This window comes from Salvelinus namaycush, chromosome 28 (assembly GCF_016432855.1).
Source record: "Salvelinus namaycush isolate Seneca chromosome 28, SaNama_1.0, whole genome shotgun sequence".
In the NCBI taxonomy this organism is placed as follows: Eukaryota; Metazoa; Chordata; class Actinopteri; order Salmoniformes; family Salmonidae; genus Salvelinus; species Salvelinus namaycush.
In genome coordinates this window covers 30,579,756-30,651,844 of record NC_052334.1, presented here as the reverse complement: position 1 = coordinate 30,651,844, position 72,089 = coordinate 30,579,756, and the positions used below count along the sequence as shown (strand labels likewise).

The following is a 72,089-nucleotide window of genomic DNA, read 5'->3' as shown; positions in this document are numbered from 1 at the left end:
CCTGTTGGAAGGTGAACCTTCACCCCAGTCTAAGGCCCTGAGCACTCTGGAGCAGGTTTTCATTAAAGATCTCTCTGTACTTTGCTCTGTACATCTTTCCCTCGATCCTGACTAGTCTCCTAGTCCCTGCCGCTGAAAAGATCCCCACATCATGATGCTGCCATCACCATGATGCTGCCATCACCATGTTTCACCGGGATGGTGCTTGGTTTCCCCCAGATGTGACGCTTGGCATTCAATCTTGGATTCATCAAACCAGAGATTCTTGTTTCTCATGGTCTGAGTCCTTTAGGTGCCTTTTGGAAAACTCCAAGCGTCAGGTGCCTTTTACTGAGGAGTGGCTTTCCGTCTGGCCACTCTACCATAAAGGCCTGATTGATGGAGTGCTGCAGAGATGGTTGTCCTTCTGGAAGGTTAGTCCATCTCCACAGAGGAAGTCAGGAGCTCTGTCAGAGTGAACATCGGGTTCTTGGTCACCTCCCTGACCAAGGCCGTTCTCCCCCAATTGCTCAGTTTGGCCGGGCGGCCAGCTCTAGGAAGAGTCTGGGTGGATTCCAAGCTTCTTCCATTTAAGAATGATGGAGGCCACTGTGTTCTTGGGGACCTTCAATGCCCCTTCCCCAGATCTGTGCCTCGACACAATCCTGTCTCAGTGCTCTACGGACAATTCCTTCAACCTCATGGCTTGTTTTTTGCCCTGACATGCACTGTCAACTCTGGGTCCATATATGGACAGGTGTGTGCCTTTCCAAATCATGTCAAATAAATTGAATTTACCACAGGTGGACTCCAATCAAGTTGTAGAAACATCTCAAGGATGATCAATGGAAACAGGATGCATCTGAGCTCAATTTCGAATCTCAAAGCAAAGGGTCTGAATACTTACAGTTTACACATACCCTTAGGTTGGAGTCATTAAAACTCATTTTTCAACCACTACACAAATTTCTTGTTAACAAACTATAGTTTTGGCAAGTCGGTTAGGACATCTACTTTGTGCATGACACAAGTCATTTTTCCAACAATTGTTTACAGACAGATTAATTCACTTATAATTCACTGTATCACAATTCCAGTGGGTCAGAAGATTACATACACTAAGTTGACTGTGCCTTTAAACAGCTTGGAAAATTCCAGAAAATGATGTCATGGCTTTAGAAGCTTCTGATAGGCTAATTGACATCATTTGAGTCAATTGGAGGTGTACCTGTGGATGTATTTCAAGGCCTACCTTCAAACTCAGGGCCTCTTTGCTTGACATCATGGTAAAATCAAAAGAAATCAGCCAAGACCTCAGAAAAAGAATTGTAGACCTCCACAAGTCTGGTTCATCCTTGGGAGCAATTTCCAAACGCCTGAAGGTACCACGTTCATCTGTACAAACAATAGTACGCAAGTATAAACACTATGGGACCACGTAGCCATCATACCGCTCAGGAAGGAGACGCGTTCTGTCTCCTAGAGATGAACGTACTTTGGTGCGAAAAGTGCAAATCAATCCCAGAACAACAGCAAAGGACCTTGTGAAGATGCTGGAGGAAACAGGTACAAAAGTGTCTATATCCACAGTAAAACGAGTCCTATATCGATATAACCTGAAAGGCCACTCAGCAAGGAAGAAGCCACTGCTCCAAAACAAACATAAAAAAGCCAGACTACGGTTTGCATCTGCACATGGGGACAAATATCGCACTTTTGGAGAAATGTCCTATGGTCTGATGAAACAAAAATAGAACTGTTTGGCCATAATGACCATTGTTATGTTTGGAGGAAAAATGGGGAGGCTTGCAAGCCGAAAAACACCATCCCAACCGTGAAGCACAGGGGTGGCAGCATCATGTTGTGGGGGTGCTTTGCTGCAGGAGGGGCTGGTGCACTTCACAAAATAGATGGCATCATGAGGTAGGAATATTATGTGTATATATTGAAGCAACATCTCAAGACATCAGTCAGGAAGTTAAAGCTTGGCTGCAAATGGGTCTTCCAAATGGACAATGACCCCAAGCATACTTCCAAAGTTGTGGCAAAATGGCTTACGGACAACCAAGTCAAGGTATTGGAGTGGCCATCACAAAGCTCTGACCTCAACCTTACAGAAAATTTGTGGGCAGAACTGAAAAGTGTGTGCGAGCAAGGAGGCCTACAAACCTGACTCAGTTACACCAGCTCTGTCAGGAGGAATGGGCCAAAATTCACCCAACTTATTGTGGGAAGCTTGTGGAAGGCTACCCGAAACGTTTGACCCAAGTTAAACAATTTAAAGGCATTGCTACCTGTCACGCCCTGGCCTTAGTATTCTTTGTTTTCTTTATTATTTTAGTTAGGTCAGGGTGTGACATGGGGAATGTATGTGTTTTTGTATTGTCTAGGGGTTTTGTATGGTATATGGGTCAGTGTCTTGTCTAGGTGTTTGTATGTCTATGGCTGCCTAGATTGGTTCTCAATTAGAGGCAGCTGTGGTTCATTGTCTCTAGTTGAGAGCCATATTTAAGGCAGTCATAGGCATTGGGGTTTTGTGGGTAATTGTCTATGTTGTACGTTTGTAGCTTGTGTGTGCACTTACGTTTATAGCTTCACGATCGTTTGTTGTTTTGTTTCGTTTTGTTATAGTGTTCGTTGCGTGTTTTTTCCCTTCTCTAAATAAAAGAGAATGTATTTTGCACACGCTGCGCCTTGGTCCTCTCTCTCACCCATAGACGATCGTGACACTACCAAATACTATTTGAGTGTATGTAAACGTCTGACCCAATGAAATGTGATGAAAGAAATAAAAGCTGAAATAAATAATTCTCTCTACAATTATTCTGACATTTCACATTCTTAAAATAAAGTGGTGATGTAACGATTCTCCTCTTCGTCTGAGGAGGAGTAGGAAAAGTCGGACCAATGTGCAGCGTAGTAAGTGTCCAGAATTAGATTTTTCATAAATCAACTGAACACGGAACAAAATAACAAAAACACGAACAAACAACCGAAACAGTTCTGTATGATGAAACACAGACACAGAAATTAACTACCCACAACCCATAGTGAGAAAACCGGCTATCTAAGCATGATTCTCAATCAGAGACAACGATCGACAGCTGCCTCTGATTGAGAACCATACCAGGCCACACACAGAAATACAAACATAGAAAAAACAACATAGAATGCCCACCCCAGCTCACGCCCAGACCAAACACATAGAAATAGACAACCTAGACATAAAACATAGAAACATACAAAGCAAACTATGGTCAGAACGTGACAGTACCCCCCCCCCCCCCCCCCCCTCAAAGGTGCGGACTCCGGCCGCAAAACCTGAACCTATAGGGGAGGGTCTGGGTGGGCATTTCACCGCGGTGGCGGCTCTGGTGCGGGACGTGGACCTGGTCAGGCACCGTGTTATGCAGTCAAGCACACGGTGTCGCCAGTATGCGCTCATAGCCCGGTGGGCTATAGGCCAGCCCCCCGCAAGTGCCATGCGCGTGTGGGCATCCAGCCAGGGCGTATTGTGCCGGCCCAAAGTGTTTGGTCTCCGGTACGCCGTTTCGGCCCAGGGTATCCTGCGCCGGCTCTGCGTGCTGTGTCTCCGGGGCGCTGGGAGGGTGCAGTGCGTCCTATGCCTGCGCTCCGCCCGTTCAGAAATACAAACATAGAAAAAACAACATAGAATGCCCACCCCAGCTCACGCCCTGACCAAACACATAGAAATAGACAACCTAGACATAAAACATAGAAACATACAAAGCAAACTATGGTCAGAACGTGACAGGTGATCCTATCTGACCTAAGACAGGGAATTTTTACTAGGATTAAATGTCAGGAATTGGGAAAACTGAGTTTAAATGTATTTGGCTAAGGTGTATGTAAACTTCCGACTTCAACTGTATGTAAATAAGGTATTTCAGTTTTTTATTTTAATGAATTCAAAAAACCTGTTTTCGCTTAGTTATTATGGGGTATTGTGTGTAGATTGATGAGGATTTTTTATTTTTATTTAATACCTTTTAGAATAAGGCTGTAATGTAACAAAATGTGAAAAAAGTAAAGGGGTCTGAATACTTTCTGAATGCACTGTATGTCTGTTATAAAAATATGTTGATGTTGTTCAGGCTCTGGTCTTGTCTCATCTTGACTACTGTCCGGTAATATGGTAAAGTACAGCAAAGAAAGATCTTGACAGAGCAGCACACCTTGCCCTTAACTGCACATTACATTTTTTATTTTACCTTTATATAGCTAGGCAAGTCAGTTAAGAACAAATTCTTATTTTCAATGACGGCCTAGGAACAGTTGGTTAACTGCCTTGTTCAGGGCCAGAACGACAGATTATTACCTTGTCAGCTCGGGGATTCAATCTTGCAACCTTTCGGTTAGTAGTCCAACGCTCCAACCACTAGGCTACCTGCCGCCACACATACATAACTAACATCAACAACATGCATTCCAGTCTTTCCTGGTTGAGGGTTGATGAGAGATCAACTGCTTCTCTTCTTGTTTTTATGAGAAATATTACTGTGATAAAAATTCCAGATTTTCTGCATAATCAAATAACATTCAGCTCAGACATCCATACAAACCCCACAAGACATGCCACCAGGAGTCTCTTCACAGTCTCCAAGTCCAAAACGAATTCATGGCAATGAATAGTTTTATACAGAGCCATCTCCAATTACTCAAGCAAACAGCAAAATTACCTTTAAAAAACGGATTAAATAACAACTCATGGAACGGCGGGGACTGTGAGGAGACACACACACACACACACACACACACACACACACACACACACACACACACACACACACACACACACACACATCCTTTTTTGTTGTTGTATTGTTTGTATAATGTTTTAGTTGTATTGTTGTAGTTTACATCTGTGTGACTGGCCTTGCCTATCAATGTATCAGTGTTGTGTTACTTGCCATGTTTCATGTTTTTCTTGTGTACCCCAGGAAGAGTAGCTGCTACATCTGCAAAAGCTAATGGGGATCCAAATAAACAAATAAAATAAACAAATGCATTTAGAAAATGTTATATTTAAGTTTTACTGAATATTACTACAACATTCCAGCATGTACATTTCTAGTTCCTTAAAGAATAAAAAAGCAGATTGGAATACCATTGCCATTATGTTTCTCTCCAGATTTAATGAAAATGTAAATTTGAGGATTCTATTGTAGGCCCACAACAACGTGATATTGACACACACTATTTCATTTCGTTCATTGGACATTTGAACAGTATTTAGTCATACAAACACAACCATATTCTTTACATTTCATATGTTGACAATCTGCACATGAACCTACACTCTTCAGATTTGTAGCCAGATCATTAACACTCTGCGCCACCAGGGGATAGTTGTGGTATTGCAGTTTTTTTTAAAGTCTATATAGATAGGGTAATATGGTCAATCAGGACACAGAACACCGTTTCTGAGTTATTACAATGTTCCTATCCTATACTATTTGAGTGTATGTAAACTTCTGACCCACTGCGAATGTGATGAAAGAAATAAAAGCTGAAATAAATAATGTGTGTACTTGTAGCAATGTTCCGATCCTCTTCATATGTATACTTGTAGCATTGTCTTTTGGGATTTATTTTCTTCTTCACATGTTGAAAGTCTTATGAAATTATATTTTAGTTGCATAGATATTCATAAAGCTTCCTTTAAATTACTTGAATTCTTGTGTATTTATATGCTTCTTAAATACAGGCTCAGAACCTGCAAACTAAATAAGAAACAATTTAACATTTTCTCAATTGCAATCAAAACAAATACAAATGCATGCAATAGCCATTCTGAATAATTCTGATACATAATAAATATGCAAAAACAAATTCAGGTTCAATACAATAGTATTTTATTGATTTAATTTCCTGTGCTGTCCTCTTCAACAAGATTGTCATTTAGCTCCTTCAAGGATGCATACACAATTTAACAGAATTTGGTTCACTGTTCAAAATGGTATACTCTTCAGATGAGCACCATTGTGGTCACTATGAATTCTAAAATAAACCCACCTGCCATTCACCAGTTCTCTTGTGTGAGGCAGAATGAAGAGTTTTCCCAAAGTAAGTTTCCTGGGTGGCCCTCATTTATAAACCGTGCATACATACACAATATAGTCTATCCCAAAATGTTAGTGTGCCAGTTTCAATGCAAAAGTTGGCATTTATAAACATTGAACTTGATGTGAGAATATTCTCACGTCCCCGCAAACTTTAGACGAGGGGTGTCAAACATACGACGCTGTAGCAGCTGTCATCCTCCTCGTCTGAGGAGGATAAGTTAGAAGGATCGGAGGACCAATGACCGTGGTAATTGTTCATCTTACTTGAACACTCAAAATACAAAACAACAAAAGTGACAACCGAAACAGTTCTATCGCAGCTCCTGACTGGCGGGCGACTCTGGCAGCTCCTGACTGGCGGGCGGCTCTGGCGGCTCCTGACTGACGGGCGGCTCTGGTAGCTCCTGACTGACGAGCGGCTCTGGCGGCTCCTGACTGACGGGCGGCTCCTGACTGACGGACGGCTCTAGCGGCTCCTGACTGACGGACGGCTCTGGACAGACGGGCAGCTCAGGCGGCGCTGGACAGACGGGCAGCTCAGGCGGCGCTGGACAGACGGGCAGCTCAGGCGGCGCTGGACAGACGGGCAGCTCAGGCGGCGCTGGACAGACGGGCAGCTCTGGCCTGCTGAGGCGCACAGTAGGCCTGGTGCGTGGTGCCTGGAACTGGTGATACCGGGCTGGGGACACACACCTCTGGGCGAGTGCGGGGAGCAGCAACAGGGCGTACAGGGCTCTGGAGACGCACAGGAGGCTTGGTGCGTGGTGCCGGAACTGGTGGTACCGGACTGGGGACACGCACCACTGGGCGAGTGCGGGGAGGAGGAACAGGGCTTACAGGGCTCTGGAGACGCACAGGAAGCCTGGTGTGTGGTGTAGGCACCGGTCCACCGGTCTAATGTCCATTGCTCGTGTTTCTTGGCCCAAGCAAGTCTCTTCTTCTTATTGGTGTCCTTTAGTAGTGGTTTCTTTGCTGCAATTCAGTCTCCTCTGAACAGTGGATGTTGAGATGTTTCTGTTTCTTGAACTCTGTGAAGCATTTATTTGGGCCGCAATTTCTGAGGCTGATAACTCTAATGAACTTATCCTTTGCAGCAAAGGTAACTCTGGGTCTTTCATCCCTGTGGCGGTGCTCATGAGAGCCAGTTTCATCATAGAGCTTGATGGTTGTGCAAAGAGCGTGCAAAGCTGTCATCAAGGCAAAGGGTGGCTATTTGAAGAATCTCAAATATAAAATATAACATAATATAACTTTTTTGCTTACTATATGATTCCATATGTGTTATTTCATAGTTTCTACAATGTAGAAAATAGTAAAAATAAAGAAAAACCCTTGAATGAGTAGGTGTTCTAAAACTTTTTACCGGTAGTGTAGGTTGGGGGAAAAGTAAGTGCAAAACATTGTTGAATTTAAATGTTCTGCTACCAGGTCATTGTTTTCTCTTTGAAACTATCACAGTCCTTTGCCAAATACAGTTTTTGAAAAAGACTAAAACATTCTGCCAAGACAGTAAGTAGACCAGTAGCTTTAGTCAAATATTTGACAGTAGGCCTATGGGTAGGCAACAGTAATGCTGTGAGAAAGGAGCGCGGAGTGTGTCATTATAGCTTATTTATTATCAGAGCCTGTACCAAGACAAGAGATCACAATCATCTATTGATTCACAAAATATTGAGTAACAATTAGTATTTTGCATAGAATTGTGGACTGTAGCATTTACTTTTAAATCGTTCAATAGACAATCAATATTGCAGAATGCACAGACAATGTTTGGCACTCGCTATAGGCGGTATGCATTTTTTTGTTTTAAAAGTCGCTGCATAGATGAAACATTGTGCCCACACCTCTACAAACATGTGCTAAAATGTGCCATTGTGCTTTCTTTTAGAAACTGACATGGCCTAGTTCCAACATTTCCAAATCATACAGCAAATCAGGGTGTTTTTGTTACCATAAAAGGCCTTTTCCAGGCATGGGCTTCGTTTATAAACCATGCATAAATGTCTTACAAAATTCTGGCATACGTGGAGATTCAAGGATTTGCGTGCAGCAACAAATTATTTGGATTTATCAAACTGTCGCATAAAACATATACATATGTTTTCATTGATGAATCAGAGCCATACTATGTTTGTGCGCTTGTGAAGGAGCGTCACAACCCTGCCTGGAAAACGCCCTCCATCCACCTTTAATGGTAACAAAAACACCCTCATTTGCTGTATGATTTGGAAATGTTGGCCATGTTAATATTTTTTTTTTTTTACGGAATAGCTAAATCTATCACATTTCTGTAAAGGGCAGAATGTTTTAATCTTATGCAGTTACTTTTTCAACAAAAAAAAGCATGCTGCCGATAGCAAGTGCCAAACACTGGCCGCGCATTCTGCATGATTGATTATCAATTTAAAGGTAAATGTTACAGCCCACACTATGCAAAAGACAAATTGTCATTCAATATTTTATTTGTCAATCAATGATATTCTCTCATGTCTTGGTATAGGCTCAGAGATTAAATAGGCTATGATGTTGTGTTCCTATTTCACAGCAATACTGCAGTCTACCCATACTGTCTAGGCTACCGGTCTATTTACTTTCAAGCAGGCTTGGATATTGAATGAGCAATGGATAAATGGTAGAGTAGGCCTCCCGAGGTCTAAGGCACTGCATCGTAGTGCTTGAGGCGTTACTACAGACCTGGGTTTGATCCCAGGCTTTGTCATAGCAGACCGGGAGACCCATGAGGCAGCGTACAATTGACCAAGCGTTGTCCGGGTTAGGGAGGGTTTGGCCCAGCTGGGATTTTCTTGTCCCATCGCACTCTAGCGACTCCTTGTGGCGCGCCTGCAAGCTGACTTCAGTTGCCAGCTGGACAGTGTTTCCTCCGATACATTGGTGCCGCTGGCTTCCGGGTGTGGGTGGGTGTGGGTGTGTCAAGAAGCAGTGTGGCTTGGTTGGGTTGTGTTTCGGAGGACGCATGGCTCTCGACCTTCGCCTCTCCCGAGTCTGTAGGGGAGTTGCATTGATGGGACAAGACTGTAACTACCAATTGGGGAGAAAAAGGGGTAAAAGTACAACAAAAAGGCTACATGCTGCTATGCTATCTCCTTACCTAAGGCATCTGTTTTATCATTAGCCTACGTTTTTATGTTTTTAATAGCCTACCATTATTATAATTCCTGTGCATCAAACACCTCCATTCCCCCCAAAATAACAATATTTGTTTGTACTACAATTATTCAACCACTAGAAGTTGCGCGTATGCATGCTCTCAGATTTGCATGGCGATAGGGACACTTTCCTGTCAAGTTCAAATGTGATAAATACCAACCTTTTTGGGAAAAGTGGCACGCACAAGGTTTAGAGTCTGTCTTGTGCCTCGGCACGCATCTTTGATGAGGCCCCTGGTCTTTCACCTTCACATTCCTCTGATTATGACTGCATGCACCTAAAACCAGAAACAAATCAAATATACCATGTTATGAAAACGATACACAACCTTGTGTACTGTACTCCATTTATATATCTGAATGCTAAATCCTATCACGTTTCATAGTTAACTCACAGATTATGATGTCACATATTTTCAGATTTTCAAATGATCGTTTCCCCTTCCGCCCCTTGTAGCTGTACAGTCCCCACAGGTCACACTTTCCCCGGGAGACGTTATTTAGGAATACAAGCTATTTAAAGGAAGCTTTATGAAAATCTATCCAACTAAAAATGTATTTCATAAGACTAAGTACAGTGTTACAAGTACACAGCATTTGAAGAGGATGGGGGAAAATGTTTTAACTCAGAAACTGTGTTCTGTGTCCTGATTCACCATACAACTGAAAAACCCCACAACACCACAGACATTCCCTAGTGACACAGAGGGTTCAGCTCTGGTAGCAGAGCTGAAGAGTGCAGGTTTAAACCCCACGTGTATAGATGATCAAAATATGATTTGTAAAATATATGGTTGTGTTTGTATGATTAAATACCATTCAAATGTCCTATAATGTCACGTTCCTGACCTGTTTTCCATTGTTTTTGTATGTGTTTAGTTGGTCAGGGCGTGAGTTGGGGTGGGCATTCTATGTTATGTGTTTCTATGTTGGGTTTAATGTGTTGCCTGATATGGTTCTCAATTAGAGGCAGGTGTTTGACGTTTCCTCTGATTGAGAACCATATTAAGGTAGGCTGTTCTCACTGTTTGTTTGTGGGTGATTGTCGCTGTGTCTGTGTTTTGTTGCACCACACGGTACTGTCTCGTTCGTGCATTCGTTTTTCCTGTTCGTGCGTTCTTCGTTTCATGTAGTTCTCATGTTCAGGTCTGTTTAGTTCGTTTTGTTATTTTGTCATTTCTAAAGTGTGCTTCGTCATCGTTATTCTTTTCTTTATTAAATTCATTATGTATTCATCACCCGCTGCGCCTTGGTCCGCTCATTCACCACCAGACGACCGTTACAGAATCACCCACCAACGAAGGATCAAGCAGCGGGTTAACGGGCAGCAGCAACAGCGCAAGAAGGAGGAATGGACATGGGAGGAAGTTTTGGACGGCAAGGGTTGCTACACATGGGAGGAGATCCTGGCTGGAAGGGATCGCCTCCCATGGGAACAGCTGGAGGCGATTAGGAGAGCAGAGGCAACCGGAGAGAGGAACCGGCGTTATGAGGGTACGCGACTAGCACGGAAGCCTGTGAGTCAAGCCCAAAAATTTCTTGGGGGGGGGCTACAAGGGAGTGTGGCGAAGTCAGGTAGGAGACCTGCGCCAACTCCCCGAGCTTACCGTGGAGAGCGAGAGTACGGGCAGACACCGTGTTATGCGGTAAAGCGCACGGTGTCTCCTGTACGTGTGCTTAGCCCGGTGCGGGTTATTCCACCTCCCCGCACTGGCAGGGCTAGATTGAGTATTGAGCCGGATGTCATGAAGCCGGCCCAGCGCATCTGGCCACCAGTGCGTCTCCTCGGGCCGGCATACATGGCACCAGCCTTACGCATGGTGTCCCCGGTTCGCCTACATAGCCCAGTGCGGGTTATTCCACCTCCCCGCACTGGTCGGGCTACGGGGAGCATACAACCAGGTAAGGTTGGGCAGGCTCAGTGCTCAAGGGAGCCAGTACGCCTGCATGGTCCGGTATATCCGGCGCCACCTCCCCGCCCCAGCCCAGTACCACCAGTGCTTACACCACGCACCAGGCTTCCTGTGCGTCTCCAGAGCCCTGGTCCTCCTCCACACACTAGCCCTATGGTGCGTGTCTCCAGCCCATTACCACCAGTGCCTACACCACGCACCAAGCCTCCTGTGCGTCTCCAGAGCCCTGTTCCTCCTCCACGCACTAGCTTGAAGGTGCGTGTCCTTAGCCCGGTACCTCCAGTTCCGGCACCACGCACCAGGCCTACAGTCCGCCTCAGCCGGCCAGAGTCTGCTGTCTGCCCAGCGGCGCCTGAACTGCCCGTCTGCCCAACGCCGTCTGAGCTGTCCGTCTGCCTAGCGCCGCCTGAACTGCCCGTCTGTACTGAGCCTTCAAAGCCGCCCGTCTGTACTGAGCCTTCAAAGCCGCCCGTCTGTACTGAGCCTGCAAAGCCGCCCGTCTGTCATGAGCCTTCAGATCCGTCTGCCAGACAGGAGCCGCTAGAGCCGTCCGCCAGACAGGAGCCGCTAGAGCCGTCCGCCAGACAGGAGCCGCTAGAGCCGTCCGCCAGACAGGAGCCGCTAGAGCCTTCCGCCAGACAGGAGCCGCTAGAGCCTTCCGCCAGACAGGAGCAGCCAGAGCCTTCCGCCAGACAGGAGCAGCCAGAGCCTTCCGCCAGACAGGAGCAGCCAGAGCCTTCCGCCAGACAGGAGCAGCCAGAGCCTTCCGCCAGCCAGCCATGAGCAGCCAGAGCCGCCAGCCAGCCATGAGCAGCCAGAGCCGCCAGCCAGCCATGAGCAGCCAGAGCCGCCAGCCAGCCATGAGCAGCCAGAGCCGCCAGCCAGCCATGAGCAGCCAGAGCCAGCCAGCCAGGATCCGCCAGAGCCAGCCAGCCAGGATCCGCCAGAGCCAGCCAGCCAGGATCCGCCAGCCAGTCCGGTGCTGCCCCTCAGTCCGGAGCTGCCACTCAGTCCGGAGCTGCCCCTCAGTCCGGAGCTGCCCCTCATTCCGGTGTTGCCCCTCATTCCGGTGTTGCCCCTTAGTCCGGTGCTGCCCCTTAATCCAGTGGGGTTAATTTGGAGGGTGGCCATTTGTAGGAGGCTACGGAAGCGGGGATTGACTATGGTGGGGTGGGGACCACGTCCGGAGCCGGAGCCGCCACCGTGGACAGATGCCCACCCAGACCCTCCCCTAGACTTTGGTTGTGCGCCCGGAGTTCGCACCTTGAGGGGGGGGTTCTGTCACGTTCCTGACCTGTTTTCCATTGTTTTTGTATGTGTTTAGTTGGTCAGGGCGTGAGTTGGGGTGGGCATTCTATGTTATGTGTTTCTATGTTGGGTTAAATGTGTTGCCTGATATGGTTCTCAATTAGAGGCAGGTGTTTGACGTTTCCTCTGATTGAGAACCATATTAAGGTAGGCTGTTCTCACTGTTTGTTTGTGGGTGATTGTCGCTGTGTCTGTGTTTTGTTGCACCACACGGTACTGTCTCGTTCGTGCATTCGTTTTTCCTGTTCGTGCGTTCTTCGTTTCATGTAGTTCTCATGTTCAGGTCTGTTTAGTTCGTTTTGTTATTTTGTCATTTCTAAAGTGTGCTTCGTCATCGTTATTCTTTTCTTTATTAAATTCATTATGTATTCATCACCCGCTGCGCCTTGGTCCGCTCATTCACCACCAGACGACCGTTACATATAAATTAAACGCTGTGTGTCTATATCACATTGTAGTGGGCCTACAATATAATCCTCAAATGCACAAGCATTTCGCTACACCTGCATTAACATTTGCTAATCACGTGTATGTGGCCAATAAAATTGGATTAAATCTGGAGAGAAACATAATGGGGATGTATTCCAATCTGCTTGATTAAGGAACTAGAATTTTGCACGCTGAGAATGTTGTGGTAGTATAAGGTAAAACTTAAATATAACATTTTCTAAATGTTCTTGAAATATTCTGAGGGCCTCCAAGACAAGGTAAAATGTATATTCTGTGAACATCAATGGAATATTATGTAAAACCTAAAAAAAATAATATGCTATGAACATCATAAAAATTGACTATTTGGAAATTGTGGAACATTGTGGGAATGTTCTGTGCAAGTACAATATGTGAATATCTATCACAAGAATATTATTGCAACAAGAACATTCTTGTAACATCAGGTGAATGTTTTGTGCACACTAAAAGAAACGTATAATCATCCGCAAAAAAGGGCAGTTCATCTTTTGTGATATCCCCACAATTTTCCCACCAGCCTGTTCCCTCAACCTAATGAAACATTCTGGGAACATTTAAAGAACATACTAAATGCATTCTGGGAACGTTCTTGCAACATCAGGCAAATGTTTTATACAAACATTGTAGAATCATCAGCACGACTGGACAGTTTTTGCATAATGAGAACATTTGCCATAACCTAACAAATGTTCTGGGAACGTTTACAGAACCAATTTTGGTTTGCTGGGTAGAGACCCACAGAGAGACATAAAGAGAGATCATGACGCCCCGCTAGGGTGGAGAAACAAGATGTTTAACTCCCTCAGATCATTTAGCAGTATTTGTACACTCAGGAAAAGATGCAGAGCATCAGTGGTGTGGATGTGTGGCAGGCGGGGAGAGACATGTCTCCTGTGGCAGTGGGGACTGCACCATGAATAAATTCAGCCCTTCCTCCCCAGAGATTGCCTTCAATCACAGAGCATAAGGTGTCAATGCTTCGCCCTGCACAGTGCACAGAGCAGGGAATTACCTTCTGGAAAGAAGATTGCTGAGCTGAGCTGGGTCTAATAGGACATGGGAAAAGGCTGAAGAGGATGGCCTGCTAATTAACCAACCCACAATCAGAGCGCACAATCTGGGCCTTCCTCACCACAATCTGGGCCTGCTTACAACGGGCCATGTTCAACCCTAGGATACATGATGATGTTCTGGTAGCCAACAGGAGTGATAGAATAACGTCTTTCTGGCAACAAAAAAAGCGGTCCACAAAGTAAGCCTTGCGACCGCAAAAGTCCTTTAAGCAATTACATGTACGTTATAATCCTTAAAACACATTAACAACAGCAATCTTGCATTTGTAACATTCGTCGTCTGAAGATGAGGAATCATCGGACCAAAAAAAGCAGCGTCGTAAGTGTTCATGTTAATTTATTAAAACAGAACACTAAACTAAATAACAAAGAGAATGAACGAAACGAAACAGTCCTGTCTGGTACAGACACAAAGACAGAAAACAACTACCCACAAAACACAGGTGGGAAAAGGTTACCTAAGTATGGTTCTCAATCAGAGACAACGATAGACAGCTGCCTCTGATTGAGAACCACACCCGGCCAAACACACAGAAATAGAAAACATAGAACACAAAACATAGAATGCCCACCCCAACTCACACCCTGACCAAACCAAAATAGAGACATAAAAAAGGAACTAAGGTCAGGGCGTGACAGCATTGAACATTTGCCTGTTGTATTCCAATAATCTATTGAGAACCAGTCAGCACAAAGATATATGCACTGTAGCCTTCACATGGAGGGTTTAACAATAGATTGTTGTTCACTGGATTTCTGAACATCTTTATTTCGGACAATATTCTATATGCTGGGTTAGTAAAAATTATGCATAAATCATTTCAGAGCCTACTGAAATGTACCCAGCAACTCAATGGCACATATCTATGGAACCACATAGCATCAAAGGCCATCCTTTGCTATGTGGTTCCATAGATATGTGCCATAGATATTACTTATTACAACCCAGAATATTAAATTCGCAATTTACATACCAATTTTTATGCATCTAAAAGCAAAAACTCTTTACTAAAGCATTTTCCATTTGGAATAATAGGGGGTTTCCAATACTTTTTTTAATTGACTAAACAAAGACATGACTAGTGAATTAAAGCAATTGTTTATTGCCACTGAATCATAGCGTATGTATAATTTTGTTTGGTTATTAACTGGTACAGAAACCATGTATTTGTATAATAGCCAGCAATCATTCCCCAGAATATGTTTTCTCCTGATATACAGGGTTAAAGAATGACTCTGTGGTCAGTTCCATTTAGCAGGTCACCAAAATTGATTTGCTGCATAAGGAATGTTTTTATTTTTTTTGCTGTGCTCTGGCTCAGCAGTGGTATTCTGCTCACATAATCAAGGATAAGCACTGCCTGTCTACCCAAGCTACTACTTGGTCCCACAGCGAAAACTGACTTGTAACAGGAAAACCTGCATGAATACTAATTAGCCTACTTGGCTTTAACAGCTTTGGCGAGCCCATCTCATAGGAATTTGCAGAATATGATGCTTTTCCATATTAATTACCCCATCTGAAAATAGGGACAGAGAGAGGGGGAGGGAGAGAGTGCGAGAGGGGATCACGGGAATACCTATAAGCACGGACTCTGCTCCGTCTTAAATACAGTTAATTATAATGTGATTTTGAACATTTCAAGCCAGAATCTGGTGGCCTGGAGCTGTGGTTCAGGGACTAAATCCCAGAGCCCTTTCTGCCCACTCTACACCAGGGCAATAGATGGCCTTCTAATGGTATATATATATATATATATATATATATATATATATATATATATATATATATATATATATATATATATATATATGAGAGAGAGAGAGAGAGAGAGAGAGAGAGAGAGAGAGAGAGAGAGAGAGAGAGAGAGAGAGAGAGAGAGAGAGAGAGAGAGAGAGAGAGAGAGAGAGAGAGAGAGAGAGAGAGAGAGAGAGAGGCCACAACAAAAGCACCACAGCAGTCTGCAGTGCACCCACAGTTTCAAGCAATGGGCAAGTCGGACTAGAACATACCACTGAGCTAAACCAAGTTCAATCAAAGAGTGCTCCTTTTAATCTAACATTATTTTTGGGATAGACTGGTGTACAAAGAAGTCCCATGTGGATGTGGTGTACAATATTCCGTTTCAGTTGTACTGCTTTATGGCATTATAGTCTTCTTTGTGTTCAGTGACATTTATGGAACCCATGACAACTCGCCATTTGACAATGAGGTATCCATTGGTTGTGCAAAAATATCATACTTTTATGAATCCCATTCAAATCCTCTCATACATCTTCCTTGGCCATGTTGATCAGATTTCATTTGGCCTTTTGTGTCTGAGAATCTCACCTGGGCTTTAGAGAGCGAGCTAAGCGGACCTCTGTGTACGCCCGCACGCCCGGCTTCCCTGCCTGTGCAGAAGGCCTTCCTCTGTAACCCACGCTCTCATTCACAGACATCATTCATGTGCAAATCACCCCGCAGCCCATTGTCCCTAGCTTGCGCTGTCAGATACTTGCTGAATCAAGCAATACTGTAATGGTGGGGCTCAAGATATTTTCGTTTAGTGGAAAGTGGTGGTTCTGTATGGCTCAGTTGGTACAGCATGGCTCTTGCAATGCCCGGATTGTGGGTTCGATTCCCAGGGCCTACCATACGTCAAAAAGATGCAAACTTTGACATATAAAGTGGTAATAAGGCTAAATCAGGGCTGCTCAGATGGATTTGTTTGTCACTTTAGCCAGGTACAAGATGCACTCATGCACTCATACGAGCCATATTGTATTGAGTTCCATTTGAATTCAAGAAGATTGATGCATCATGACAGATACATGTTCAGCCATAGTGAATCAGGAGCATAGACCCCCAAGCAAAATTGACTCTGGTATAAAATCTAGGTAATGTATGGAGCAACATATAAACACAATCAACTTCATCTATAGGGGTTCAGGTTGATTAAATGACACACTGCTTTGGTTTCAGCATCAGAGGCCAAAAACTCAAATCTTGGCTAAAGCAAAGATACTGTTTCACTAAATGTGTTGATCAGAAAAAAGGCTGTTTAACTCACCATAATGGTTCCTGATGTCTTTGAAACAGCCCAAGCTTGTTTATTCAGAAGCACAGCCTTTGTCTCAACACACATACCCAGAGAAGCTGTCAAAGAGACCACAGAATGAATGACTGTTTAATTGAGGCCTATTGAGACAGAGGATCAAATGACCTTGCTTTAAATTATTCTTCTCTGATAATTTTTTAAAAGTGGAGTAGGGGAGAATGGGAGAACGGAAGGTGCACACTCGAAACTTGTCCAGCGAGCGAGAATACATTACACAAAGACCCAGTATGCAAATAACATACTGCAACCATATTATTGTTGGTGAGGGTTTAACTTTGCCACTTGCTTTCATGTGGATCTTCTTCCTTTCATTGACGATTCTAAATTCATCTCAAGACAAAAAACAATAAATTGAGACAAACACGCTTTTGAAGTTGTAACACTGCATCCAAACTGTGGTGTAAATGAGTGCGTATAGTTGAGGAGCAGGCAAAAAATAGGAATCATTTTCAACCTAGTAGGAATGTTTCATTCAATAATGAGATTTTTTTGAAATCCTCGAAAAACAACCTAGAAATGGCATCATATTGTTAGTCAAAGTGAGATTGAAACTTGTTACTCATGTATTGTTGTTATGATCTATACTCCTAACAGTACGGTCAAGATTCTGCCTTCTCACATCATTGGTGCTCAACTATTTAACCAAAAAGCTGAATAGTTTTTTTCGGGCAACCGTGATGCCTTTTATATTGACACTGTCCTCTGTCTAGTAAACTACATAATGTGCCTGCAACAAACCCGTGTCTGGCTGAATACGCATACTTCAGTCCTCAGAGGACTGCAAATTATACACAAAACATTCAGTATTGTGAGACAAGTGAAGAACATTGGGTAACACTTTATTTGGATAGTCTATTTGTAGATCAGTAACATTTCAACTAACATTTTTTTATTACATTTTTTATTTAAACTTAACTAGGCAAGTCAGTTAAGAACAAATTCTTATTTACAATGATGGACTACCCAAGCCAAACAGACAAACCTGGGCGCTGCCCTATGGGACTCCCAATCACCAGGGTCTGCAATGACGCCTCTAGCACTGAGATGCAGCACCTTAGACCGCTGCGCCACTCGCCACACTACCCCTACCCCTAGTCCTAACCTTAAAACTTATCCTAACCTTAAACTTAACCCCTACCCTATCCCTATCCCTAACCTTAAACCTTACTCTAACCCTTATTCTAAACCTAACTCTAACCTTAGGAAGCAGTTGCTTATCAACAGATAGTCTGTTGATAGCATGTAGAGCATCTACAGATGGATTATCAGGACAATCCAAAAAGTGTGACTGAACATTGTATTAAAATTTGAAAATTTCTTCAGGTAAAATACATCTTGACAAAAATGTGGATTATTCTAGGTTGTGTGTAAGAAATGCCAGCCAACAGTGATGATAAAAAAAAGGTGGATTGTTGCCTCAATTGAATGGGGGACAATTTAACCCTTGTGTTGTCTTAAGTGTAAAAAATGACGCGCCCCTATCTTTAGCAGTAGAGAAAACCCCCTAAATGATCTTTTTTCAACTTGAAATTTGATGACTTTTCCTAGAATGACCCCAACATTAGAAAAAGTGAAACATTGTAACGGTTTTCGTTCATCTGAAGAACAGAAATCGGACCAAAGCGCAGCGTGGTAAGTTTTTATTTCAACTGAACACTAAATATCAAAATAACAAAGAGAATGAACAAAACCGCATCAGTCCTGTCAGGTGCAGAAACACAAAACAACTACCCACAAAAACCATGTGGGAAAAAGCTACCTAAGTATGGTTCTCAATCAGAGACAATGATAGACAGCTGCCTCTGATTGAGAACCACACCCGGCCATACACAAAGAAATACAAAACCTAGAAAATGAACATAGAATGCCCACCCAAATCACACCCTGACCAAACCAAAATAGAGACATAAAAAGCTCTCTACGGTCAGGGCGTGACAAACATCGCCTTTGTTCATATTTCCTTGAAAGCTGTACACCACCAGGGTACAAAGATTGTCTAAGAGTCATTTTTGACCCGGCGGTTATAAAATCATTTACACACCACAAACACACATACAATGGGAAATTGAGATTGTGTGCTACAGATTGAACTCAGACAAAACTTAAACTTTCTTGTGCATGTGCAGCATCTCCCCTCCAGGACCCCACACATGACTTCACAGACAAAATAAAAATTTGTTGAAAGTATTGTTTACTAGTGGGGAATGCAGTCAGAGTCTATAAAGGTACTGCAGATGACAGTCCCCCCAGTTCTCTCTTTGCTGAAGGCATGAGTGCACGTTTCAGTGCCCAACAGGTCGTAGATCTGATCTTTTTTCAGATGTCCAGGAGGAACAAGAGAACAATGATTTAGAAGAGGAGGACGTATCTGAAGAAGAAGATGGGGAAGAATACAACCCAGAGCACGATGCATCATCTTCAGATGAAGAAGAAATCCCCAAAGCTAAAAGAGAGAAATTTTTGTCAAAGAACAGCAAAATAACATGGTCCTTGTCACCATATGACAACCAGGGCAGGATGGCAGCACAAAATGTCATAAGGATGACCCCAGGGCCCACAAAACATACAGTTGCCCATGCCCAGGACATTGCCTCAACATTCAACATGTTCATCACACCAGCTATCGAATAAATCATCCTGGAGTGTAACGCTCGTCTTCCTCCTCGTCTGAGGAGGAGCAAGGATCGGACCAAAGCGCAGTTTGAATACATACTTTTAATTAATATAAACGAAGACGAAAAACACTTGACAAAAATACAAAACAAATAAACGACCTGAACAAACGAACGAAAACAGTACCGTGTGGTGAACAAACACGGCAACAATCACCCACAAACAACCAGTGAAAATCTGCCCCTGATTGAGAACCATATCAGGCTAGTTGACAATGAACCCAACATAGAAACACATAACATAGAATGCCCACCCAGCTCACGTCCTGACCAACTAAACAATACTGAACAAAGGAAATAAGGTCAGGAACGTGACATGGAGATGACAAATTTGGAGTGTTTCCGTAAATATGGAGACAACTGGAAAAGGATGGATGAGATTGACCTGCGTGCTTACATAGTGCTGCTAATCTTAGCGGGTGTGTATAGGTCCCGAGGCGAGGCTACATGTGGTGTCTGGGATGCAGAGAGTGGAGGGCGATATTCCGTGCCACGATGCCACAAAGTCGTTCACACTTTCTCCAGAATGCTACGATTTGATAACCGTGAGTCAAGACCTGCAAGACGTGTGAGAGACAAACTGGCGGCCATAAGAGAGGTCTGGGAGAAGTGGGTGGAGTGTCTGCCGTACCTCTACAACCCTGGGCCTGAAGTAACAGTGGATGAGCAACTGGTTCCATTCAGAGGAACATTTTTATTTTCATATCTGTAATGATAGTGATATTCACTGTTAATTTTATTATGTATTACTGTAATATCATTGATTTATGTGATAGTTTTCTGTGACACTGATACTAATTACTGATAGTAATCTCTTTTGTCAATAGGTCGCTGTCCTTTCCGGCAGTATATGCCCAGCAAGAAGGACTGTAAAACAAATACTATGTGCTGCACATGTGAGAAATACATCTGCAAAGTCCATGCACACACACTTGCATACTGTCCTACATGTGCTAATTAGAGTTGAATGATTTTTGTTCTTCACGTTTTTGTTTCGTATCTATTATCTTATTTTATTCTTATTTATTGTTGTTGTTTATACACCTTGTGGGTGGGGGCAATGATTTAAAAAATGGGAGAAGACTAGTATTTCTAGTATATTCATTGTACAGTATATAAGAATATATCACTATGTTGCCAACAAAGTTCAAGACTGTTATTGTTTCCCTTCAATAAAATGCATTCAAAACTACTTTCTGTCCTATTCTGCTACTTTCTTAGGCTATACAGGTGCTATCTCTTGCAAAAAAATGATGTTAACACCTATGCAGTACCTTTAGCAATAATAATAATAATAAACCTCTACTTCAGTAAAGAAAACAATTAGCCTTTTTCTCAGAAGTGGCTTCCATCTGGCCACTCGCCCATAAAGCCCAGATTGGTGAAGTGCTGTAGAGACTGTTGTCCTTCTGACAGGTTCTCCCATCTCAGCCAAATAACTCTGTAGTTCTGTCAGAGTGGTTATTGGGTTCTTGGTCACCTCCTTGACCAACGTCCATCTTGCCCAGTTGTTCAGTTTGGTCAGACGGCCAGCTCTAGGCAGAGTCTGGGTAGCTCAATATTGTTCAATCTCCAATGATGGAGACCACTGTGCTCTTGGAATCGTTCAACACTCGAGAAATTGCTTGATACCCTTCCCCAGATATACGCCTCATCACAATTCTATCTTGGAGATCTACGGACAGTTCCTTGGACTTCATGGTTTATTTTCTGCTCTGACATGCACTGTCAACTGTGGACCTTATATAGACAGATGAGTTTATTTCTAAATCATGTCCAAACAACTGAATTGGCCACATGTGGACTCCATTTAAGTTGTAGTGACATCTCAAGGATGATCAAAGGAAAGTGGATGCACCTGAGCTTAAGTTTGAAATGTCATAGCAAGCGTGAATACTTACAAATGAAGTCAGAAGTCTACATACACCTTAGTCAAATAGATTTAAACTCAGTTTTTCAAAAATCCTGACATTTGATCAGAGTAAAAACTCCCTGTTTAAGGTCAGTTAGGATCACCACTTTATTTTAAGAATGTGAAATGTCAGAATAATAGTAGAGAGAAGGATATATTTCAGCTTTAATTTCTTTCATCACATTCGCAGTGGGTCAGAAGTTTACATACACTCAATTAGTATTTGGTAGCATTGCCTTTACATTGTTTAACTTAGGTCAAACGTTTCGGGTAGCCTTCCACAAGCTTCCCACAATAAGTTGGGTGAATTTTGGCCCATTCCTCCTGACAGAACTGGTGTAACTGAGTCAGGTTTGTAGGCCTCCTTGCTCGCACACACTTTCAGTTCTGCCCACAAATTTTCTATGGGATTGAGGTCAGGGCTTTGTAATGGCCACTCCAATACCTTGACTTTGCTGTCCTTAAGCCATTTTTGCCACAACTTTGGAAGTATGCTTGGGGTCATTGTCCACTTGGAAGACCCATTTTGCGACCAAGCTTTAACTTCCTGACTGATGTCTTGAGATGTTGCTTCAATATATCCACATAATTTTCCTACCTCATGATGCCATCTATTTTGTGAAGTGCACCAGTCCCTCCTACAGCAAAGCACCCCCACAACATGATGCTGCCACCCCCGTGCTTCACGGATGGGATGGTGTCCTTCAGCTTGCAAGCCTCCCCCTTTTTCCTCCAAACATAACAATGGTCATTATAGCCAAACAGTTCTATTTTTGTTTCATCAGACCATACGACATTTCTCCAAAAAGTACAATCTTTGTCCCCATGTGCAGTTGCTAACCATAGTCTGACTTTGGTATGGCGGTTTTGGACCAGTGGCTTCTACTTCCTTTCGCACCAAAGTACGTTCATCTCTAGGAGACAGGCCGCGTCTCCTTCCTGAGCAGTATGACGGCTGCATGGACCCATGGTGTTTATACTTACGTACTATTGTTTGTACAGATGAACGTGGTACCTTCAAGCGTTTGGAAATTGCTCCCAAGGATGAACCAGACTTGTGGAGGTCTACAATTATTTTTCTGAGGTCTTGGCTGATTTCTTTTGATTTTCCCATGATGTCAAGCAAAGAGGCACTGCGTTTGAAGGTAGGCCTTGAAATACATCCACATGTACACCTCCAATTGACTGAATTGATGTCAATTAGCCTATCAGAAGCTTCTAAAGCCATGACATCATTTTCTGGAATTCTCCAAGCTGTTTAAAGGCACAGTCAACTTAGTGTATGCAAACTTCTGACCCACTGGATACAGTGAACTATAAGTGAAATAATCCCAAAACATTTTTGGGAAAAATTACTTGTGTCATGCATAAAGTAGATGTCCTAACCAACTTGCCAAAACTATAGTTTGTTAACAAGAAATTTGTGGAGTGGTTGAAAAACGAGTTTTAATGACTCCATCGTAAGTGCATGTAAACTTCCGACTTCAACTGTATCTGTAAGGTCCCTAAAGTCAAGCAGTGAATTTCAAACACAGATTCAACCACAAAGACCAGGGAGGTTAACCAATGTCTCGCAAAGAAGGGCACCTATTGATGGATGGGTAAAAATAAAAAGGCTGACATTTTTGTGGTTGAAAAACTAGTTTTAATGACTCCAACCTAAGTGCATGTTAACTTCCGACTTCAACTGTATGTAAATGAGACATTTCTGTATTTCATTTTGAATACATTTGCAAGAATTCCCAAAACATGTTTTCACTTTTTCATCATTGGCTATTGTGTGTGGGTGAGAAAAAAATTATATTTAAATACATTTTGAGTTCAGGCTGTAACACAACCAAATGTGGAATAATTTAAAGGGTATGAATACTTTCTGAAGGCACTGTAACAGACAAAACAACTATTTAATTCTGTGCTGAGGTGCAGATACAGTGCTTTCTGTCACGCCTGCTCCCGCACTTCCACCATGGCGCTCGAGGGCGCCAGGCTCCCCAGCATTGCGCACTCCTGCCATCATCATTACACACACCTGCCTTCCCCCCGTCACGCGCATCAGCGATTATTGGACTCACCTGGACTCAATCCGCTCTTTCATTACCTTCCCTATATCTGTCTGGTTCCCCGCTCTGTTCCCTGCTTCTGCATTGATTGTCGTCTGTCTTTGTGTTTCCCAGTTCTGACACTGTTCCTGTCCTGTTGCATGTCCGTTCCAAATTAAATGTTGACTCCCCGTACCTGCCTCCCTTCTCCAGCGTCGTCCCCTACAGCTTTGCCTGGTGGACAGAATACTATCAGTGGATTCAATACCTATACATGTATAGGTTACTGCTAAAATAAAGGAAACCGTTCAGTAAATGAGGGATACTGTCACGCCCTGACCATAGAGAGCCTTTTTATTCTCTATTTTGGTTAGGTCGGGGTGTGACTAGGGTAGGTAATCTAGGTTGTTTTATTTCTATGCTGGCCTGGTATGGTTCCCAATCAGAGGCAGCTGTTTAGCGTTGTCTCTGATTGGGGATCATATTTAGGCAGCCATTTCCCCACTGTTTTTTTGTGGGATCTTGTTTTGAGTTAGTGCATGTGGTACCTCTGATGTCACGGTTTGTTGTTTGTTTCTTTTTTGTTTGGAAGTTTCGCGTAAATAAATATGTGGAACTTTAATCACGCTGCGCCTTGGTCCGAATGTTATTTAGACGATCGTGACAGATACAAAGTATATTGAAAGTAGGTGCTTCCACACAGGTGTGGTTCCTCAGTATTTAAAGCAATTAACATCCCATCATGCTTAGGGTCATGTATAAAAATGCCCAGTTTCGCATTATTTTGGCTACCATGGCTAAAAGAAGAGATCTCAGTAACTTTGAAAGAGGGGTCTCAAAGGAGCATAGGGGGTTTATGTGTGTGTGTGTCAGTCACCAAATCTCAGCTCAATTGAACACTTATGGGAGATTCTGGAGCGGCGCCTGAGACAGCATTTTCCACCACAATCAACAAGACACCAACTGATGGAATCTTTCTCGGAATAATGGAGTTGCATCCCTCCAATAGAGTTCCAGACACTTGTAGAATCTATGCCAAGGCTCATTGAAACTGTTCTGGCGGCTCATGGCGGCCCGACGCCCTATTAAGACACTTTATGTTGGTGTTTCTTGTAGCTCTTTACCTTGTTTGGAGCCATGAAAAGGCTTTGTGGGAGCACTTTAGACTGGAGCATTTACCAAAGTGACAAACTAAAAGCATGTCCTTCATGTGTCCTTGAGATACTGTATGCAAGAAATATACAGGTAAAATAAACAGTTGCCTTCCAGTGGAAAGGAATTCATCTTACAGGGTACAAAAAGGCATAGAGCTCCTTTATATTAGGCATTCTCTGCTCCAAGAGGGAACTCTTTGGAGATTTGATGGAGAGTGAATTTTTCATTTCTACAGCACTTTCGGATGCCTCAAAGACATTTCGGGGCATTTTAAACATGAACATAGGCCTGCCCTACAGGGTGTTGCCCATAGAATTGCAAGACACAACAATCTAGTCATTCCATTTCAAGGTTTTATTAGTTGTAGGTAGAGGATACACATCAATAGAGGCTCCTCAGAGGAGGAAAGGGAGGACCATCCTCCTCAGTGAATTTCATAAAAAATAAAATAGTGAAACATTAAAGTTATACTTTTTAGATAAAACTATACTAAATATATTCACGTCACTAAATAACTGATTAAAATACACGGTATTGCAATGAAGGTTTACAGTATCCTCAGAAGACCTCTGTAGGGTAGCACCATGGTGTAGCACCAGCTAGCTTCTGTCCTCCTCTGGGTACATTGACTTCCTTACAAAACATAGGAGGCGCATGGTTCTTACCCACTTCCATAGACTTACACAGTAATTATGACAACTTCCGGAGGACGTCCTCCAACCTATCAGAGCTCTTGCAGCATGAACTGACATGTTGTCCACCCAATCAAATGATCAGTCAATGAATCTAGTTTTGAAAGCATAAGCTACAACTAGCTAGCACCGCTAGTAGTTGAGTAGTTAACTCAAAGAGAGAGAGAGAGACAATAGTTGAACAGTTTTGTACAAATTAAGTTCTTCCAAAATTAAAAAGAAGCAAGAGAGAGAGAGAGACCTAGCTATATTTGGTTGTGTTTTTTAAACTTTCACTTAGCTAGCGAATGCAGCTGCCTAGTTTAGCCTACCCAAACACCCGGCTCAAACAGAGTGGGATGCTATTTTAGCTAGCTGGCTATGGCTATCCAACACTGGAACTCTTCCAAGTCAAGGTATGATTTAGATTTTATAAATGTATTGCCAGTGGGGCCCACCGGTGTAACTGCTAAACTGCTTTCTGACTGTACACTGTACGGCATGACTGTAGCGGGTTTACTAATGCGTTAGTTCTAGTATGTTGACTATGAGAAACAGTGACATAGGCCTACACTCTGAATAATAGAAAATTATGAATCCCGTATTGGGCTTTCACAGTCAGGCAAACCCAAGCTGTACTGTGCAAGTAGGCTAATAGTAGGCCTACCATTGAAACAGATTCACTTTTTTAAAAATGCACAGGTTTTCAGATTGATGCAAATAATCATGATATCATTCTGACAGGTAGGCTTAGGCTACTTTGTAGCTACTATAGTTAACATTTAATTTGGGAAAGCCTTCCCATCGACTAGAAGATGGTTAGGCCTATCATTAGCATGTCTATATTTTTTAATATTCCTTAATTGTTTGAAACCTAGATGTTTTACTTCATATTATGATACATGCCTTACCTTACTTGAAAGTAGCCTATAGCCAAAATCCCACCATAGAAATGTGGAGGCAATTGTTTTTTATAAAGACTCACTCATAGGCTTTCTCTTGTTCTATTGGTTTTCTTTCAACTTTCTTTCATTGTCTAGCAGCCAAATCATATTAGCAAACCATGATAGTTGCATATTTAAACCCCCCTCTTTCTAAATTTATAATGGATATTTCCAGCTCTGTCCATGAAACCGCTCACATGTGCGGCGCACATTTTAGAACAGTTTTGCTGTCAGACAAGGCTCCGCTGATAGCCAGGTGTAGCAGTGGTAAGGTGTTGGGACTGCTGTTGGGACTCTGCTGTTGGGACAGCTTTATGTAGGCCCTAACAGTTTGTGGGCATCGTTTGTCACTGTTATAGTCCAATTAATGTATTGTTTAGTGTTGTGTCGTGTAGTGTAGTGAGTTTGCCCCACGATTGACATGCTAAAATCACCACTGCACACATGGTATACACCATCCAACAAAATGCTTACTTGCAGGTTCCTTCACGACAATGCAACAACATCAAAAAATAAAAAAATAAAAGAATACGATCATAAAGTAAATGGCTCAGTAGAATAAAATAAACATTTTAGCATAAGTATACAAGAAGGCAGAATTTCTTTAAGTGATAATGCCCGAGAAGCAGGTGTTTGGAGGATATATTGGCACGGGTGTTAAGCCCGAGATGAAGTCAAGAAAATGTGCTCTCTAGTGAGGACACTGTTGTTCAGAGGAGATAGCCAACAACACAGCTAACACAATCACCTTTTTAACCTCTTTCAGCTAGGGGGCAGAATTTTTATGTTTGGAAAAATAACGTTCCCAAGGTAAACAGACTATTTCTCAGGTCCAGATGCTAGAATATGCATATAATTGACAGATTAGGATAGAAAACACTCTAAAGTTTCCAAAACTGTCAAAATATTGTCTGTGAGTATAACAGAACTGATTTTGCAGACAAAAACCTGAGGAAATCCAACCCGGAAGTGCCTTTTATTTGGAAAAATCCCTGTTCCGTTGCCTGCCCGTCCTCCATTTAAAGGGGTATCAACCAGATTCCTTTTCCAATGGTTTCCTCAGGCTGTGACCAGGCTTTAGACATAGTTTCAAGCTTTTATTTTGAAAAATGAGCGAGATTTTTCAAAACGCGTCAGGTGTCCTTTGATTAGTTCCTGCGCGCGAGAGATGTAGCTCGACATTTTCTTTCTCTGTAATATTGAATAGGTTACCGTCCGGTTGAAATATTATCGATTATGTATATTAAAAACAACCTGAGGATTGATTATAAAAAACGTTTGACATGTTTCTGCGAACATTACGGATACTTTTTGGAATTTTCGTCTGCCTTTCAGGACCGGAACGAGCCTGTGGTTTTCTGAACATAACGAGCAAACCAAATGGCGGTTTTTGGTTATAAAACTAATCTTTATCGAACAAAAATAACATTTATTGTGTAACTGGGAGTCTCGTGAGTGCAAACATGCGAAGATGATCAAAGGTAAGCGATTCATTTTATTGCTTTTCTGACTTTCGTGACCAAGCTAATTTGAGGCTAGCTGTTCTTACTGTTTTGTCTAGTGATTGATAAATTCACAAACGCTTGGATTGCTATCGCGGTAAAGCATATTTTCACAATCTGACACGATAGGTGGATTAACAACAAGCTAAGCTGTGTTTTGGTATATTTCACTTGTGATTTCATGATTATAAATATTTTTAGTATTTTAAAAAAAAATTGGCGCTCTGCAATTCAGCGGTTGTTTACGAAAATAATCCCGCTAAAGGGATTTGTGCGGCAAGAAGTTTTAACCTGTTTCTCCTCTCTGGGGAGGTTCCCATTGCTTGGAAGGCAGCCACGGTTCGTCCTTTATTTAAAGGGGGAGATCAAGCTGATCCTAACTGTTATAGGCCTATTTCTATTTTGCCCTGTTTATCAAAAGTGTTGGAAAAACTTGTCAATAATCAACTGACTGGCTTTCTTGATGTCTATAGTATTCTCTCGGGTATGCAATCTGGTTTCCGCTCAGGTTATGGATGTGTCACTGCAACCTTAAAGGTCCTAAATGATGTCACCATTGCCCTTGTATCTAAGCAATGTTGTGCTGGTATTTTTATTGACTTGGCCAAAGCTTTTGATACGGTAGACCAGTGGTTCCCAAACGTTTTATAGTTCAGTACCCCTTCAAACATTCAACCTCCAGCTGCGTACCCCCTCTAGCACCAGTGTCAGCGCACTCTCAAATGTTGTTTTTTGCCATCATTGTAAGCCTGCCACACACACACTATACGATACATTTATTAAACATAAGAATGAGTGTGAGTTTTGTCACAACCTGGCTCGTGGGAAATGACAAAGAGCTCTTATAGGACCAAGGCACAAATAATGATATAATAATAATAATTTTGCTCTTTATTTAGCCATCTTACATATGAAACCTTATTTGTTCATCAAAAATTGTGAATAACTCACTACAGGTTAATGAGAAGAGTGTGCTTGAAAGGATGCACATAACTCTGCAATGTTGGGTTGTATTGGAGAGAGTCTCCGTCTTAAATAATTTTCCACACACAGTCTGTGCCTGTATTTAGTTTTCATGCTAGTGAGGGCCGAGAATCCACTCTCACATCGGTACGTGGTTGCAAAGGGCATCAGTGTCTTAACAGCGCGATTTTCCAAGGCAAGAAACTCTGAGTGCAGCCCTATCCAGAAATCTGGCAGTGGCTTCTGATTAAATTCAATTTTCACAGAACTGCTTGTTGCAATTTCGATGAGGCTCGTGTTCAGATATCGGTAACTGGACTGTAGGCAGGGCATGAAAGGGATAATGAATCCAGTTGTTTGTGTCATCCATTTCGGGAAAGTACCTGCGTAATTGCGCACCCAGCTCACTCAGGTGCTTTGCTATATCACATCTGACATTTTCCGTAAGCTTGAGGTCATTTGCACACAAAAAATCATATGATGGAAAGACCTGTGTGTTGTCCTTGTTAATGCAGACAGAAAAGATCTCCAACTTCTTAATCCTAGCCTCATTTTGTTCCGCACATTGAATATAGTTGCAGAGAGTCCCTGTAATCCTAGATTCAGATCATTCAGGCGAGAAAAAACCCAGATAGGCCAGTCGTGTGTCAGACAAGTGAAAATTATGGTCAGTAAAGAAATCTTTAAGCTCGTCTCTCAATTCAAAAAAATGTGTCAATACTTTGCCCCTTGATAACCATGTAAATGCGTTACATGGTCGCTGCCCATATCATTGCATAATGCAGAAAATACACGCGATTCCAGGGGCCTAGTTTTAACAAAGTTAACCATTTTCACTGTGGTGTCCAAAACGTCTTTCAAGTTGTCAGGCATTCCCTTGGCAGCAAAAGCCTCTCGGTGGATGCTGCAGTGTACCCAAGTGGCGTCGGCAGCGACTGCTTGCACACGCGTTACTACTCCACTATGTCTCCCTGTCATGGCTTTTGCGCCATCAGTACAGATACACATCTTGACCATCAAAGTCCATTTGATATCACAAAGCTGTCCGGTACTTTACAATCATCCTCTCATATTGTCCTGGTTTCCAGTGGTTCGCAGAAGAGGATGTCTTCCTTAATTGACCCCCCATAAACGTAACGGACATATACCAGGAGCTGTACCAGGTCCGCCACGTCTGTTGACTCATCCAGCTGTAACGCATATATTTCACTGGCTTGTATGCAAAGCAATAATTGTTTCAAAACATCTCCTGCCATGTCATTGATGTGTCGTGAAACAGTGTTGTTTGATGAAGGCATTGTCTGTATAGTTTTTTTGGCCTTTTCCCCGAGCATTGCCCCAGCCACATCCGCGGCAGCAGATTTAAGTCCTCCACAACTGTATTGGGCTTGCCTGTCCTAGCCACTCGGTAGCTCACCATATAAGACGCTTCTAGCCCCTTCTTACTAATGGTATCTGTTGCTTTTATACATGTCTTACTACTCGAAAGTCATCTTTATTATTGCTCCAAAAACCCAGTTGGCGTATTTTTTTTAAATTGTCAAGTTTAGTTTCTAAATGTCTGCGCAAGAGTGAAGGTTTCCTGCGTGAGAGTAACGGTTCATGTGATTGGATGTTAATTATTTGACTAGACTACCTGTATTTGACACTGTGTTGTTATTTTGCTCAACACCAGATGGTTTAATTTTCTATTTTTGGCAGTGAAATGAGGCTACTCAAGCGAGACAAAAAAACTCACCCAATGTATAGCCCTGTTGGAAAATATAAATGAGCTGTTTGAAAATGTGAAGAAAAATTGTAATTTAAAAATAAATAAAAATAAATATGTGAATCACATTTTTATTTTGCGTCCCCCTGACGGCATTGCGTGTTTGGGAATACCAGCAGTAGACCATTCCATTCTTGTGGGCCAGCTAAGGAGTATTTGTGTCTCTGAGGGGTCTTTGGCCTGGTTTGTTAACTACTGTACCTCTCTCAAAGAGTGCAGTGTATAAAGTCAGAACATCTGCTGTCTCAGTCACTGCCTGTCACCAAGAGAGTACCACAAGGCTCGATCCTAGGCCCCACGCTCTTCTCAATTTTCATCAATAACATAGCTCAAGCAGTAGGAAGCTCTCTCATCCATTTATATGCAGATGATAGTCTTATACTCAGCTGGCCCATCCCTGAATTGTGTGTTAAATGCTCTACAACAAAGCTTTCTTAGTGTCCAACAAGCTTTCCCTACCCTTAACCTTGTTCTAAACACCTCCAAAACAAAGGTAATGTGGTTTGGTAAGAAGAATGCCCCTCTCCCTACAGGTGTGATTACTACCTCAGAGGGTTAAGCTTGAGATAGTCACCTCATACAAGTACTTGGTAGTATGGCTAGATTGCGCATTGTCCATCTCTCAGCACATATCAAAGTAGGCCTTTTGCCTTTTAATAGGCCGTCATTGTAAATAAGAATTTGTTCTTAACTGACTTGCCTAGTTAAATAAAGGTTAATTAAATAAATAAATTTAAAAAAAATTGCAGCCTGCTACCACCGTGTTAAAAGCTAAGAGCTAAACGTGGAATACAGGCACTGCCTCTCACCACAGTGTCAATCAGGAAAAGTTATCTTCCAAGCTATTTATTGTGTTGTTATACACCGAGTATACAAAACATTAAGAACACCTGCTCTTTCCATGACAGACTGACCAGGTGAAAGCTATGATCCCTTATTGATGTCACTTGTTATATCCACTTCAATCAGTGTAGATGAAGAGGAGACAGGTTAAAGACAGATTTTTAAACCTTGAGGCATGAGATTGTGTATGTGGGCCATTCAGAGGGTGAATGGGCAAGACAAAAGATTGAAGTGCCTTTGAACAAGGTATGGTAGTAGGTGCCAGGCGGACCGGTTTGTAACAAGAACTGCAACACTGCTGGGTTTTTCACGCTCAACAGTTTCCTGTGTGTATTAAGAATGGTCCACAACCCAAAGGACATCAAGCCAACTTGACACAACTGTGGGAAGCATTGGAGTCAACCAGGACCAGCATCCCTGTGGAACGCTTGACACCTTGTAGTCCATCCCCCGACGATTTGAGGCTGTTCTGAGGGCAAAAGGGTGTGTGTGTGTGTGGGGGGTGCAACTTAATAGGAAGGTGTTCCTAATGTTTGGTATACGCCGTGTATTTTGTACAATATACCTCCTCTCACAGAGTTATCTGCCGCACCAAGTATCTGTTGACCTGCTCCTTAACACGGATATTATGTTAGGGAGCCTTTTAGCAAACTCCAAATTATTCCGACACATTCCCTTTCTGCGTGAGGTGCAGGGCTGGCTGAAGCCATTACTGGTAATGAGTGTGGAGTCCTACTTTAGAAGGTTCAGGCATATGAAGTCACCTAAAAGCTGACTAATGGAATCCTACTGATGTACTGAACGCCAGGGGCTTTTACAATATTACAACATAACATGGCTTTGCAAATGTTCAATATTCTATAGACATGATACAGATTAACTTTCATGTACGATTCAGAAAGGCGACCTCTCACAAGATAGGAGTAACAGGTTATTTACAGAACTGGAAAACAGGCGGAGGGCCAGTGGAGATGCTGCATGGTTCAGGTGATTTGATTTCCAAGGCATTTTAACTAATGTAATGAATAGTCATTGTCATTGACATGCACTGCTACTTGAAGGGTGAAAAGGAAAAGGGTGGATGGGAGGAGGGAGGTTGATGGGTTTAACAAACGGCATGTTTTTTCCCCACAAAATTAACTATTATGTCTTTGAGTACTGTATGTCTACTCGGCACATCATTTGATCACAAAGCATTATACAAAAATAGAACATGAAAACATGATTGTACTTCTTCTGAGCAATAAAAAGTTTGTGAGTTTGAAATGTCATAGCAAATGAAAAGGCACATGGGAAATGAAAAAGGAAAACGAATACAGGTCTGATATAATCTTTGTATAAGTTCAACTTCACTAAACAGTTTCAAAAACATACATTGTGATCATTGTGGATCTGTTAACACGACGGTACATCTTGTCCTGGGCGATAGGCCACTTCAACAGGTCCGCAGGTCGTTTGGTAACATCCAGAGTGGCCATTGTTCTTTGTCATTTCACAGGTGACTGACGTCACTACACTCAAGCATGCTAGATGCACACCACTTGGAGATGCTTGCAGCATTCAAAATGCATGATTTCCAGCCTAGTGCAAACAAATCGCTTCAAAAGACCCGTTTAATCTATTTCAAGCTGTTATTATGAGTTGTAAGAGTCATTCAGATAAAGAGACTGAAGCAGGGTTAACATCGGTGTGTTTGAAAACTCTTCACATACTTTAACCACAGTAAGAGGTATCAGGTTTATCATTATACATTTTTTATGATACAGTATGCATACAATTTACAACGTAGATAGAATTTAGTCGGGTAACGAATGGAAGAAAAATAAACAGTATGCAGATGTTCTCTAAAGCGCTTTCTCTCAGCAGCTTCTGTTAAGAATCCCTTTTCTCAGGTAGTCAGTCCTAAAAATCCTCAGAGTTGTCATTGTTCGTATTGTATTGAGGACGCAGAGCTGCTTCTATCTCGGAGTTGCTGTCGTCTGATTCTCCCCAAAAAGCTACAAAATAAATAACAGACCCAACATTTGACGCCTGAAACTGAATCATGAAATTCATAAAAGCAGAGATGGGGTGTAATTCAAATGCAAATAAGAACCGATAGTCATTGTGAAATGCATACTAATTACACATGTAACATGGCTATTACAGAGAGCAAGATCTTGAATAATTGTCCATGTGCCCTTTTCACACCCATTTGTGATCCATACATAGATGGATGATTCTGACATTAGCATAACTTAACATCTCACGTGGTTCACAATATTGCTAACTTATTGCTAACAACTAGCTAGCCTGCTTGGAGATATGACAAAGATAGACAGCATTATTTAGGATGGCTTTGTAATGCATTCTAAACTCACCTTTAGACTGTACAGCAGAGTAGGTTTTCATTTTTGTCGTTTCTCTCCTGAAAAGACAAAGAAAACAGTCAATAGCCCTGTGTTTTGTTGATAGAGCATCATTTCAAGAAGCAATAGCTAAATGTGACGGTGGTCTTTCACATTGAGAGCACTTAAGATTTCACATGTGTATGGCAGTTGTGTCCAATAAGGAAAACCTCACCAGTTGTGTCAAGACACACAAACCTTTTATAATCTCATACAAGAAACATTGGTTCAGAATTCACACAAGTCAAGCACATAACAGGTAAATAGCCTTCAAGGATAAAAAAATTATATCGTTGCCACAGTCAGTGAAATCCTAGAAAAACCAGCAATAAAGCTCAGTACATGTCTCATCAATCAAACGCACAACTCACACCAACAAATACCTCGTTTCTTGTACCAGTGCCCTTACCAAAATGTGTATCTAACACACACGTTACAAGGATGCCTATCCAAACGTCGAGGAGCCAAATTTCCAAGCCTAAGCCCGTTTTAAAGGAAAGGAAAACCAAAGGGAACTTCCTTGACTCCTGTTCTAATCGTGCTGAAGGACTTCCACAAGCCCCCTCTTTATTCAGAAGTGGTCGAAAGACAGGGTTGCTGGGTTCCCATAGCATCAGTGATATCGCTATGTAAATGTAGGACCCCTGAAAAGGCTTTGATGTGCCACGATGCATATGCAGTAGGCCGTTCCACTTTTAAAGGCCTCTTCAATTTACATCATCACAGGGCCTATTCACAACCACCACAATACATCTCAATCATCTTTCGGGTTATCGTATATCCATATGGCCAGTTGTTTATATTTTTATGTCCTACGGTGAAAGTCTTTTGAGATGGAACAAAAATAGGGCAGAGGTGGCTCACACACACACACACACACACACACACACACACACACACACACACACACACACACACACACACACACACACACACACACACACACACACACACACACACACACACACACACACACAGGTTGTGTTGATTCATCTGCATCCATGTGTCCCTCAATTGAAACGCATGACCCCTTTGATTGCCATCCTCACAATTACCCCCTTCTCCCCAAGCACAGCCTTGGCAGAGCCAAATGTGACTGCTGTACATCGAGTATATGAACTCAATTATGTTGGCTCTGATCCTATTTAAAGCCACTCCATCTTACAAACTATATGTTTCTGCTTTTGCCACACCACCCAAACAGGTATATATATATTTTTTTTAATCCTCCCAACTCCCCATTTCTAACAGCGAGAAGATTGCTTTCCAATACAATGCATTCAATTATGTAGCCGGCATAACCATTACGGTGCGACCATCACATTCACATATCAATAAGCTTCCTGGCAGATATTTGGATGATGTCTACCTCAAGGCAAGAGAAAAAGAGAATAACTCTGAAAACCTTTGGCACTCCGAGCAGGCAAATCAAAATAGAGCCAGTCAAAAAACCAAGGTCAAGAAAGTAGATGTGTGGGATGAGGCAAGGACGCAATCACAAATGATTAGCCTGTCTGCATCTTAAAAGGGCACCTTATATACAGTATGTCCTTCTGAAACCCAGAGCAAGGCTTTTGTTGGGGGCCTTAAGCCTTTTAGATTACACCTTTTTTGTTCAAAAAGGTACAGATTCAGATATGATTCAATTAGATATTCTTTATGCAAGAAAATGGCTATATTTAACATTCATTTATACAGACTAGACAAATATACAGTGCCTTCAGAAAGTATTCACACCCCTTGACTTTTTCCACATTTTCTTGTATTACAGCCTGAATTTAAAATGGATTCAATTGAGATTTTGTGTCACTGGCCCACACACCATAATGTCAAAGTGTAATTGTGTTTTTGGACATTTTTACAAATGAATTCAAAATGAAAAGCTGAAATGTCCTGAGTCAATATGTATTCCTCCCCTTTGTTATGGCAAGCCTAAATAAGTTCAGGAGTACAAATTTGCTGAACAAGTCACATAATAAGTTGCATGGACTCACTCTGTGTGCAATTTATAGTGTTTAACATGATTTGTGACTCACTACCTTATCTCTGTACCCCACGCACACGATTACAGTTGAAGTCGGAAGTTTACATACACCTTAGCCAAATAAGTTTAAACTCTGTTTTTCACAATTCCTGAAATGTAATCCTAGTAAAAATTCCCTGTCTTAGGTCAGTTAGGATCACCACTTTATTTTAAGAATGTGAAATGTCAGAATAATGGTAGAGAATTATTTATTTCAGCTTTAATTTCTTTCATCACATTCCCAGTGGGTCAGAAGTTTACATACACTCAATGAGTATTTGGTAGCATTGCCTTTAAATTGTTTAACGTGGGTCAAATGTTTTGAGTAGCCTTCCACAAGCTTCCCACAATAAGTTGGTTGCATTTTGGCCCATTCCTCCTGACAGAGCTAGTGTAACTGAGTCAGGTTAGTAAGCCTCCTTGCTCGCACACGCTTTTTCAGTTCTGCCCACAAATTGTCTATGGGATTGAGGTCAGGGCTTTGTGATGGCCACTCCAATACCTTGACTTTGTTGTCCTTAAGCCATTTTGCCACAACTTCTGAAGTATGCTTGGGGTCATTGTCCATTTGGAAGACCCATTTGCGACCAATCTTTAACTTCCTGACTGATGTCTTGAAATGTTGCTTCAATATATCCACATAATTTTCCTACCTCATGATGCAATCTATTTTGTGAAGTGCACCAGTCCCTCCTACAGCAAAGCACCCCCACAACATGATGCTGCCACCCCCGTGCTTCACGGTTGGGATGGTGTTCTTCGACTTGCAAGCCTCCCCCTTTTACCTCCAAACATAACGATGGTCATTATGGCCAAACAATTCTATTTTTGTTTCATCAGACCAGAGGACATTTCTCCAAAAAGTACGATCTTTGTCCCAATGTGCATTTGCTAACCGTAGTCAGGCTTTTTTATGGCGGTTTTGGAGCAGTGGCTTCTTCCTTGCTGAGCGGCCTTTCAGGTTATATCGATATAGGACTTGTTTTACTGTGGATATAGATACTTTTGTACCTGTTTCCTCCAGCATCTTCACAGGGTTGCTGTTGTTCTGGGATTGATTTGCACTTTTCGCACCAAAGTACGTTCATCTCTAGGAGACAGAACGCGTCTCCTTCCTGAGTGGTATGATGGCTACGTGGTCCCATGGTATTTATACTTGCATACTATTGTTTGTACAGATGAACATGGTACCTTCAGGCGTTTGGAAATTGCTCCCAAGGATGAACCAGACTTGTGGAGGTCTACAAATTATTTTTCTGAGGTCTTGGCTGATTTCTTTTGATTTTCCCATGATGTCAAGCAAAGAGGCAATAAAAAGCAAATTAATTACTTAAAAATCATACAATGTGATTTTCTGGATTTTTGTTTTAGATTCCGTCTCTCACAGTTGAAGTGTACCTATGATAAAAATTACAGACCTCTACATGCTTTGTAAGTAGGAAAACCTGCAAAATCGGCAGTGTATCAAATACTTGTTCTCCCCACTGTAGTTACTCCACAATACTAACCTAATGGACATAATGAAAAAGAAGCATTTACTGAATAAAAATATTCCAAAACATGCATCCTGTTTGCAACAAGGCACTAAAGTAATACTGCAAGAAATGTGGCAAAGCAATTAACTTGGGGAAAATCCAATACAACACATTACCGAGTACCACTCTCCATATTTTCAAGCTTAGTGGTGGCTGCATCATGTTATGGGTATGCTTATAATCGTTAAGGACTGGGGAGTTTTTCAGGATGAAAAAATAAGCGGAATGGAGCTAAGCACAGGCAAAATCCTAGAGGAAAACATGGTTCAGTCTGCTTTCCAACAGACACTGGGAGATCAATTCACCTTTTAGCAGGACAATAAGTAATACTTTCTGAAGGCACTGTAAGTCAACTTTAACGAATTGTACTTACCTACAAAATACGAAAATACCTCAGCTATAAAATTTGACTCACAGCCCTGATCCAATTTGTCAAAGTTACAGAGGAAGCTGTTTGCAACCTTGCAGTGGACATATGAACACATTTTAGACTTCATTCCATGTTCAAAATCACTTTGTAAGATTGTCTTCTTAGCAGCCATTATACCCAGCATAAAAATCTGTATTTTTTATGTCATGTTCAAGTCTCCTTTAAGTAGGAGCAATTCTTACGAGAATGTCAACATCCACAAGTTTAGATTAAGTGTCAGACACTCCTGTAACATTCTTTGCTTTTCATTGAGAGATTGTTTGATTTAGGGAATACCAGACAGATAAATCTGTAATTACACAAAAAGCACACACACACACATCAATAGTTACATGGTCAAGTCATAATGTTGGGAAGTGCAACCTTGTAGTCCTGACTACAGTTTTTCCATAAGAGCATTCATGAAGTCTTAGTGCAAGGTGAGCTTCAAATTAAATGTTTTTAAAAACGGTCTGTACTTTTCAGAAAATTAGCAATAGAAGTGAATGTGGAACAGCAAAGAGTGTCTCGTCGTGACGTGTGTTTTGTCCTATATTTTTATTTTAATACCAGCCCTCGTCCCTGCAGGAGGCCTTTTGCCTTTTGGTAGGCCGTCATTGTAAATAAGAATTTGTTCTTAACTAACTTGCCTAGTTAAATAAAAAAATAAAAGACAAGGAAGTCTGGTCTGCTACTTCCCATTTAGCCAGCTGCTACACTAACATAGCTTGTCAAACACAGTCCCTCTTATTTTGGATAGGGACGTATTTTACAAAATTATACATCAGCTGTTACGGCATTGCATCCTAGGCTATTACATATGAAAACGCAGACATAATCAATATATGTATGTATGTATATTTATATATTCACATTCCTTTTTTAAATCTCAAGCCATTTACAGCAACATGTTACTTCTTCTCCCCGCCACTGTAATGACGGTAATAAATACATGTTTCCGGGGAATAAATTGGACTATTCTTTTATAACTTCCGCAGGCAGCATGGGAATGATCCGTCAGCTGCTCCACTTCAGACAGGGACCGGACTGATTTTCAAGACTGGGCCATTACCATAGAGAGCCCAGTACGCCAATGACCCCTTCAATCTAATATTACATTTCCATAAACATTTATGCCAGTTCATATTGTGCTGAGTTTCCCTTAATTGAGGCAATGATCTGAATATGTAAGACAGACCGGGCTGGCCACTGTTTTGCACTCTGGTAGACAGAGGTGAACGTAATTTGAAAAATGCTGCAAATTATAGCTACCATTGAAATGCCTCCTTTTTGTAGTCTCCTTCCTGGTTTTTGTGATTGTTACATATTACTGTTTACCTTATGTTATATCTACATTACAATAAGGTTTGTGAGCAGGAGGACTGGCATCTTTCATTCACAACTTCATGCTTTTTTCCCTAACATTTGATTATTGTCTATCATTAGGTTATAGGCCTTGCAGAATTAAGAAATGTTATGATACATTTTGTACAAATGATACCAAGAAAGGAAATATCAATATAACCAATCATGTCATAGCCCGTATAAAACAATTCCACAATTACAAATTCATATTATCCTACTGCATTTCAAAAAGCAGACTTTATTTTCCCCCAATTAGACATACTTATTGCTAGCGTCTAAGTAAAGGAGACCTAGGCCTATGACTACCTCCTTCGCTTCTCATATGCTATCCTTTCAAACTGCACTATATAATGATTGTGAATGTTTTTGTAATGAGTTCATTGGAATGAAGGTAATTTGATGATGTGCTTCCATAATGGAAAAGCTATAGAGGGTGGTGGATTCTGTCTGGAAAAATAATGCTTACCTGGCATTTCATATACTGTCAGCACAGCCTGGTAGAGAATGCTGCCTCTATTTACCCTGTCTTTTTTAAGCTCCTAACACCCACACAGAAATGCTAATAGCACAGGCACTCTAGCACAGCGTTTGTCTAAAGGTAAAGGGAAAAAAGAGGGAGACCCATCACCCCATCACTCCCATCAACTCCTACTCCCTTCCCAGCTATGACCCACAGTTAAATTGTTTAGATGTTGAAAAAAGCAGAGGATTATAGTAGGATGGAGCACTCAGGGGATTCACCGATTCCACTCTGTGCTCTCTAATGTGTGAGTGCTCTCTGCTGGCCATAAAGGAAAACTGCAGCGCTGGAAATAGTGCCACAGATTCACACTCGGGTACATTCATTGATAGTAGGTGGCTCCTTCATTGGAATCACAGCTGCTTGATAGAACAGAACATAATGACTGACAGGAATAAAATGGAATATTTTTATTCAATTAAATTCTAGACCAGTGAAATTAGTCACAAGTTTACAATCAATGATATACTGAACACAAATATAAAATACAACGTGCAAAAATGTCAAAGATTATATATAAAAAAAAAAAAAAATAAATAAAAAAAAAATAGGTCAATTTGAATAAAATTAATTTCAAATTGTATTAGTCACATGCGCCGAATACAACAGGTGTAGACCTTACTTACGAGCCCCTAACCAACAATGCAGTTAAAAAAGAAATAAAAAACTAATAAGAGATAAAAGTAACATGTAATTAATGAGCAGCAGTAAAACAACAATAGCGAGACTATATACAGGGGGGTACCAGTACAGAGTCAATGTGCGGGGGTACCAGTTAGTCGAGGTAATATGTACATGAAGGTAGAGTTATTAAAGTGACTATGCATAGATGATAACAGAGAGTAGCAGCAGTGTAAGGGGGGGGGGGGGGGGGGGGGGGGTGCAAATAGTCTGGGTAGCCATTTGATTAGATGTTCGGGAGTTTCATGGCTTGGGGTAGAAGCTGTTTAGAAGCCTCTTGGACCTAGACTTGGCGCTCCGGTACCACTTGCCGTGCAGTAGCAGAGAGAACAGTCTATGACTTGGTTGGTTGGAGTCTTTGACAATTTTTAGGGCCTTCCTCTGGCACCGCCTGTATAGAGGTCCTGGATGACAGGAAGCTTTGCCCCTTGATGTACTGGGCCGTACGCAATACCCTCTGTAGTGCCTTGCGGTCGGAGGCCGAGCAGTTGCCATACCAGGCAGTGATGCAACCAGTCAGGATGCTCTCGGTGGTGCAGGTGTAGAACCTTTTGAAGATCTGAGGACCCATGCCAAATCTTTTCAGTCTCCTGAGGGGGAATAGGTTTTGTCGTGGCCTCTTCACGACTGTCTTGGTGTGCATGGACCATGGTAGTTTGTTGGTGATGTGGACACCAAGGAACTTGAAGCTCTCAACCTGCTCCACTACAGCCCTGTCGATGAGAATGTGGGCGTGCTCGGTCCTCTTTTTCCTGTAGTCCACAATCATGTCCTTTGTCTTGATCACGTTGAGGGAGAGGTTGTTGTCCTGGCACCACACGGTCAGGTCTCTGACCTCCTCCCTATAGGCTGTCTCGTCGTTGTCGGTGATCAGGCCTACCACTGTTGTGTCATCGGCAAACTTCATGGTGTTGGAGTCGTGCCTGGCCGTGCATTCATAAGTGAACAGGGAGTACAGGAGGGGACTGAGCACGCACCCCTGAGGGGCCCCTGTGTTGAGGATCAGCGTGGCGGATGTGTTGTTACCTACCCTTACCACCCGGGGGTGGCCCGTCAGGAAGTCCAGGATCCAGTTGCAGAGGTAGGTGTTTAGTCCCAGGGTCCTTAGCTTATTGATGAGCTTTGAAGGCACTATGGTATTGAACGCTGAGCTGTAGTCAATGTATAGCATTCTCACATAGGTGTTCCTTTTGTCCATGTGGGAAAGGGCAGTGTGAAGTGCAATGGAGATCGCATCATCTGTGGATCTGTTGGGGCGGTATGCAAATTGGAGTGGGTCTAGGGTTTCTGGGATGCTGGTGTTGATGTAAGCCATGACCAGCCTTTCAAAGCACTTCATCGCTACAGACGTGAGTGCTACGGGTCGGTAGTCGTTTAGGCAGGTTACCTTAGTGTCCTTGGGCACAGGGACTATGGTGGTCTGCTTAAAACATGTTGGTATTAGACCCGGACAGGGAGAGGTTGAAAATGTTGGTTGGTCAGCGCATGCTCCAGTACACGTTATGGTAATCCGTCTGGCCCTGCGGCCTTGTGAATGTTGACCTGTTTAAAAAGGTCTTACTCACATCGTCAGTGGAGAGCATGATCACACAGTCTTCCGGAACAGCTGGTGCTTGCATGCATGTTTTAGTGTTATTTGCCTCGAAGCAAGCATAGAAGTAGTTTAGCTCGTCTGGTAGACTCGTGTCATTAAGCAGCTCTCGGCTGTGCTTCCCTTTGTAGTTCGTAATGGTTTGTAGGTCCTGCCACACCTGACGTGCGTCAAAACCGGTGGAGTACGATTCAATCTTAGTCCTGTATTGACATTTTGCCTGTTTGATGGTTTGTCGAAGGGCATAGCAAGATTTCTTATAAGCTTCCGGGTTAGAGTCCCACTCCTTGAAAGCGGCAGCTCTAGCCTTTAGCTCAGTGCGGATGTTGCTTGTAATTCATGGGTTCTGGTTGGGGAATGTACGCACGGTCACTGTTTGGATGAAGTCATCGATGCACTTATTGATGAAACCAATGACTGATGTGGTGTACTCCTCAATACCATCGGAGGAATCCAGGAATATATTCCAGTCTGTGCTAGCAAAACAGTCCTGTAGCTTAGCATCTGCTTCATCTGACCACTTTTTATTGATCTAGTCACTGGTGCTTCCTGCTTTAATTTTTGCTTGTAAGCAGGAATCAGGAGAATAGAATTATGGTCAGATTTGCCAAATGGAGGGCGAGGGAGAGCTTTGTATGCGTCTCTATGTGTGGAGTAAAGGTGGTCCAGAGTTCTTTTCCCTCTGGTTGCACATTTAACATGCTGATAGAAATGTGGTAAGACCGATTTAAGATTCCCTGCATTAAAGTCCACAGCCACTAGGAGAAAAACCTTGAGACTTCCTTAGATATAGTGCACCAGCTGTTATTTACAAAAACACATAGTCCGCCACCCCTTATCTTATCAGAAGCCGCCGTTCTATCCTGCCGATACAGCGTATATCCAGCCAGCTGTATGTTGATAATGTTGTCGGTCAGCCACGACTCCGTGAAGCATAAGATATTACAGTTTTGAATATCCCGTTGGTAGGTCAATCTTCCGCGTAGGTCATCGATTTTATTTTCCAAAGATTGCACGTTGGGGGTTTATTCGATTGCCTTCGAATTCCCTCCTGACCTTTTTTCTCCGCCTTCTCTTCACACAAATGACGGGGATCTGGGCCTGTTCCCGGGAAAGCAGTACGTCATTCACCTCGGGCTCGTCGGACTAGTTAAAGTAACAAAAGGATTCTGCCAGTTCGTGGTGAGTTAATCACAGTCCTGATGTCCAGAAGTTATTTTCGGTCATAAGAGACGGTAGCAGCAACATTATGTACAAAATATGTTAGAAAATAAAAAAGTTACAAACAACGCAAACAAACAAAAAAAACACGTAAAAATGTCAGCCTTCTTCTCCGGCGCCATTTGGCCCTAATCTATGGATTTCACATGACTGGGCAAGGGCACAGCCATGGGTGAGCCTGGGAGGGCATAGGCCCACCCACTGTGGAGCCAAGCCCAGGCAATCAAAATGAGTTTTTCCACACTAAATGGCTTTATTACAGGCAGCACTCCCCTCAGATGATCCCACAGCTGAAGAAATTCAATGTGGAGGTCCTGGGCTGGCATGGTTACACGTGGTCTGCGGTTGTGAGGCCAGTTGGACATTAAGCAAAATTCTCTAAAACAACGCTTATGGTAGAGAAATGAACATCCAATTCTCTGGCAACAGCTCTGGTGGACATTCCTGCAGTCAGCACCCCAATTGCACACGCTTTCAAAACTTGAGACATCTGTGGCATTGTGTTATGTGACAAAACTGATTGGCCTTTTATTGTCCCCAGCACATGTTGCACCTGTGTAATGATTAATCAGCTTCTTGATATGCCACACCTGTCAGGTGGATGGAATATCTTGGCAAATGAGAAATGCACAATAACAGGGATGTAAACAAATTTGTGCAAAACATTTGAGAGAAATACATTTTTTGTGCATATGGAACATTTCTGGGATATTTTATTTCAGCGCATGAAACATGGGACAAATACTTTACATGTAGCATTATATGTTTGTTCAGTGTACAAATTGTTTTAACTACCTAAGTTAGACAACTTACTTATTGGAATGTGACACATTTTCTTATTCCATTTTCTACTTACTTTTGTCATGAATAGAAATGAAAACACTTTACATTGTGTGATTAAAAGCCCAGTGCAGTCAAAAAGTAGATTTTCCTGTGTTGTATATACATTGAGTATACAAAATATTATGCTCTTTCCATGACATAGCTTAGACCGGGATTCACCTTGTTAGTCTATGATCCCTTATTGATGTCAGCTGTTAAATCCACTTCAAATCAGCGTAGATGAAGGGGAGCAGACAGGTTAAAGAAGGATTTTTAAGCCTTGAAACAATTAAGACATGGATTGTGCATGTGCGCCATTCAGAGTGCAATCAGAAAGTATTCAGACCCCTTAACTTTTTCCACATTTTGTTACGTTACAGCCTTATTCTAAAAATCGGTTAGTCCCCCCCCCCTCTCATCAATCTACACACAATACCCCATAATGACAAAGCAAAAACAGGTTTTTAGAAATGTTTGCAAATTTATTAAAAAAACTGAAATATCACATTTATATAAATATTCAGAGCCTTTACGCAGTACTTTGTTGAAGCACCTTTGGGAGCGATTGAAGCCTCGAGTCTTCTTGAGTATGACACTACAAGCTTGGCACACCTGTATTGTGAAATTTCTCCCATTCTTCTCTGCAGATCCTCTCAAGCTCTATCAGGTTGGATGGGGAGCGTCACTACACAGCTATTTTCAAGTCTCTCCAGAGATCAGGTTCAAGTCCGGGCTCTGGCTGGGCCACTCAAGGACATTCAGAGACTTGACCCGAAGCCACGCCTGCGTTGTCATGGCTGTGTGCTTAGGGTCGTTGTCCTGTTGGAAGGTGAACCTTCGCACGAGGTCCTGAGCGCTGTGGAGCAGGTTTTCATCAAGGATCTCTCTGTACTTTGCTCGGGTTCATCTTTCCCTCTATCCTGACTAGTCTCCCAGTTCCTGCCAGTGACAAATATCTCCACACCATGATGCTGCCATCACCATGATTCACCGTAGGGATGGTGCCACGTTTCCTCTAGATATGACGCTTCGCATTCAGGCCAAAGAGTTCAATCTTGGTTTCATCAGACCAGCGAATCTTGCTTCTCATGGTCTGAGAATCTTTAGGTGCCTTTAGGCAAACTCCAAGTGGGCTGTCATGTGCCTTTTACTGAGAAGTGGCTTCCATCTGGCCACTCTATCATAAAGGCCTGATTGGTGGAGTGCTGCAGAGATGGTTGTCCTTTTGGAAGGTTCGCTCATCTCCACAGAGGAACTCTGGAGCTTTGTCAGAGCAACCAGTGGGTATTTGGTCACCTCCCTGACCAAGGCCCTTCTCCCCCGATTGCTCAGTTTGGCCGGGCTGCCAGCTCTAGGAAGAGTCTTGGTGGTTCCAAACATCTTCCATTTAAGAATGATGGAGGCCACTGTGTTCTTGGGGACCTTCAATGCTTCAGAAATGTTTTGGTACTCTTCCCCAGATCTGTGCCGCGACACAATCCTGTCTCGGAGCTCTACGAACAATTCTGAGGACAAAAGGGTGGGGTCGGGGGGCTGTTTGAAAAGACCACCTGAAATTCAGCCTGTTTTTGTGGGAGGGAGTTTTGGCCTTGCATGGTGACATCCCCATGCGGTAAATTAGTCGATAAACAAATATGAGAGTGCTAAACCGCTCTGCCAATAACAGCAAATTTTCAGTTTTCCACTCCCCACTCAAACCACTCCCAGACAGCCCTAGTATAATTCTTGCTTGAAAAATTGCTATTTGCTAAGAAGTTAATTTTAGTTCTTTTTTTAACCATTTTAATTGAAGACAATCACAGTATGGTACTTAATTGCTACCCGTAAAAACGTCTGCTTTAACCTATTAGACAGATGTATACACTATATGAATACTGTTAGATATGGTGTGATTGACTGTGGGAGGAGGAGAGGACCTCCTCTGACAGTATCACCTCAATGCTGTCTGTTTCTCTTGCCCAGTCCCAAATCAACTCACAGTGGGCTATATGGAGTTACACCCATATTGCTTACACAATTACAATGCTTTCAGATCTACAAATGAAGGACCATCAAGTGTCTAGGGGTAGGAGCAAGCATTTGTTTTTAGACTGGGCATGTGTCTGCCTTTGCCATGAATTCACAACGGGAAAAAAATTGTCACCATATTATTTCTCTGCCGAAAGTCTCTGAACACATTTCTGTCAGCTGTGTTCTAAATCAGGCTCTGTTAGTTTGTCTGCATGTTCGTTGGTCTCTCTACCTGGCACCTTCTGGTGCCTGATCTCGGTTTTTCCTTCCTCTCGCTCTCCCTTCCTCTCCCTCCCTCCCAGTGTTCTGTGAGAGATGCCACACACATCGCTTCCTCCTGCCTCTCCTCCAGAGGGCTAACTTCTGATTATGACACTTTGTCTGAGTGATTGGGGGGGGGCGAATGTCTGAGCACATCCTGTTGTCCAATGGAACGCTCCACACTAATTGTCAAGGTTTTTGTCAAGCAGGAAGAAGGCATTACAAACACATCACTCACTGATTACTGGAGAGGGAGAGATCACCTATGTTTTCTTTTTCAGTGTGAGAATCTTTTCTTAGATCAAGGCCAGGACAACAACAAAAAAAGGGAAAAAAAGCGAAGAAAATATAAAAACAAGGAAATGGAACATCTGAAATGCCTACAGTAAAACAAAGAAAAACAGCACAATGAATCTTGCACAACAGGAAGCAGTGGCATGCACCCCCAGACAAAGCGGAACAAGTAGTCTTTACATGGAGTGCAGCTGCTTTTTAAGTCTCACTCCTTGCATTATTCCTTTCATCCCCACTCAACCACAAAGTGATTTTGCTTTACCACTCACAATGGCAGCAAAAGATTTCTAATGGATGAATCCTTAATAAACTGTTGTTGCAGCTCAGTCTGCTTGGCCGTGACTTATAATACAATAAACAGCACATTCTATACTCTCTGAAAAACACTGTGTGGAGGAGAGAGAAAAATACTGAATATGAAAGACCTTGATTCTCTCCAATGCCATAATAGTAAAATGAGCACATATAAATGTTAAGAGTATTTCTTTGCATCTTGTATCGACTGCGTGTATTTAATCTGTAAAGCTTATTAAAGGCAGAGTCATTGCTATGCAAAGAGGCACCCAGCGCTTTTCCGCTTTTCTCTTGCTTTTCAGCTGAGTGTAGTGTTTGGCCAATAGGACTGCCCCCCCCCGCCTCTCATTCTGCATTCATAACATGCAACATTTTCACAATGCATCTCTCAAAGGCTCCTGAATAGAGGACTGTAATACTCATGTAAACAACTGCAAACCAATTACTTAATGAATTGGGCCCACACATAATGAGGAGCCACACAAAGGCCTATAAATGCATTTTTTTGCACCAAAGCCTCTGCTTTAAACTACAATCCCTCAGCTGTAGTCTAGGCTTAACTGGAAAATCATAATTATTGTCTAAGACAACAGAGAGGAAGCCATTTTTTGAGTCCAGCCACAGAGTCGTTTGATGTCACTCATCAGCTCACTGACAAAATGAAGCAAATCATTTAAAAAAAGGATGGGGAAGAGAGGAAAATACATAAGACAGGGTGAGAGAGAGGAATAGAGAAAGGGGAAGAGAAAGGGGGAAAGAGATGGGGAGAGACATTGAGATAGAGAAAGACATGGCAGAGCATGCTGCAGTGTTATGCTTCTGTTCAAGTGCAGGGTTTCCAGACCACTTGTAGAAGCAATAAAGCGCAAGAAGTGACTGTGTTAAGTGGAATGCTTAAAACGGAAGCATCCGGGGGTGGGGAATCACAGAGGAGCAGGAAAGAGGTGCGATGGTGACCGCTCTTAGCTGTCGCTCTACAACAGATCACTCCTCCCCTGACCAGATTAGGTGTCAAGCATGCAAAACTAGTCATTAGTCTCATTTCAATAATTTATGCACAGGACCAACACGGCCACAGTGGCCAATCAGAGTGGTGTGATTCTCTCCATTTCCTCGACATTTACATGCGTTTTATCGCCTTCCCATGCTCCTTAATGACAGTGGAGACAGAGCGATCAGAGGGTCTGGAGTCTGAAATTGGCTCATGTTTATTAAAGAGGTATAGTCATTGGGCTGGCACTGGCAGACAGTAGCGCCTCAATAGAACTGGGCCATTATGCCCTTCCCTCTGCTAATAGGTAGACTGAGAGACCCGCTGGCCTGGCCAGGGAGACGCACACTTTGGGCCCTTGTGTCAGCGTGGTGCCCAGTAATCACATGAAATCAGAGAAGATTATTCCTCATAACGTTTACCCAGCCATTACCTTCCCAAATGGGCTCCCGGTGAAGAGCCGCTCTGAGGACCTACAATTGCAGATTTTGATGAAGTCGTGTTGATATTCAAATGTGTGAAAAACATGCAGCTATTCAGACGTTCTTTTCCTACCACTCAACACTTTGATTTGAGCAGCCTAAATGCAATTCAGGACGTGGGGAAGCTCTGGAAATGAAGGGATGTGTCATCTTAAAACTCCTCCTTGTAAGTCTTCTTTTCAAAACAGTTGTTTCTGATTTTCTATTTGTTGAAACACAGTTTGTACACATAGTACAAACCATTTGGGGTCGGATTGGATTTTCCAAACTAGTTTAGTTGGCAACGGTCTGGTTTTATAGCTAGCCTCCTAAAACAAAAACCCAATGAATAGTGAGAGCAGGCTTTAGGCTTGATAACAGTCTGGCCTTTTGTTATCATGCACAAGTTAATGGGTGGCGCCCCCTTGATCTAATGGAAATTAACAGGGAATTATGAGCGCTACATGCAGATGTACATCATTCACTTTGGTGTCTGGTGGCCTATTTCCATAAAGGGAGTGAAGAAGAACAATGTCCTTACCAAGGGTAAGGGTCTTGATGAGAGGAGCGCTCAACCCTCACAGTATTCTCTTCATGGCCATCATTTATTCCTTAAAGAGCAAACAAGACAGATCAAACATTTTGACGTGCATCTAATTACACGATAATCTATGTTGTGTATTGACATGTAGGTAAATAGACGGAGAGGAAAAGCACAGAAGACTGACAAAATAAAACCTGTACACATGGTGGTATTCTGTATACAACACTTGTGCCAATTCTTTATAGAACAGTGAGACATATGGTCAGTGTTGACTGATGATTAGGCCACGGTGGCTCACTGGAGGGATGGGGTGGTGCAGGCGCTGTTTCCCCTTACCTGACAGATCCTCCTCGTCTCCAGAGCTCTGCTGCCTCGCCTGCGTGGCAGACTGTTTAAGCAGCTGATATGCTTTTGTCTCTGTTCCAAAAACACAAAATGTCGGAGTTAAATATTGACTCAAGGCCCAGGTTTCCAACTTTCAGATGCTGTGTGTTTGATGAGACAACACGCTCCGATGGCTGGCTCTTTGGGCCTTCTGATGAACAGTGGGTCAAAACACAGCGCAGGGCCGACTAAGCTGTGTATTTAAGCAGTGTGCATACACACGCCAAGGGGAGTAACAGTTTCCACGACACCATAACCACCCTCCACCTTATCTTTGCATCAGGTTGGCAGGCACCCCAACTCGGAAGAGAGAGATTTTCTTTCAATAAAACACTAACTACTTCCATATACAGTGGATTAGGTCTGATATTTGAGAACTACACAGGCTTTACAATCTATAGAGCAGCTAGCTGTATGTCATAAATGGCCAATTGTCTCAAGTTGATGACACTAACACACTACGGTAAATCGAAACATAAAAGCGTTATATATGGTCGTTTTAATCCAAGTTCAGGCCAGGGGTCGAGTTTACGCATCCAAGCGTGCTATCCATAGGCAAGAATCCTTTGAACTCTGTGGACAACAAATGTATGTTTGGCCTTCCAGAAATGATGAAACAATGGAACATTTGTATGCCAAATATATCTAAGTATCTGTCCATTGTAGTTGTCTGTCAAATCGTTTGCTCGGACTAACAAGTGCATGTCACTTTGAGCATGTACAGCCACACTATATTAACTCATTACCTTTGGTTGCCCAGCAGTGCCTCCAGCCATGAAACTGGACTGGAAATGTTTCTTTTCAAAACAATATTTTGCTTTTAATTAGTTGAGAGTTGAAACTGGACTAGTTCTGTGGTCCTGCTTCCTTGGGGGTGTTCCATACATGAAACACCCAGTAGGAAATCCCATAACCTAGTGTAATAAGAAATCATTTAAAATTTCTGAGATTCTGGCTGTGGATTAGTACACAGGCCGCTTTCAGATCCCGTCTTTTCAAGTCTGCTGCTGCACAGCATTGTTTATAAGATAATGAGAACCAATGACAGATCTTTGGCTACACCCCGGTGTCCTGACAATTAAACAGCTGCATTATGCGGGGCGCAAATTATCAATTTGGCCTCGCCTCTGCTCTGGCCGGCTGAAAACACGCACTGTTTCTCCAATATAATTAGAGGAACTGCACAGCTCTTCAGGTGGGACTTTGACCCCAGATTCACCTTGATCATCCTACCACAGCCATCCATTTAAAAAGAGCCCATTATCGGCTGCTGTGGGAGGAAAACAAACGGCACACAAGAACTCTGAATGCAGGGCTCGGTACTGCCTTTTTACCTTTAATAGGAATACTTTCCACGGGGCTCTCGTCTTGGCTGTCCTCTTCACCACTTTGTAGTCCTGTAAGAAAGGGAGGCCCACACAGAGCTCAGAGACAGGGGGAGGCTAGGCTGGGACTCTGGGTTTCCCTTTGTCTGAATAGAAGGCCCTATGAAGACTGAGGCTGCCAGGGATTCAGAAAGAGGCCTATGGTGAAAGTGTTGTGATTCTTTGTCATATGGGGGAAGTTTCCTTTCAGTGCAGCGATTGCTCATACTTAACAGAAATGGCACCATTCTACAAACGCTCACATCCCAACCTCTCTGTCTCACTGGGCAATTACTGACTTTTCTCAGTTTGAAATGTTGTGTAAACTTAAGTTGCAGTATGTGCAAATTACTTCTGATTGAAAGAATTATAGTCTAAAAACATTCGCATCATTGGACAGGGTCATAATCACAACTTCCCTTGTTAGTTTTAATCTTGAGGCTGGTTATACAGTTCATTATCATAACCGGAGAGTGATGCATCACTACAAAGGAGTAGCACATTAGCTACCAACTGGCCAGACAGAAATGGTGAGAGAGGGATAATGACCTTGCATCCCTGAGGCGCGGTGCTCCTGAGAAGGTCTGGCTGGTTGGACCTCCGCAACGCTGTCGTTGAGGAACGAGGGAAGGCCACAGGATGAAGACTCACTCTCCACCGAAGGGCACTCCTCACTGGACCGGGACAGAAGTGTCCTCAGCAGCACTTTGGCCTGCAACCATGGCAAATTAAAACCACATTCTAACTGCTCCCACATTGTGAAAATAACTAGAAATTCTCTCTGGTTTAAGCAAAAGAGATTATCCTCTCCCTCTCTTTCTACTCGCGCTCTCACACACACACACACACACACACACACACACACACACACACACACACACACACACCTCTCATCCATGAGATTAGACAAGTGCCTAAAGAACGCAATCATCCTCGCGTTAACGTGAAATGCGTTAAGTTATCTCCACTTGGCGGAGAGGATTGAGACAAACTGCTCTCTTCCTTCCTCTCAATTTATCTCCCGGGAGAAGAGGACACACACAATTAAGAAGAGCTGCTCCATGTGAGGAGGAGGAGGAGGGAGATGGACACGGTGATTCCATTCACCGTATCAAACCAGCCATCATCATCATCATCTGAGCGATAGGCCCTCTCGTCTTCAAAGCCTGCCTCTCGGCTCAGACGGCTGTTCACAACTTTTAATGAGCGTTAATATGAAGGGGAAGATCAGGAGGATTTAGAAACAGACAAACCTGTACAATATTAGTTGTGATCGGCAGGTCATCGGGAGACTGATAGCGTGTACAGTCTTTCATATCCTGAGAGGAGAACAAACACCCAATCTGATCTTTTCTTCCTACTCAACACTCACAATCCAAAATGTCCTGATCCCTCCTCGTGATATTTCTCTTTTTAAATATATTCAAAATGCACCACGTAGTGGAGAGCGCTCTTACAAACCACTGCAATTGAAATATCAATGAATGCAACGGTTGGCCCTTCAATATTCAAAGGGTCTCTGAGTGTGCATGCGAGATGCATGCTCCCGTTGGTCACAGAGTGGTGAAGGCTGTGTGGCAAGACGTGAATGGAAATTCTGTTTGGGCTCGTGTGTGAGAATGAAGGAGAATAAGCTGTTGTGTGGGTTTGTGAGAGGGGGCAAGAGAGAGAGAAGGGGCGAGAGAGAGAGAGAGAGAGAGGGGTTTACCCTCAGGCTCTTCCTGATGCGCTTGGACATGGTGATCAGGATTGCGGAACCTCTCTTCTCTTTGTCAGTTCATATTTTTAAGAGCCTCTACAGCCTCGCAAGAACCAGAGCTAAAATGCTAGCAGCCTTTTCAGGAGATTGATTTATATTCAATCTTATTTGTGTCCAGTTTCAAAAAAGAACAAAGAAATAAACAAATATTCCCTACTCAATCAAATGTTAAGATATTCTGTACAGACCTACTCATTGATTTGTGATACAGTTACAGTCAGAAGTTTACATAAACTAGTTTTAATGACTCCAACGTAAGTGTTTCAACCACTCCACAAATTTCTTGTTAACAAACTATAGTTTTGGCAAGTCGGTTAGGACATCTACTTTGTGCATGACACAAGTAATTTGTCCAACACTTGTTTACAGACAGATTATTTCACTGTATCACAATTCCAGTGGGTCAGAAGTTTACATATAGTAAGTTGACTGTGCCTTTAAACAGCTTCGAAAATTCCAGAAAATGATGTCATGGCTTTAGAAGCTTCTGATAGGCTAATTGACATCATTTGAGTCAATTGGAGGTGTACCTATGGATGTATTTCAAGGCCTACCTTCAAACTCAGTGCCTCTTTGCTTGACATCATGGGAAAATCAAAAGAAATCAGCCAAGACCTCAGAAAAACAAATTGTAGACCTCCACAAGTCTGGTTCATCCTTGGGAGCAATTTCCAAACGCCTGAAGGTACCACGTTCATCTGTACAAACAAAAGTACACAAGTATAAACACCATGGGACCACGCAGCCGTCATACCGCTCAGGAAGGAGACGCGTTCTGTCTCTTAGAGATGAATGTACTTTGGTGTGAAAAGTGCAAATCAATCCCAGAACAACAGCAAAGTACTTTGTGAAGATGCTGGAGGAAACAGATACAAAAGTATCTATATCCTCAGTAAAAACCAGTCCTATAATCGACATAACCTGAAAGGCCTCTCAGCAAGGAAGAAGCCACTGCTCCAAAACCGCCATACAAAAGTCAGACTACGGTTAGCAACTGCACATTGGGACAAAGATCGTATTTTTTGGAGAAATGTCCTCTGGTCTGATGAAACAAATATAGACCATAATGACCATTGTTATGTTTGGAGGAAAAAGGGGGAGGCTTGCAAGCCGAAGAACACCATCCCAACCGTGAAGCATGGGGGTGGCATCATCCTGTTGTGGGGGTGCTTTGCTGTAGGAGGGACTGGTGCACTTCACAAAATAGATGGCATCATGAGGTAGGAAAATTATGTGGATATATTGAAGCAACATCTTAAGACATCAGTCAGGAAGTTAACGCTTGGTTGCAAATGGGTCTTCCAAATGGACAATGACCCCAAGCATACTTTCAAAGTTGTGGCAAAATGACTTAAGGAAAACAAAGTCAAGGTATTGGAGTGGCCATCACAAAGCCCTGACCTCAATCCTATAGAAAATGTGTGGGCAGAACTGAAAAAGCATGTGCGAGCAAGGAGGCCTACAAACCTGACTCAGTTACACTAGCTCTGTCAGGAGGAATGAGCCAAAATTCACCCAACTTATTGTGGGAAGCGTGTGGAAGGCTACTCAAAACATTTGACCCAAGTTAAACAATTTAAAGGCAATGCTACCAAATACTAATTGAGTGCATGTAAACTTCTGACCCACTGGGAATGCGATGAAAGAAATAAAACATTCGCTCTACTAATATTCTGACATTTCACATTTTTAAAATAAAGTGGTGATCCTAACGGACCTAAGACAGGGAATTTTTACGAGGATTAAATGTCAGAAATTGTGAAAAGCTGGGTTTAAATGTATTTGGCTAAGGTGTATGTAAACTTCCGACTTCAACTGTACATGTGTCAAATTTACAATGACAACCCTGAGCACACAAACAAAGAAAGCAACAGAGGATTCAGGAAGGAAGATGAGTAGCAATGATGGTACCTTACTCTTATCTCAATCTTTCAGCCTCTGTGGGCCTGGTGAATAGTCTGTGTCATTTCATGGCCGGTTTAATTGGGCATGCTCTGCTGCAAGGTCAATGAGTAGGGAATTTCAAAGACTCCCGCCTCTGTTGTGAAGAAGGTCTAATGGCTGCCTCATTCACGTGGGCCTGGGCCACAGCAATACTTCAGCTAATAACAAATTAAAGGCCTGTGTTTTTCAGGACAATAAGCCACAGGATGAAAGGAGTCTGGGCAGAGCCTGTTATTTGCGATTAGCGCATGGGTCAGAGTTTCCTTTTGGTCAAGGTCACCCTGTGTAGCAATCTGATGAACGGGAAGCACTACATTTCACACACACACAAAGTGCTATTGCCTTCTTAACATCGAATGTCCACACAATGGCTAGTTACTATCTTTAAAAGACAACTAACTTATGAAATCCCTTGCTATGACATCTTGTTGTCTGAGGTGTAGTACTGTAAGTCTGTACAGATGTTTTATCCGTGTCTCCTGAGTGGCGCAGCAGTCTAAGGCACTCTGCATCGCAGTGCTAGAGTCAGAACTACAGACCCGGGTCACAACCGGACGTGATCGGGTGTCCCATTGGGCAGCGCACAATTGGCCCACCGTTGTCCGGGTTAGGGGAGGGTTTGGCCGGGGGGGCTTTACTTGGCTCATCGCGCTCTAGCAAATCCTTGTGGCGGGCCGGGCGCCTGCAGGCTGACCTCGATCGTCAGGCAAACGGTGTTTCCTCCGACACATTGGTGCAGCTGGCTTCAAGGTGAAGCGGGCGGGTGTTAAGAAGCGCGGTTTGGCAGGTCATGTTTTGGAGAACGCATCCCGAGCCCGTTGGGGAGTTTGCAGTGATGACACAAGATCGAAAATAGAAAAGGGGTTAAAATAATTCTAAATAATAATAAAGAAATAAGTATATCCTTGTAATGCATGACATGTGCTTCCTGTGCATGACAGAGTTTGTACTGTAGGAAAAGGTACTGTACTTTGAAGTGTATTGTGAGACGCATACCTTGGCACTATAGGAGGCATTGTATGGCAGCAGCAGTGGAGTGAACAGCTGGACGAGGCGCTCGGGGGTGAGGACATGGTGGTCCTTCAGCAGAAGGGCGTGCTTGAACCAGCGATCCCACAGAGGAGCAGCATCAGGGGGGAGACGAGAGCTGCAGCGTGGAGGACACGCAGTACCGTGAGCGAGGATCACAGGCTTGTATCTTACCACAGTAAGATACAACATAAACATACTTCATTACAGTGAGAGAATGCATTTATACTTATACTGTCCATCTATATAGCGTAAACACTTCAAATATAAATGATTATGGAGTTGGGTCATTCATGCATGTAATGGTGAGAAAAAAAACTCAACATTTGTAGATGGAAAGAAACACACATGGTACGCCTAAAGAAAAGGTAGTGTAGTTTGACATCTTGATATATTGACCAAAGTTGGCTTATTTTATATTTGTGAATTGAAGTTAACCTAATGACACATAAGTTGGCTACATACTGAGAAAAGGTCAAGCGACCACAGTAGGGTATAAAAGATACTGTATCTCAAGACACTTTCTTTTTGCCTGAATACAATAAGGTATTCAGGCATAGCAGAGCTTGGAGCTATAGTTCAAAATGGAGCTCCTCATTATCAAAAGAAACCAGTCACAGATAGGGCATTTCATTTGCTCATGACATTCACACACAGAGTTACTGCTTGAGGTAACACAAATGACCTTTACATTTGTGGAGGATGGAGATGTGTTCACGGACATTCAATTCAATCTCAACCTGTTCTAAATACGTGCTTCCCCTCTCCTCTGAACTCCAATCAAACCTTCAAGAAAATTGCACAGGAACTAATCTGCTCTTTGTCTGAAAAGTGGAATTCATCTTTGAATCGGTTCACTTTTCATTTGGACGGTGAGATTGTCTATTGGACTCGGTCACTTTTAGAGCACTGATATCTCTGCTCAATGACTCCATTATAGCTCACATTTATTACAGGAGCAGAGTTGAAAATGTTCCCGTCTTGACTCACTCAGACTTGATGGAATATTTAGCTAATATAATAGTAAGGGACCCTGAAGCAGCAACACAAGACCAATTGAAGCATTTTTCTACCTGGGTTTCTACAGCACATACATGCCGTCTTAAATAATTACCAAGTAATTATCAAAAAATAATATCAAAAGCAATTAATAATTTTCTCTAGAAAGAAAAAAAAGGACGCAAAGGAGAAAATAAACATTCTGTACACGAAGGCTCAATTTCAAAGGGTCATAACATTACTTACTGACCAGCATGAACCTGAAGATCATTTGAACTGCCTCACCTAACACACACTTCTATATACGATTGAAAAGAAATGCATCGAATGATAAATCCCATTTTCAAAACAGTGACATCAACAAACAAAAAAAGACTTATCTGGTGCAGAGTTCAAAGAAGCCTTACCTTATTTTCCTGGGCTCGGTGGTGGACCAGTTGGAGCTAACTAGCTCTTCGGGTAACAGGCAACCCATTGACATGGTCCATGACAACCTCTGAAGCTGGTGAAGGACGACTGCTCCACATGCATCAAGGTCCTCTCCATTCAAGCCTGCCCTGGCGTTACAAAGGCTGACGAATATATAGAGCGGAGTGAGCCATCGCCATGGAACCCGGGGCTCAGCCCAGCAGCCCACAGGTCAGGAGTATAGAGCACAGCAGCTGTTCTCAGTACACCCCATGTTAGGGATGAGCCCCAACACACACAAGCCCCAAACACATGGCAAAGGCCACAGCAGGAGAACAACAGACACAATTCACTGTCTGACAACTAGGTGACAGTAGTTCTGATCATTCTGGCAAAAAGGCAAGAAGTTGGGAATGTTATTTCCTTCCCTGCTATTCTATTGCAAACGCTTATTGATAATAAAACATTTGTATCTTTATCCTCTTGTACAAAAAAGTAATATATTTAGAAAAAAGTGGTCACTTTCATTTCAAATGACACATAGCCAGTGAATTTCAATGACTCCCAAATGCCAGGAGGACCATAATTCAGCAGCAAAGTGAGGTTACTATGACAATCCTGTGTCTTTGAAAAACCCTTAGAAACCAAGATGTGCTGCAAGAGCATTGTTGGTGCCAAGTGATGACACTTCATTTAAAGTGAGAGCCCTTGGCGGCAGGTTAATACATTTTCCCCAGATCCATGAACACTGGTTGATAATGAAAATAATTGCAGACAAACTCAAGACAAAGACCAAAATCGTTTCTAAATACGGAAAGAGCTTACCTGATCACTTTATTGCGTTTGCTATCGCCAAGTGACGAGACACAGTACACACTTCTTTCTCCTCTGTGGAATCGTTCTTCGATGCTCTCCAGTAGATGGAAGAATCCCTCCATGGACAGTCTGAAAGAACATGTATATCAAATGAAGACACAGAAACAAAATGTCTGACTGGATTTGAACCATATGTGTTTACAGATTTTTCCTCTCTCTGTGTGTGTTTAAGAGATCAAGGCACTATGGTAGCATTTGTATTGATTGACATGTCAGAGATGGGCCTTCAACCATTCAATTCAATGTCAATTGATGCAGAGTGAATACCAGGCAGGAAAATAAAGTGCCTCAGCACTGGGTACACAGCTAATAAACTGAGGGATTAGGAGCATAGAACAAAACTGTCCTCGTGTCTCATTTCAATATAAACAGGGGCCTGGAAATTATTATAGAAAAACACTAATTTCATCCATATTCGGACAGCTAACATAGCCCAACCTCCCAACAAGAAAAAACCCAAGATGATTTCTTTTGGTGAGAGATTTACAATTTAATCTGGCCATGTGAGGCTGTAAAATGAGAAATGGGTGCCTAATGCATGTGGATTTGGGGAATCCATCTCTTTCTTGAGCATTAAGCTCTGGGTGGCCCTCATTGAATTCCCCAGAAACCCCAGCCGAGATCCTGAGCCCCCCAACATAAAAGGGGCAAAAAGAATGTATGACAATCTATAATGGGCTCCGGGGTTAGAGGTCAGCAAACAATTGCTCCTTCCCTTTTGCAGGTTGTTTCCTGGTAACATCCTGATTAAGCTGGCAGCTTGAATTATATCCATGACATGTAGTGCACCATCCATCTGCGCTAAGTCCTCTTCAATGCAGCTGAAGTAGCATGGGTAAAAGCTCTGCCTTTTTTCCTCCCGTCAGCGTGGGCCTTGAAATCGTCATCAACTTTCTCTACATTTTATTTGTCAGTGCTCTTCAAAAAGGGACCTTTTTACTAAAAAAAGGGAATTAGTTGTATGCACCAAACCTCTCCGTATTGTTGTGAGGGCTTCATCGTGAGGTCTCATACCACACGTTTGGTGTTGCTGTGTGTGTCTGAGTCTCGACATCATCAGGAGTGTATTATTAGTAGGGATGGAGGGGGGTCAGCCTCTGGCGAGCGATATAACACTGACACTGTGTACAGTGGAGATTTCACCATGATTTCCTAAATGTAATGGTCTCAACACGAGTGATTGGTGTCAGATCACTTTCAGGGCATTTTTTTCACACACAAAGAAAAGGGAAAATGCTGGAAAATACTAATAGTTGTAAAACAAATAACACTGTACAATAATTCTCACTATTAAACAGTTGTATGTGAGAGTACACAATAACCAGTACAATCCAGACAGCCTTTGTCCGTTTGGAACCCTTTCTAAGTAATGCCCTTGATTAAGGGGGTTCGTACTCAGACACTTCATATAGCTACAGACTCTCCACATGATTTTAGAAAAAAAACATCTCACAGCTGACATAGCCATGACGTTGTTGTCTTAACAACAACATAATACAAGTAATTCCCAGTCACCACAAGAGACATTACACAGTATCCTCTAATTATGTACATATTTCCATCGCCACAAAAAAAAAAGTAACTACTTTTTATTACTTATTTGTTAATATTAAGATAATTTTACTGCACTAAAGAGAGCTTACGGGTAAGCATTTCACTATCACTGTATCAGTGTTTTTTTTGTGTGTTTTTTTACTTGTCATGTTTTGTGTGGACCCAAGAAAGAATAGTTGCTGCTTCTGCAAAAGCTAATGGGGATCCTAAATAAATAAACACTGCATCCCTGTGAAAGACTCCAGCCATTACGATGAGCACTAAAGAAAACCCAAGAGGGTTTCTGTTCTCTACTCCCTCACCCAGGTCACACCAGGGGGAAATATAATGGAATAATGGAATGAATTGCCAACGCTTGTTTTCCTGCCTGGGAGCTGAATGGGAAAAGCGATATAAACTCTAACCTTGACGTTGAGTGAGGCCACGTGGCACTGGAGACAGGCTGCTCTGAGCTTCACATCAAAGCTTTGTTTGTCCCCGCCTCATACACAGGGCTCCATGTTAACAATGGAGAGCTCAGATTCTCCCCTCCCCATCACCGCCACAACCAACCACTCTACAGCTTCTCTAAAGGGCACAGTGGAACATTTAAATAGAGTACACAACATCTAAACAAAAACATTCATTGTTCAGGTTCTAAGTACAATCATTTGTCTGTTTTATTTTCATTCCATGTCAAACTTCAACCCTGATACCAAGCAAACAATTTAAAAAAATTGTAGCAGATCAAATGTTAAAATAGTTTGGGCTCTAAAAAAAAATGCTGTATTTTTGTGGCCTTGGAAAACATTTGTACAATACACATGTACAACTGGAAGATGAGGCCTATGCATTGAGGAATATACACCCATGCATTGCAACATCTAAATCACAGACAAGCTAGTTATTTATAAGAAATACCTTTGAGTTTCACCCCCAAACAGTTACTTGTCTACCAACACATATACTGAGAATTATCATAACACATAGAGGAAAGATGCATATTACAGCTATGTCTATAGCCTGCAATCTGACTTTTTTCAGAGGACAGTAAAGATCTGGATTGATGGACAGAAATTGTCTCTCCCTTCACTGTGCAAGCCATCACAAGCAATCCTTAAAATCAGAGGACACCAAGCGCTGGATTTCTTAGTGTGAGAGCCTGTCCACATGCCTACCCTCCAGAACACTCTATGGAGCCACAAATGTCCTCCTCCACTGACACTTCCTGAGGTCTCCCAAGCAGAAAATTGCTCTGTTACAGCATTATCTTGGATTATGGCAATAATGTTTGTCACGGGTCGTAAACCCTCCCTATAAGGTGCACTGAGGCTAAAGCGGCTGCTGCTGAGAAGCAGTGAGTGCGGTGGGTCGTGTGGAGCGGGACTCCCACCATCCTCTCTGACGGCTACAGATGTGGCGCAAGTCAACTGTCTTGAGCAGAATCCCCAGTGCAGCCTAGTTATCCTGCAGCCCAGTTCAGCTTGGCCACTCTGGAACATGCTCATGTAGAGCTGTAGCTTTGCTGCTTTAGCATGCCCCTCTTTTTAATTTACTCAACAATAAAACTGAATTAAACAGATAGTCTGGGAGGAAAATGTAGGAAAATGTTTACAAAATTAAAAAGAACTGTGTTTGTTATGATGGCTGACATAAGGGTTTAATTGAATGTCATCAAATGAATAGACAGCTCTTTCCAGTGCAGTGCAACACTTCACTGAGACCGAAATGTAAAGTACATAACGAACTCCTACCTTTTCAATGGGATTTCTGGAGACGTGGATTCGCTACGTGATTCTGGTCTGTTCTTAGGCTCTGGAGTGTCCAGTGATTGACTGTGAACACTGGCGCTGCGGAGCTCCCTCTCGCTGGGTGGAATAGCACTCCTCTGTGGTGGGCTGTCTGTCCTCCTGGTGTGGCTGGCTATCCTCCTGGTGTGGCTGTCTACATGGACTACACCCTCTGGCACCTTTGGTAGCTCAGCCAGGTCAGACTCAGTCAGGGAGATGGACAGGTCACTACCACTGCTGGTCACTGACAGCTCCATACTGGAACTGGATCTACTAAGGGTTTCACTCTTCTCTGAAAACACACAAACAACAGGCTATTTGAATCAGTGTGAATATGTAGCATTATAAGTAAAAATATATGCATTTCAGCAGTTCCTTAAAAGGAACATGTTTCAATCAAATTGCTAAGGAATAGAATACTAGCTAGTACAGTGAAACAACATACAGTCTGGATATCTTCTGGCATGTAATATCTTTCAGTAATAAGATCACCAACCTGGCACATCTTGAGATTCTTTTCCCAAGTCAGTTTGAGGAGGTGATCTTTGCAGAACTCTCTCCACATCTTCTTTTATGCTCTCCTGATGACCAGACCCTCTACCCAGAGTGTATTCTGCAGGTGAATTCCTGTCCCACATATGGCTGATAGTGTTGGGCGATGGGCTATTCTTCTCAGGCCTCGTCAAGGTCACTCGAGGTGAAGTCAGTTGTTCATCATCTCCAAAAGGCACGCCGGCGCTCGCTGTTAAGGTACGAACAGATGGAACCACTGCCGCCGTCCTTTCATGTTTGTCACACAAATTACAGCCGTCGGGGGAATCTTTTGAGCCTGAAATGTCAACTGATAAAGATGCTCCGCTGTCGGCAACGACCTCTCTGGAAACTTTGGAGTCATTCAAAAGGCCACTTTGCAGGCATTCCGAGGCATGCGAGAGATGATTTGGCGAATGACGCTCCGCTTGTCGTAAGTGTATACTTGTGGTGGCATCTTCAGTCGCGTAACTTCTGGAGGTCTGGCGACCCATGAAGATTACAGATGGTTGGCGTAAAGCCCTGGCCTGTGGTGAGGGGGACTCACCCTGAGGGTGGCAATTCAACAAATCTCCCTGAAAAACAGGAAACAATAAAAAAAGGTAACCCATTCACGGTTACTCAATGTCAAATAGCAAAATGTTTATCAAAAGCAATGCATTTTGGAGATCAGATCTAGGGTTGCAGGTGTATTGTGTAACTCCAGTTAAATTGACTGCTAATTCATATCATTATGCTCAAATAATATCCCCAAGAGCAACATTTTTTCTTGTCACAGTCCACATTCCAATTTGAGCAATGAACATTCGAAAGAAAATGGTACTTCAATTAATATATAATCATAATAACACGACGTACAATAGACAAGATTGGCAAAATAGCATGAAATGGTCAAGGATACCCTTCAGCCACAAGCAGCAAAGACATCTTAAGTTGGTGTTGGTATAATATTGCTCCTACAATTTTCTGCTTCTATAATTCTGTTTATTCTCCTAAAAATGCAACACTTGCAAATTAGGTTAGAAGGGCTTTTTCTTCAAAATCAAACAGTGGAGTGTTTTAAAAGTATCACTTTTTCTGTTAAAAAAACGCTGTTTATTTGGGTCAAGGTCATATTTATTTCCAAACCCTCTTTCAGAAGAATGTTACACGATCAATGTTTTAACTTCTAATCGTATAAGCGATCCTCTGTACAAGTTGTGATTCATGTCTGCTATGGCACCAAGGGGGTCGGAGAGAAAGCTAAAAAACCTTCCTCCAAACATAATAACAAAAAGTATGGCTTCTGTTTCTTTTCTGATAAGAGTCTTAAATACCAAACAGTTAGCTGCTTAATAACATTCACTGTAAACCATGCAGCTCTGCCCAGCAGATCCACAAAGTAGGTAAAAAATAGGAAAAGTTAATTTCTTGGCTGAGTGATTCCATCGGTAGCTGCAGGGCAAAGTAGAAAGTGTTTCACTAAAGTAGCAATTGATTCTTCTATCAATCTGCGGCACGCGCGTGCTCTTCCAAGGAATGTATTAAATATGAAAATCATATCCCGTTATCATCTGTCTCCAGCTTTCAGCCCGGTAAGCTTCCCTTAATGAATGCTGTAGCCTGAGGGACATGCACACTGCCAGCAATGGCTTGTATGCATAATGGAGTGACGGTACCATTTTGCTCATTACAATATCGCCAAGCTGAGGGGGGGTTGTGCACACAGTCACAAGTGACTGCTCGAGACAGCATGCTCCAAGTTATTATGAGATGTCTTAGACATTTCATCTAAAAGAGCTTTAACTGCGTTAAGTGAAGGAAGAAGCAGCTATAGGCTTGAACTACATCGCTTGTACAGATGCACCAGCCAGGATTAGACACCTGCATTATTACAGACACAGTTAAAATGTATACTGCTCTACAGATTTGCTCTGCATAATGTCTACTTTTCTTTGTTGTTCCAAAGCTGAAAACACAGTTTGATAGAGCTAAGATTTGCATTATCCTTACCAAAAAAAAATAGATTTGCCATAAGAAGAGAATACTGTGTAAGTCAAATATTTCTGGCCAAATCTTCTGGAATTCTAAAATATATGAATTGCATAATACATGGTACACATTTCCCAAAGACTATTTTAGACTGTATAACTTTTTAATCATATAAATGACCCTTATATAAAATGAATTGTACAAAACATAGGGCACCCTGCATTAACAAACAGCAGACTACTACTACAGCCAGAATGAAACATACCGGTAGCTTAGTTGCAAGTCATGTATGTTCTTTGAAAAATGTGTTAAATTTATTCTAATCAAAGGTTAGGCTTACATCTATCTTCTAATTTACTTTTTTTGTAATTTCAAGAGACTCTTAATTATTATTATTACCATGTCTATTTTAAGATTTGGCTCTTCTTTCTTCTGCCTTGCTGCCATAAATCTGGAAATTCTATTCAAGCATTCAACCTGAGAAATTCAGGAAAAATACAGTCAAGTAGAGCACAATTCATTTAGCAAATGTCCCTTTTCAAAGTGATCAATAATTCTATATCTATTGTACCGTTTTTCAATGCGTCAAAAAAAAAGGGATACATCGTTGGACATTGTCCTTATCAGAAAAATCTACATAATGAACATGTCATTATCTTGGTAATTGTATACATAGGATGTTTCTTCAGTGTGATAAAACCGTGTTAAACATGTTCTGCAAACACATTTAAAAACATAGACAAGAGGAGCTGGTGAAATCCAAAGTGTACAAACATGAGAGTTAGTCACCTCGGGTATTCCCCAGTGAGTGTCCTCCATGGTGCCTGCAACACTCTTAATCATCTGAGTAGCCAGACTGACTGCCCTAATCCCAACTCCAATTAAACAGTCTAATGGTGCAGTTAAGGGCACTGGGATTAACTCCAACATCCCAGGCCTTTTCTTCAAAACAATACCAATTGCACACAAAAAAAGCTACTTCTGTTTATCAAAATTACTAAATACACTTGTTATCTATTTGCACTGATTCTACAGCGACTGATATCAACAATGAAGTCACAAATGATTATGATTACGGTCAGCATCATTTGTATGTATGTGTGTGGTCGTACTGTATTGTACTGGAGAAATAGGCTGAAATATCTAAACAAAAAAACAAATAGTGACTTAGTCCACAAAATATCTACACCTGAATGTTAAAGGTACCTTTTCACAGTTGTTTGACTGCTTGACAATTAAGTCATAGCACACTTGTAACAGGAAGATGAATGAAACAATGTGACAACAGAAAATTATTAATAAAAATCAACTACAAACATTTATGAATCATAAAGCATAAAAAATAAACAAAGCAACTGCTTGAGGGGGAAAAAATAAACCTCTGGAGCACTTCACTGTCTCAATATTGGGCAATTAATTTAGCGAGTCATAATTAACCAATTTTGTTAATTTGATATTAAGCTGTAGAGCACTGTTGTTGAGTTAAGCGATAATCTGACTCGTTCATTGTTTTCTCTTGCTCATTTGCCTGCAGTGATAAACTGCAGTATTCGAGTGTTTACTATTGTTACATCAAGCAAATGAGTGTAAATATCCCTACAGTGTACGGCAATTAGAGCATGATACTAAGGCAATTGACAATAAGAACGTCATTGTAGCATGCATCATATTTTTGCATCATATTTTTGAAATTCCAAAACATTTTTGTGTTGTGAAATGGCCTTGTAAATCATGATCCCACACTCACATGAACTATTCTTCAGTACATAAGGGACAATAGAGCATGAGCGTCAACCATAGGTTTACTGTACAATGATCTTTACTGAATCATGTAAAAAGAGTTCAATAAAGTGTGCTCTCCATCTCAATCATGTAAAATGTGGTACAGTTTGTAGAGAATCATAAACCTTTTAAATGCACAATGCCTAATATCAACTCTGCAGTTGTGGCTACACACTGAACAGATGAGACACTGGCACTGCAGTGTCCCAGTCTTACCTTGTGTTTATCCAGAGGGTTACGGTCAGGACAGTGCTCCTTCATGCTCATTTCAATGCACTCCACATCTCTCAGGAGCTCTAGGTTTCGAATTTTCGCCTGTTTTTCTCTCTCACAGATTTCCTTGAGATACCCACGGAGTGTGGCACACTTTATCTGAGAACTTAAGGCAAAAAAGAGATGTATTTATTTAAGGACACTCTTGCAAATAAAAGCCAGATGTGCAGTACTATTCCTCCACACATTATTCTAAAGAAATGGTTACTACGGCAGTGTTTCCCCTATATTAATTTAGCTGCGGCACCCTGCCACTCTTCCCCCGATTATAATATTATTATTTTTAAGATGGAATGTGCAGTAGAGGAAAAAGTGCCACTATCTGCCACCGCCACCGCCGCTATTGTTTTAGTTTTTTCTTACAATGCAGACGCCGCCCGGCGTGACAAAAACATTTGCAGTATGTTGTTCTGCTGTTCTATCGAGCATACAATGATGTCTTCGGGAAAAAACAGTGTTCATTGTTTGCAGTAACTTCTTTGTTGTTGTAATTTCGCAAACGGACGTGGCAGTTTCACCACTAAGGACTCCAACTTTAAATATTTCTGCCAAGACATGCCTTTAAGATCAGAGTGACAAGTTACAATGTACAGTATATTTGTAGCATTTGATGCATTCAGAGTATGTTGGGGGTTTTCAATTAGGTAAATGCAGATGGGCAACCCCATACTTCAGCCCATTTATTTAAATTTGCACTCTAGTCTCCTTTTCCCCTCTTTTATCACCTAGCACCACAATTTTTTAATTTATTTTACCTTTATTTAACTAGGCAAGTCAGTTAAGAACAAGTTCTTATTTTCAATGATGGCCTAGGAACAGTGGGTTAACTGCCTTTTTCAGGGGCAGAACGACAGATTTTTATCTTGTCAGCTCTGGGATTCGATCTTGCAACCTTCCGGTTACTAGTCCAACACTATAACCACTAGGCTACCTGCCGCCCCGATGCTGCATCAATTGGACTACAGGTTATAATGCTTTTAAAAGGGAAAATTTAATTTCAGATTATGTCAACATACTTACATTTTCATTCATTTTGGAGTAGAATGTCCTTTTAAAAAGTCACCAGAAGTGACCTTCCCACAGTCGTTCCACCCCCCAAAAATATTCCCCAGCTACCTTTGACACTGCTACTGAAAAATATCCTAGGGGAAACACTGTACTATGGAGTAGGCCTATCTCTATGTTTTGTTTTCACTGGCATTCCTCATTAGTATCGGAACAGTTTAGAACTTCAGTGTACAGTTAAAAAAAAAAACGTTACATTGTATAATTCATACCTGAGTGACTACCAGTGAAATAACTAGCATACTAGTATAGCCTAATAACACTGGTACTATGTAGTCTAACTGTCTGTACTTACATAACCACTACAATGTCATGCCTACACAGGTTATTGCTCATCGTTACCCTGGAATAAACCGTGTGCTGTGCCCACATAAAGGAAATACAACAATTTGGGATGAAAAGTAACAACTGGATAGCTAATGAGTGAACTGTTATTATGATTAAGGGTTTGATAAACAATGCACATAAAGCTAAACTGCTAGCTAACGAGCTACATTGTTAATTGTTGGGACCCACTTACCCTCTCTTGTCAGATCTGCAGTAAGCAAACAACTCCCTCTCCAACTCAAGTCTCCTCTTTTCCCTACAGGAATAGATGAAACAGATGTTGGCTACATCGTTTTTTCTATCTTTGCATCGTACGAATAAAAATTGTTATAGGCAACAAACAAAGACGTGTCTCCATAACATACTAGCTTCAGCAGCCCCATGCACGCCCACAATAGTGGTGTTCTGTGAGTAAAAAGGTCCAGATGGTCGTGCACGGAGCTAAACGTACAGTAACCGTCAACATTATCATAGTTGGCTAGCTACAGTAACGTTACAGTAGCTAGCTAATTATTAAACTACTGATTAGTCGCCTTGTCTAACGTTGCTGCAGTTCTGGTAAAAATGACATGTTTTACCAGTTCGTATGAAACCGGTATTGCATACACAGTGACACGAGTAACAGTAGCTATTTAACGCTAAGCTAGCCCTATCTAGCTAGCTAACGTCGTTAGTTTGCTGTTGGTGTAAACCCCCTACTAAATTGGTTAGCTAAAGTTAGCTAGCATAACGAAAATATGCAATAGTTATTGTTAAAATAATACATTGAGGTTACTTACACGTCTTTTTCAAGACATAGGTGCTTGCTAGCGTGTCAATCCGCTGACCGGTAAAATAGACCCACAGCTAGCTAGTTAGCCGTTGCTAATGGTTAGTTAGCTAGCCACTTTATCCAGTGACACATGGCGTGAAAGGCAGCAGCAGTGTCGGGAGAGTGCATAACTCAAACTCGTGGTGTCAAAGGGGCCTGGCGCCAAAAGGAAAACGGGTTAAAATCTTACCTTTCGTGCATGCTTTGTTGAATGGATCCAATTCTTTCATAGTATTGGTCCTCACAGAACGCCATGATAACAACGTTCCTTGCCCTTTGCGCCCCGTTTTGTACAAGCAGCAAAAACGTAGCTAGCTACTGAGAAGTGTTTATGCTGGTTGCCATGAGCACCACTTCCCAGAGATCCCCTCTTGTAAACAACAGGAGCGGGAAAGTAGAGAAGTGATGTGATTTGCGCCTAGTGCTGGTCTAGGATCAGCTTTCAGACTGTACCAATGACTGCATATGAACGGTACACTCATGCATTTTTTTGAAACTGCATTTGGAATCAAAATAATTATTGCATACATACAGGGAGAACGGGCATTATCTCCCTATAATCAAATCAAATTGTATTAGTCACATGCGCCGAATACAACAGGTGTAGACCACAGTGAAATGCTTACTTACGAGCCCCTAACCAACAATGCAGTTTCAAAAAAATACGGATAAGAAGAGATAAAAGTAACAAGTAATTAAAGAGCAGCAGTGAAATAACAATAGTGAGACTATATACAGGGGGGTACTGATACAGAGTCAATGTGTGGGGGCACCGGTTATTTGAGGTAGTATGTACATTTAAAGTTTACATACACCTTAGACAAATACATTTAAACTCAGTTTTTCACAATTCCTGACATTTAATCCTAGTAAAACATCCCTGTTTTAGGTCAGTTAGGATCACCACTTTATTTTAAGAATGTGAAATGTCAGAATAATAGTAGACAGAATTTATTTCAGCTTTTATTTCTTTCATCACATTCCCAGTGGGTCAGAAGTTTACATACACTCAATTAGTATTTGGTAGCATTGCCTTTAAATTGTTTAACTTGGGTCAAACGTTTTGAGTAGCCTACCACAAGCTTCCCACAATAAGTTGGGTGAATTTTGGCCCATTCCTCCTGACAGAGCTGGTGTAACTGAGTCAGTTTTGTAGGTCACCTTAATCGCATACACTTTTTCAGTTATGCCCACAAATTTTCTATATGATTGAGGTCAGGGCTTTGTGATGGCCACTCCAATACCTTGACTTTGTTGTCCTTAAGCCACTTTGCCACAACTTTGGAAGTATGCTTGGGGTCATTGTCCATTTGAAAGACCCATTTGCGACCAACCTTTAACTTCCTGACTGAAGTCTTGAGATGCTGCTTCAATATATCCACATAATTTTCCTTCCTGATGCTGCCACCCCCGTGCTTTACGGTTGGGATGGTGTTCTTCGACTTGCAAGCATCCCCCTTTTCCTCAAAACACAACAATGGTCATTATGGCCAAACAGTTCTATTTTTGTTTCATCAGACCGGAGGACATTTCTCCAAAAAGTATGATCTTTGTCCCCATGTGCAGTTGCAAACCATAGTCTGGCTTTTTTTGTGGCGGTTTTGGAACAGTGGCTTCTTCCTTGCTGAGCGGCCTTTCATGTTATGTTGATATAGGACTTGTTTTACTGTGAATATAGATAATTTTGCACCTGTTTCCTCCAGCATCTTCACAAGGTCCTTTGCTGTTGTTCTGGGATTGATTTGCACTTTTCGCACCAAAGTACGTTCATCTCTAGGAGACAGAACGCGTCTCCTTTCTGAGCGGTATGACGGCTGCATGGTCCCATGGTGTTTATACTTGCATACTATTGTTTGTACAGATGAACGTGGTACCTTCAGGCATTTGGAAATTGCTCCCAAGGATGAACCAGACTTGTGGAGGTATACAATTGTTTTTCTGAGGTCTTGGCTGATTTCTTTTGATTTTCCCATGATGTCAAGCAAAGAGGCACTGGGTTTGAAGGTAGGCCTTGAAATACATCCACAGGTACACCTCCAATTGACTCAAATAATGTCAATTAGCCTATCAGAAGCTTCTAAACACATGACATCCTTTTCTGGAATTTTCCAAGCTGTTTAAAGGCACAGTCAACTTAGTGTATGTAAACTTCTGACCCACTGGATTTGTGATACAGTGAATTATAAGTGAAATAATCTGTCTGTAAACAATTGTTGGAAAAATTACTTGTGTCATGCACAAAGTAGATGTCCTAACCGACTTGCCAAAACTATAGTTTGTTAACAAGAAATTTGTGGAGTGGTTGAAAAACGAGTTTTAATGACTCAAACATAAGTGTATGTAAACTTCTGATTACTTGTGTCATCCACAACACGGCCAGGTCTCTGACTTCCTCCCTATAGGCTGTCTCATCGTTGTCGGTGATTAGGCCTACCACTGTTGTGTCATCGGCAAATTTAATGATGGTGTTGGAGTTGTGCTTGGCCGTGCAGTCGTGAGTGAACAGGGAGTACAGGAGGCGACTGAGCATGCACCCCTGAGGGGCCCCTGTGTTGAGGATCAGCGTGGCGGATGTATTGTTACCTACTCTTTCCACCTGGGGGCGGCCCGTCAGGAAGTCCAGGATCCAGTTGCAGAGGGAGGTGTTTTGTCCCAGGGTCCTTAGCTTTTTGATGAGCTTTGAGGGCACTATGGTATTGAACGCTGAGCTGTAGTCAATGAACAGCATTCTCACATAGGTGTTCCTTTTGTCCATGTGGGAAAGGGCAGTGTGAAGTGCAATGGAGATCGCATCATCTGTGGATCTGTTGGGGCGGTATGCAAATTGGAGTTGGTCTAGGGTTTCTGGGATGATGGTTTTGATGTGAGCCATGACCAGCCTTTCAAAGCACTTCATGGCTACAGACGTGAGTACTACGGGTTGGTAGTCGTTTAGGCAGGTTACGATAGTGTTATTGGGCACAGGGACTGTGGTGGTCTGCTTAAAACATGTTGGTATTACAGACTCGGACAGGGAGATGTTGAAAATGTCAGTGACGACACTTGCCAGTTGGTCAGCACATTATCACAGTACACGTCCTGGTAATTCATTTGGCCCTGCTGCCTTGTGAATGTTGACCTGTTTAAAGGTCTTACTCACATCGTCTGTGGAAAGCGTGATCACACAGTCTTCCGTAACAGTTGGTGCTCCCATGCATGTTTCAGTGTTATTTGCCTCGAAGCGAGCATAGAAGTAGTTTAGCTCGTCTGGTAGGCTCGTGTCACTGGGCAGCTCTCAGCTCTCGGCTTCCCTTTGTAGTCTGTAATGGTTTGTAGGCCCTGCCACATCCGACGAGCATCAGAGCCGGTGTAGTATATTTGCACGGTAAAATTTATTTACTATAGTTCATTTTTACATATTTTGTTTGAGTTGCTTTTGAACGCAAAAGACGAATTAAAAACAGTATTGGTATTGTTGAATTCGATTTTCATAATAGCAAGCTAGGACTGATGGTTTGGTTAGCTAAACTAGCAAGTCTGTTTGTTTGGTTACCACGGCAACTACTGTATATAGTAAACTTGCTAGCTACTTGTTTAGTGGATATTGAATATATTTCTACCGGCAAATGAACACATTTGTAGTGGCAAATGTGTTCAATTATAGCCATAGTATAAAATGAATAATCAACTCCGGGCTCTATGTGTTCTCTGGAAAATAATGCAACTCCGTGGAAGGTAAATTCCAATCCACTAGCGCGTCGTGGAACACACCTTCCACGTCGTTCATTGTTTTCCATAGAACACATAGCCTCTCGTTGATGATCTCTGACCTAATCTACTGTCATCGTGACTCGTGGAAAATAATAAATGACGGAGAGATCGAGGCATTTTTACACGTTTTTTTTGTACTGCTGATGTAGTGATTTGCATTGGTCAGCAAAGATTGGATATTTGGATTGACACATTATGCAAGCCAAGATTTTCTACAATGCAATATTCTACTCATGTTCTTTACTATCATTTCAGTAATATTCTGTGATAATCTTCCCTTTTAAATACGAAGTGATGTACAGTGTAGCCTGGCTTGACATAGCAGGCCTTGAGTGGACAGAAGATTCGGCTGTAGACAGAAGATGCGGACAGAGTGGACACAAAAAAAGTGGACAGAAGTGGTCAGAAGATGCGGCTGCTTCAGCAAGCATGGTAAGCCCCATACATCTCTTATCCCTGATCGCAATCAATATCAGGGAGACTCAAAGAAACTAAAATGACTAGGGAAAGCTTTCTT

General features: G+C 42.2%; 1 protein-coding gene across 1 annotated transcript; it reads right to left on the bottom strand.

The window, feature by feature from the left end:
- Positions 1 to 32,740: 32,740 nt before the first annotated feature.
- kiz (kizuna centrosomal protein) lies at positions 32,741 to 68,077 on the bottom strand. Its single transcript, XM_038967340.1, has 14 exons — positions 68,013 to 68,077; positions 67,205 to 67,267; positions 65,563 to 65,725; positions 61,559 to 62,168; positions 61,027 to 61,354; positions 57,689 to 57,808; positions 56,863 to 57,027; positions 55,424 to 55,574; positions 51,274 to 51,436; positions 50,695 to 50,757; positions 49,313 to 49,393; positions 48,974 to 49,043; positions 33,928 to 33,974; positions 32,741 to 33,564 (listed from the first exon to the last, which is right to left on the bottom strand). The coding sequence occupies exons 1-14, from the start codon at positions 68,075 to 68,077 to the stop codon at positions 33,470 to 33,472; spliced, it is 2,184 nt and encodes a 727-aa protein (XP_038823268.1). The 3' UTR covers positions 32,741 to 33,469.
- Between the last annotated feature and the right edge of the window lie 4,012 nt (positions 68,078 to 72,089).

Coding starts and splice junctions, on each gene's coding strand:
- kiz (XM_038967340.1), bottom strand. CDS start 68,077: ATGGCGTTCTGTGAGGACCAATACTATGAAAGAATTGGATCCATTCAA. Junction 61,355..61,558: donor AGAATCTCAAGATGTGCCAG/GTTGGTGATCTT, acceptor GTGTGTTTTCAG/AGAAGAGTGAAACCCTTAGT. Junction 51,437..55,423: donor ATGCCTCCTATAGTGCCAAG/GTATGCGTCTCA, acceptor CCATGGTTGCAG/GCCAAAGTGCTGCTGAGGAC.